The sequence below is a fragment of the Brassica rapa genome, chromosome A10 (genome assembly GCF_000309985.2).
Source record: "Brassica rapa cultivar Chiifu-401-42 chromosome A10, CAAS_Brap_v3.01, whole genome shotgun sequence".
Classification (NCBI taxonomy): Eukaryota; Viridiplantae; Streptophyta; class Magnoliopsida; order Brassicales; family Brassicaceae; genus Brassica; species Brassica rapa.
In genome coordinates, this window is record NC_024804.2 from 7,363,531 (window position 1) to 7,435,619 (window position 72,089).

Consider the following 72,089-nt stretch of genomic DNA (forward strand, 5'->3'; position numbering starts at 1 on the left):
GAAATGAACTTCTTAACCACCGACATAATTTCCGAGGGACAAACCTATGCTTATCCGTATCCTTGACAAGTTGAAGCCTCAAAAAGCGCTTCATAATGATCGACGGAAAGGGAAAGGCCATGCTCATAGCTTAAGATCAAGATCCCAATAAGGTGCTGAATGGCAAGGGGTGTCAACTGACTTATCGCGACTTCAAAACGGTCCAACACTCGGACGAATTTCGGGTATGGGGAACCAGAGGCGACAACGCACTATGAACACCTCATAACAAGTAAAGTAACCCTCCGGGGGGTTGTTAGCACACTCCCCGCGGCAGGGAACCCGGAACTCCACAACATCCGGGATGCGGGTAGAACGACCGCATCGTCGCGAGAAACTCGTCAGTGGTCCTACTTGCGTCCTTTCCCTCGACTCCACGATGGACCAGGACCGGGAATGGCTTCTCCTTGGGAGGGATCAACGAGCCGTAATGAGCAACCCACCATGCCTCGTTCTCGGCAGGATGCACCGAGTGAGGCACGAACTCCGTCTTCGGAACGACGAGCTCTTCGTAAGGACTCGCGGACGAAGACCCTTTTTTCGCAATCTTTTTCTTGCTCGACATCTTTACACTTCTCTTAAGAGAATAGAGGAAAAGGGTGGAGAGAAAGATAGAAAGTTTTGAAAGATCTTAGAGAAAAACAAGAAAGTGAAAAAATTATGGAACAAGTTACCTCTCTTCTTATAAGACATGAGGATTTACTATTCAAGCTCGGACTTTCGCATATTAATTCCATCCATCACGCCTAACTTGCCAAACATGCCTAACCGCACGCTAGGATCCCCCATGCATGATCCTAACGGGCTGGGGGGCTAACTGTTGGGGTCAAAAACGGTTACGACGGAATTACCATCCGAAAATCCTCAGAGATCGTATTTCCGAAAGAGTTTAAAGAAGGGATGTAATTTTCGTAAAAATAAACTATACGAGGTTATTTCTACGAAGAAGTATTCTTTGGGATTCAAACCAAACGATCGTCCCGCTCGGTCACTACGTAGCAACCAAGCTCGGGCCAAAGCTCGGTCGCTACGTAGCGACCGAGCGATCGTCCCGCTCGGTCGCTACGTAGCGACCGAGCTCAAGCCAAAGCTCGGTCGCTACGTAGCGACCGAGCGATCGTCCCGCTCGGTCGCTACGTAGCGACCGAGCTCAGCCAAGCTCGGCGCTACGTAGCACCGAGCGATCGTCCCGCTCGGTCGCTACGTAGCGACCGAGCTCAGCCAAGCTCGGTCGCTACGTAGCGACCGGGCTCGAGCCAAAGCTCGGTCGCTACGAGCGACCGAGCGATCGTCCCGCTCGGTCGCTACGTAGCGACCGAGCTCGAGCCAAAGCTCGGTCGCGTACGTAGCGACCGAGCGATCGTCCCGCTCGGTCGCTACGTAGCGACCGAGCTCAGCCAAGCTCGGTCGCTACGTAGCGACCGAGCGATCGTCCCGCTCGGTCGCTACGTAGCGACCGAGCTCAGCCAAGCTCGGTCGCTACGTAGCGACCGAGCGATCGTCCGCTCGGTCGCTACGTAGCGACCGAGCTCGAGCCAAAGCTCGGTCGCTACGTAGCGACCGAGCGATCGTCCCGCTCGGTCGCTACGTAGCGACCGAGCTCAGCCAAGCTCGGTCGCTACGTAGCGACCGAGCGATCGTCCCGCTCGTCGCTACGTAGCGACCGAGCTCAGCCAAGCTCGGTTGCTACGTAGCGACCGAGCGATAGTCCCGCTCGGTCGCTACGTAGCGACCGAGCTCGAGCCAAAGCTCGGTCGCTACGTAGCGACCGAGCAATCGTCCCGCTCGGTCGCTACGTAGCGACCGAGCTCAGCCAAGCTCGGTCGCTACGTAGCGACCGAGCGATCGTCCCGCTCGGTCTACGTAGCGACCGAGCTCGAGCTAAAGCTCGGTCGCTACGTAGCGACCGAGCGATCGTCCGCTCGGTCGCTACGTAGCGACCGAGCTCAAGCCGAAGCTCGGTCGCTACGTAGCGACCGAGCACTCGTTCGCTCGGTCGCTACATAGCGACCGGGCTCGAGCCAAAGTTCGGTCGCTGTGTAGCGATTGAACCTTTCCGAACATCGATACGACACCAGTCCTTTGCATTCTCGTCAAACCTTCGAATGCTATCTCCCGAAGACCGTAGCAAGCTCAGTCTATGTTTCCCGCTATTCTAATTCATCGATCAAACTTCGCGGATTAGAAACCGGGCGGAAAACTCGTAGTAAACGTGTCGAGTCGGAAGACGGCCCAAGGGACCTAAAACACGACTCGAGGCCCATCCTAGATTTTTTCCTAACCAAAAGCCCGTGAACCACAGCATGGTTCGCGCTTGGCCCGCGAAGAAGGATAAATGTCAAGTTTCCGCGGATAAATACGGAAGTTTTGAAGATAATTGTGAAGATCGGGAAAAATGGAATCTCCCGTTTTTTATGCTATGACGGCTTAAGGGCAGAAGAGTAAAAGCGTAAACCGACCTTGGAGCTAGTATATAAGGAGTCCTAGGCGAGGAGCACAGGGAGAACTTTTTCAGAGCAAACTTAGCACTTAGAGCGATTTAGGCAACTTTCCGTTTTTGTTATTTCGAGCTGCGACTCAATTAGGTTTAGCCGTCTTAGGGTTGCTAGAACTAGGAATCTCGCCGACAGCTCTCGAGCCCAGGCTTATACCTTGTTGTAACGCTCATACGCAGATTCGGAATAAGATCTATTTTGCTCTCTTTTCGATTTCTTCTTTTTATCGTTGTTATTCTCGTTGTTCTGATTGCTTGACGTGTGGTAATTAACAGATATCCGGGTCCTCTGGGAAACTAGGGTTTTCTTAGTTTCCTTATTTAAACGGAAATCGACAGTGCGAATTTCGGTTCCCACACTCAGGATGAGAACGGAAACCTGTATGACCAGGCCGGTCATCTGCGTAATGCAACAGGTCAGAAAATAGATGCTCAGGGAACTGTAATCCCTGATGCTGATGCTACAGGAGCTGCTCAACCTGTAGATGAGGACGCTCGATCGAAACCACTGGCCGACTACAATCGCCCAGATGAGTACTATTCCAACCGATCAGCTATTTGAATTCCGGGGATCCAGAAGCAGAATTTCGTGCTTAAGCCTCAATACTACACTCTCGTGTCACAGATACCCTACTCTGGGTTACTGCACGAGCATCCTATGGACCATTTGGAATGGTTCGAGGATCTAATCGCTGCCATTCGGATGGAAGGAGTCCCCGAAGATTACCTGCTGTGCAAGCTCTTCAGATACACGCTGAATGGAGAAGCGATGCACTGGCTTAGGCAGTAACCCACATGATCTTTAACATTCTGGAGCGACATCAAGAATGCTTTCTTACGAAACTTCTTCGATGAGGCGCGCGCTGAAGAACTTCGGAAAAAAATTTCCACATTCTCGCAGAAGGCTGGAGAGTCTTTCAAAGATGCGTGGATTAGATTTAGGTTCTTCCAGCGAGACTGTCCACACCACGGATTTAACGAAGTGCAGCTGCTAAGCACTTTCTTCCGAGGTCTCGCCTTACAGTATCAAATGGCCCTTGATACGGCGAGTGAAGGAAACTTCACTACTCGGAATCCGTTGGAAGCTGTGAGACTTATCGAAAACCTTGCTAACAGCAGCATACCAAAAACACTGACTCTGAACGGAAGAAGTCTGTAGCCTCTATCGGGAAGGAACAGATGGACGAAGTAAGAGCTAAGTTAGATGTGGTGCACGAGCTTCTTAGGAAGCAAGTCTGTTCAGCTGAAGGAGAAGTAGCAGATACAGAAGGAGAAGAAGATGTGAACTACATCGGAGGTACCAGATTTCAAAAATTTGGAAACTAGGGCGGAAACAGAAACTTCTTTAGAAATGGCCAAAGAAGTAACCAGAGTTCACAATTTCAAAAACCCTTCAACAACAGCAAGAGCTACTCGAACTCTTACTACCAAAATCCACCACCCCAGACTCAGGAAAGCAAGATCGAAGAAATGCTTGATCGAGTACTGTTGGGACAACAACAAATCACCGTGGATTTCAACGGTAAGATAGACTCCGCCTACAACAATCTGAACACCAAAATCGAGACCTTAGGGACTTAGGTGAGAAAACTTGAAACCCAAGTAATTCAGACGGGTGAGACTATAAAGAGGCAAGAAGCTTTCGCTAGAGAGGCAGGAGTCGACAAAGGGAAGCACCACGTAAATGTTATCATAGATGATGAATTCTGGCAAGTGGTGATAAATGAAAACCTTGAGGAAGGAGATTTTGAAATCGAAAGCTCCATGAGTCTCGGCGGATCTCAATGGTGTCGACCGATGTCGATGAAACTCGCATCGATCGACAGACCATGATGAAGATCGATGGACGGATTACTCTAGTCATCGATCGACGTCGTCTGCCAAATCGACTGAATGCAATGCGGTTCGAATTCTAACTCATGAAGAATTCGCAGCTAAGCATCCTCACCCACCCTCCCCTTTCTATGAAAAAATCGATCGATCGGTTGAGCCAACCATCGATCGACAGAGTGAGTCCAACGTCGATCGTCATAACACACCTCCCATCGATCGAGAGGCACGTCTGACATACCGAGTGCGGTTACCCTCAATCGATAATGATTACAGAAATGCACTCAGACCACCACCTAAACCATTAGCAAACCCACCCGAACCAAAACCCAACCCTTTAAATAGTTCTCCAGAATCAGTTCAAGAAGAACAAGAATCTGAAGGGAGAAGGTTAAGGAAAAGAAAGGAGAAGATTCCTAAAAACCTTAAGAGGGAAGCTAACGATATGGAGATGGATGGTTTCACTAAACGAGTCCTCAGAATCCCAATCGAAAAACCTTTTGATGAAGCTTACTTCACACACCGGTTGTGGATGTTCTTCAGAGAAACAAAGATAACTGAGGAGGACATTAGGAGAATGTTTCATCAAGTCAGAGAGAAGATGAAACACAGGATCACATTGACGAAGAAGAGTGATCCTGAGAAGTTTGCAATACCATGCGTAGTCAAGGGTGTTGAATTTCCCCATTCAATGTGTGACACATGAGCATCAGTTAGTATCCTCCCTAGGATCATGGCAGACCAGCTTGGTTTGACCATCGAACCCTCAACAGAATCCTGCACCTTCGTGGATCTTTCAGAGAAACGATCAGGAGGGTATCATAAGAGATCTGGAGGTACTGATTGGTAATGCCCTTGTCCCTGTAGATTTTCATGTCTTAGACATCGAGCTTAACTGGAACTCTTCACTTCTGCTTGGAAGATCTTTCCTAGCTACAGTAGGATCTGTATGTGACATGAACATAAACAAATTGTGTCTAACGCTCATAGACCCAAACATCCACTACGACCCCATCCGACCTAAGAGAAAGGTAATTAATTCTGTGGATTATGGGAAAGAACTTGGCTTCATTGGCGCATGCCATTGTGGAGCAGGGTATGAATCAGAGTACGAAACAGAGTACTCGGAATCGATCGACACCCCAACCTTTCCATTGATCGATTCCAAGGAGTCAATGGTGACCGCTGACCGCAACAACACGTCCGTCGACGTAATGCACCCAGTTGACCATTTTGCTTCACCTAATCATTGTTACCAACATTTTGCCTTCCAACCTCCAACCAAGAGAGGACATGATGATTATTCCATAGGCAGTTGGGCAGACAGTGGTTTCCATGAAAGTTTTGCAGTTGACACTGTAATTACTTCACCTCATGAGGAACATACCGAGGAATGTGATGAGGATTACTAGAAAGAACGTGCAATAGAAATGTCTTTGCAGGATGAAAGACTTGAAACACAAAAGTTCACCAACACGTTTCCAACATCGATCGACGCTGTGCACTCCACATCGGTCGATTCCCACCCTCGTCCAGCAAAACAACCGCTCACATCGATCGACACCCCGAAAGGAACATCGATCGATATTCGCGCCGCAGCGAAAATTCAGGAGCAGGAGAATATTCCCTCTCCAACTAGGTTTACAGATACCTATATAAATAGTTTTGACCTCCGAAACCACCTACACACATCAGAGCAAACACACAAGCAAATAAGATAAACACTCTTCCTTCTACATCAACAGAAAAATCCATGAAGAGCAATCATCTCAAGAACACAAGTTCTGCAGAAATTACTCTGCCATCGATCGATGTAACTGTATCTACATCGATCGATACCACTCTAAACCCTAATCTCTCTATTTCTAAAATGAATAATTATGCAAACATTGATTACGGTTTTCTAACACCTGATGAATTTGGTATTTTCAGGGACCCAGATGGCAACGCACGTGCAATGGATGGAAGGATTTTACAAGTGTCCAGAGAGGACATAGCAGACATCCTTCAAGTAGCCAATGGACCTGACAACCTGTTCTCACAGCAACGTGGCACTCCAGACGTCATTCAAACAATCCTAACAACCACGCAGGAGTCACCACAACAGAGACCAACCCAGATCTATCACGCCAACAAAAGGGCAAGCATCGATCGACGGTACAACGGAGACATCGATCGACAGGGTAACACCAACGTCGATCGATATGGATGAACCAACGTCGATCGACAGACGGTATGAATGTGGGAACCGCGCTTTCGACATGTATGGAGCCAGAAAGTTCACTTGGGAACAAAGGGACGAGTATGGAGTATACAGAGATGAGCGTGGACACGCACGAGGCGCAGCTGGTGAGATGATACCTGTCACAAAGGACAACATCAGGAAAATACTGGAAAGAGCATCTCTTTTTGAAGAGAGCCACTTCTGTCTTCCAGAACATGCCACATCCTTCACACTCGCAAGACTGGCACCAGAACTCTACACCAAAGAAGAAATCGATGAGATGGTGTTTGGAATTTGTGGAGCTCAGGAGAAACTGGGAGAGGAGCTCAAAACATTGGTGGAAGATACACATCAGCCTTTGGATAGAGGCTACAATGAGCTTTTCAGATGTATGGCAGAAATGAGGACATAAATTGAGAGCTTACGTCTGCAACTTGAGAAGGAAGCTACGACCTCAGCATCGATCGACGCACCACGTGCAACATCGATCGACGTCAGTCTTCCTACAGCTCAGATCCCTGCAGAACCGCGATGTTCAACACAACACAGGGATGAATGGGAAATCTCATACATCGACACGAGGATAAACGACGTTTACTGCCCTCTCAACAACAACGTGGACTGGCTAAGCACTAAAATCGAGCTACTACAGCAAGATCTGGACACCATTCGCAAGAAGGACCAACAACCAGCCACATCGATCGACATGTGCACCTTCACATCGCTCGACGCCAAAGTCTCAGCCATGAATGAGAGGCTGAGGACTTACGAGGATATGCATGACCGTTTTATATCACCAGTCATGACATATTTAGACAAATTGTCTAGTAAATTACTTCATGCCCAAAAGGATATTGAGAACATTACTAATCAAAGTTTTTTGCAGGCAAAATCAGCATCGATCGACAGGCTAAGAGGACCCTGGATCGATGGCAAGAAACCTGTGGAGTTACTTCCTTACACAGCACCAGAGGTTGACAAGATCACATCCAAGATCTACACTGCTCTAGACACCATGGAGGAACGACTTGACAAACGCGGCGATGACATCTACTTTCCATTCGACAACAAAATCAGTGGACTAGACAACCACACAGAATGGCTACAGAAAGAAGTCAAAGCCATTCAGAGGCAACTCGCAGCTCAACACCAGATATCAGCATCGATCGACAGGACAAAAGCGAAATCGATCGACGGCAACTCGCCGAGATCGACCAAAAAACACATAATCGCATCGATCGACGCCGAATCTATACCAATCGGCGAGCAGCTGATACACAAGACAGTAGAGTCAATGCAAAAAGAACTGACAGAGCATACGCCTATGACAACATAGGCTGTCACCAGGTCAGCATTGACAACATGCAAGAAAGGCTACAGAACATCTCCAATGTACTTGAGAAGATGGATGACAAATGGACAAGAAATGATGAGGCCAAGAAGTTTCATTGCATCTTGGTCATGAATGCGCAGAGATGACGTGGATGCTTGCTTTCCAACAAGCAGGGGTTTCTCCACCCAATAGCCAATCACTACCACAGTCAAGCTAAATAACTATAACCAAGCGCTGAGTGGGAGGCAACCCACTACTAGGTATTTTATTTTTGTTTTATTAGCTAGCATTTGATTTCTTTCGTTTTATTTCTTTCAGATTTAGGAGACCCAAGTAGGAGGACTTGAATATCGACCGACGACAAGATGTCAACATCGTCCGACATAGGCAACCACACGACGATCGATGTATCACTTACCCATCGATCGATATCTAATCCGGTCAGATGTATCTTCCTTACTTGTTACATTTCGTACATCATAAAATTTTCATCATAACTCCGGCTGAGTTACACTGGGACAGTGTAATTTAAGTCTGGGGGGAGATTTACAGATATAATTTATGTTATTCTTACGTAAAAAGTAATTTCAAATAAATTATGCTTAGCTATTGAAAATAGGGACTATAATCTTATATTGATTTAAACATGAACATCTAACCAATCTTTAGCACCATTTTAGATTTACTGATTGCAGATAGCACTAAAGATGCTAAAGCGGATCAACCTATCAACCACACACTTGCCTTGAACCGTATGAAGTAACCAAAGCTGATTTCCAACACTAAACCTGACATAACCGCTTGTCTTGGGGCTTGGTATACATGGGATCGGATTCTTCAGACAGGTCTGGAAGGTAACGCCTAGTTTAGATTATTTATCACATTTTCTCTCTCTAGATTTCGACCCTAGATTAGTTATAGAGTATATAAAAAAAATATAATAATATACAAAAAAAAAAATATATATATATATATATAAGATCTATTGTTTAATTAGGATGAGTCTGAACATGACTTGGTGGCTAAAACCATTAAGGCTTGATTCATAAAGACTCAAATAAAAGAGTTCGAAACGGGACTTGGAGGCGGCAATCTTCAAGGCTCGCTTTCGCAAAGAACTCTTGGATATAGGTCAAAAAGAAGTGAACAGAACTTGGTGTCAACCACCATTAAGTTTTGATTCATGGAAGCCTGTCCAATCTTGGTCACTGATCCTGCAATGGAAGCAGACTTTGACTCAAGAGAGAAATTTAGAGAGAGAGAAACTAGGAACTAACTTTTACCTGCAGCTCCAGATACCTGTCTGAAATCCATGCATCCTGTGATCGATACTCCCAAGGTAAAGCATTCACTTTATATTTATGCTAAGAAATGAAATCAGTAGAGGGGATGTCAGACGTGAATTGATGAGTTGTGTTATGTTAGAAATGGTTGCTAAGCTAGGATATTGCATAGTGTGCTTTTGTGATTAGGACTTTTTAAAAGTGGTTGCAAAATTGTTGAGGAAAGATTTCTATGTTTTAAAATCTTAAGTTCCCAAATATTTTCAAACCTCTTTCAGAGAGACTGCCTGTATGTTTTGCTTGAGGACAAGCAAAATGGTAAGTCTGGGGGAGTTGATATACCTTGGATTTGACCTATTTTTATCCATGATATATTATTATTTTACTATATATATATATCTATGTTTTCTACTCTTCCAGGTATGTTTTCAGGTTCAGGTGCATTTCAGAGTAAAGCTATGACTTTGGAGCATTTTGGAGCATACATGACATTTCACCCGAGCTGACCACTTAGAGGTTGACGAGAGGAAGAATAATCGATCGATGCGCATCAGTGCTGATGATCGATATCAGGAAATGCCTCGACAGGTGAAGATTAATATCGATCGATGTACACAAGTACCATCGATCGATGTCGAGACACCAGACGCGACATTTTGGATTCAGCAGACTTAAAAACCAAGGCCAAGCCAAATTACCAAAATGCCCTCACGAGTTTTTAACCTAGTAGAATATATACTGCAAGTGTTTTTGACGGCAGAAGAGCTTTTCTTTCTAGACCTAGTTTTGTTACAAGTTTCATTTTGGAGAGAAGATCACATGTGATTGGAACTCCTTGTTTCTATTTCCTTTTCATCTATTCTATGAGTTCTTATTTCTCTATTGATATGAATTGCTTTGCTATGTCTGAGTAGTTCAACTGTTAGATCCAGGGTTCAGATAGGTTTGTGGGATTAGCCCCAAACTATAGATCTGCCTTGTTGTGATATTCATGATAGATTTGTATTCATTGCTTGTTTTAGCCTTGGTAACTAAAACTTGATCATAGGATTGCATATTCAAGCACCCTTGTTATCCCATCCTGAAATCTATCTATCATATTAGGATTGCTAGAGAGGGCTAACCGCCAATTTAGAATCTTAGTAGGGCATTTCATACTCGCGCATAGGCCTGGCTAGAACCCGTCGATCGATGTCCTCAACTGACAATCGATCGATGTTGGAAAAGGTGTATCGGTCGACGTCTTAATAGACTATCGATCGACACTCTCTTGCGTCTGCATCTAACCGGTGAGACACAAGATCTAGTCTATTAACCAGTGGTACATGCGACAGCTGATCACTGAGTTAAGCGAATGAGCTCTAATATATCATGCATGCAACAGTTAGGCATCTATAGGAATTATAATCTCCAACACCTGAATAGTGGCCCTGCATCTAATATCATTTCCAACCTAAGTTACATTTATCATTTACTTGCTTGTTACTATTGCTATTTAATTAAAACATTACAACCTTTAGAATTAATAAACACTAGATTTAATTGTTCCCTAGCTCTTTGTGGATTCGATCCCTAAGTACTACATCTGAACCTCTTTTGATGAGAGTAACACTCCTTAGGGTAATTTGAGTGGTATCAGTAAGCGTACTTAAGACCGCTGGGTAGAGGTTTTAATTATACCTTTGGTGCTTTATCTTTAGACCAATTTGATTGCGAGGGAGGTTGTCGATCGACGGTATCTTGAAGGTATCGATCGATGACAACTTCTGAGTCGTCATTTCCTTCTACGTTTGCAACTTCGATGCTAGTGTCCATTAGTCGCATGTAATCGTCTATCCTATCTGATATGCTGAAAATTTCATTTTCCACGTGGTTAAGGGTGTCTTCTAAGGGGTTGTCTGAACACGTATTTATGAAAGAGTCTTTTTCATCCTCAGAAACGTTTTCCACGTAGAAGGCCTGGTCATCTATTAGGGGTCGCTTAATCAGTTTTTCCATATCAAAAGTCATCATGATATACCCTATGTTCAAATTAATTCGTCCTTCTTTGACGTCAATGATTGCTCCAGCTGTAGCTAGGAATGGCCGACCCAGAATGAGGGGGTCTTTAGGTTCTTGTCTGTATTTCAACACAACAAAATCCGTAGGCACGATGCAATCATTAATCTTTATGGAAACATCTTCGAGAATTCCTTCGGGTACCCTGATAGATCTATCAGCTAAAAGCAGGGTGATCGGAGTTGGCATAAACTCTTTATATCCTAAAGTTACTGCAACAGAGTAAGGCATAAGGTTCACGCTAGAGCCGAGGTCACATAATGATCTAGGAAAACGCGTGTTTTCTATTTTACAATCTAGGACAAAACTACCAGGATATGGTCTCTTTGTTGGAGTTTCTCCTCTAATCATAGCACTTACTTCTTCTGAAATCATCATTACGCTATGTTCTGCAATTGGGTAGTTTGGAGATGTCATGTCCTTTATATACTTCTTAATCGAAGGTGCTATCTTTATAGCATCACTAAAGAACATCTCAACAGAAATCCTATCTAAGGCTTTCTTGCAGATCGCGTTCTCTAATGATTTCTTAGTTTGCGTTTTAGGAGGAAAAGGGGGTAAAGTTCTATAGACTCTTTCAATTATGGGTTCGGGTTGAGTAGACCGTCGATCGACGGGTTTTTCAGGTTGTCGATCGATGGTAGATCTTTCAGGTCGATCGACGTCAGTTCCGTACTGTCGATCGATTTCGTTCTCAATCTCCGTATCTTCTTGTAATTCTAAGTCTATTGCCTTTTCCTTAGCCTTTTCAGCGGTGTTTTTCCGGTTCTCTTGAGATGGATTTGGGTCAAGATCGTTAAGAAGAATAGGATGAGAGTTGCTTTTGCCGGTTTTGTCAGTGTTGTCAGGTTTTCCAACATCTGTGTTATTCCTCGTATCTGCTGCGAGGTTTTTCCCACTGCGCAACATTACGGCACTGACTTGACGTCTTGGGTTTAAATCAGTTCTCCCGGGAAGACATCCTGCATCTCTTTTTATGGCAGTTGCAATCTCAGCTACTTGACCTTCTAATTTTCGGATTAGTTCTCCCAAAGAATCTGCTTTCTCCATTAATTCTCCGTAAACCTTATTTATCTTTCCGTAAAACTCCGATTTTGTCTTACGGTTGCCAGTAAGAGCTTGTCTGATATTGAACCTCTCTCTTCTGGTACGTGATTCTACAGCAGTGTCATAAGCTTGGGTAAAGCTATCGACATTAAGCACAGAGTAGGGATCGGAACAGTTCGTTCCTTCATCCAAATAATCATTGGTGTCAGACAAAGCGTTGTCGTCGATCAGGGCTATATCAGATTGGTGTTTGTTTTGAAGAAAGGAATGAAGGGATTTAAGGGAATTCTTAATTTCTATAAAATCAGAATTGTCTTTTGGACTTGTGGATTTTTCTATCTCTTTATCCATCCTTTCGTAGGATCTTCCTGTTGTCATATTCTTGATAAGATGTCTAGCTTCTTCGGGATTCCTAGTGATGAAATTTCCCTCACTCGCTATATCGAGTGTGGTTTTATAGCTCAAGTTAACACCTCCATAAAAGATGTTAAGAAGTTGTGGTTCTGAATAACCATGATGGGGACATTCAAGTTCATAGCCTCTGAATCTTCCCCAGGCGTTTTTAAACGATTCGCGTGGACCTTGGCGAAATGTAGAAATTTGCCTTCTTACTTCCCAGTAATGTTCATCATCGAAAAATTCTCTAAGGAAGGCACTTCTAATCTCTTCCGAACAAGTGAGTGATCCTGCTGCTAAACAGTTTAACCAGCTGAGGGCTTCTCCTTCTAGGGAGAATGAGAATAGTTTGCAACGGTCATATTCATCTGGTATTAATTCTTCCAAAGTTTCAATGTGATCTTGTGGGTGCTCTGGGAGGGATCCACATAATGGGTTTTGACGAACCATACGGTAGTAATCTGCGTTAAACTTAGATTTCTTGGTATCGTCTCCTGGTATTTTGATAGCGGACCTATTGGAATAGGTCCTACCAGGATCAAGGTAGTCTTGCATGGACAAATTTATATCTTCACCTTTAGTTAAGGTGGAATTTTCCTTAACAGGGATTTCAGTCCCCTGTTCAGTTTGGCTAGCTTCATTGCTCATTTGACCATTTAGTTCAGTTTGGACTACTTTCTCATTAGCGGGCTTGGTACGATCGATGTTGGCAGCTCTGTATCGGTCGATTTTTCTGACTCAACGTCGCTCGATGGAAATGTGTCTCCGTCGATCGATGGTTGGTCGCGCTCTGTGTTCTCCATTCTTTGTGTCTGCGTAACAGATCAAGAAAGAAAACTTTAGCAAGTTTTTCGTAACAAGTCTATACTAAATTCTAAATTAAATCTAATGGTAATAAGAAAGAGTCCCCGACAACGGCGCCAAATTTGATATCACTCAAATTACCCTAAAGAGTGTTACTCTCATCAAAAGAGGTTCAGATGTAGTACTTAGGGATCGTATCCACAGAGACTCTAGGATTACTCAACAGACTTAAATAATTAGAAATGAAGATAAACTAAGAGGTTTTAATAGTTTTAAAAGCAGTAAATGATAAATCGAAAACAATAGTGAAACGATAGATTGAGTTGAAGTGGTTTCAAGAATTGAAAACCAGCTAGATTCAGGTAAATCTCAGGTATGAAATGCATGCACTTAGTTTAGACTAAAGGGTTTGATGGTTTTTGAACTAAACAATGAGTTAACCGGATAGGTTATCTTCACTAGATCTCGGATCTCAACTGTCGTATTTTAATCTCGAGAGAGTGTCGATCGATGTGACTTGATGTACACTGACCGATACACCTTTGTAACAATCGACCAACAGAACGATAGTTGCGTCAATCGATGGTTATTCTAGCGAGCTTTGCGAACGGGTTTAACTTGTTCTCTAACCTTCTCAGACCAACTGTCGTTGCGCCTGAGTTAGTTAGATCACGCAAGTGGGTTCAGGTATTGAGGGGAAACGGTTAGTTGGACTCAATTAATCCTATGATCTAAAATGAAGGTGATCAATCTCAATTTTAGCATTAAGTTCACAAGCAATGAAAGAACAATCAAAACACCTTTTTAATAGTCATATTAGCAGTACATAATTTCAACCATAGTGAGAAGCCTAAATCTAACAATTGGTTTACTCAAACATATTCATGAGAGACAAAGTCATGATGGTGTGAAATAAACTCAAATGAAACATAGAACACAATTAGATAGAGTAATAGAAATAAAGGAGTTCAAGATCTTCTCTGTTTTGCAGTCTCAGATCTATCTCTCCAATCCTAAGCTCTTCTAATGGTAGCCAAAATGCTCCTTCTCCAAACTAGGTCCTTTTCAAGTGTCCCCTCTAAAATGATACAAAACCCTAGTACATATAGCCTGACAGGCGGCTAGGGGCTTAAGTTGCAAATAATAGATCTTCTAGGAAATGAAATCTTTTAATTCGCGATCACTTCGTGTGACTAGGCATCGATCGATGCACATGTATGTTTGTCGATCGATGGTAAGTGTTTCTGATCGACCGATGTTGCCCTTCACGCGTCGATCGATTTTCCTTGCGTAAAAGCATTCCAAAATGTCCCAAAAGTATCATTTTCTTCCATCAAGTGAATAAACATGTAATTGCTTTGAAAAGACTCTAAAACATGATTAATACATCTTAAAATTCTTATATTCCATTTATAAAAACGGGTGAAAATCATGGTATATCATCTATGTTCGGCCAAATGTGGCCTTTGAACTTTGTATTGGCCTGTTTTGGCCGCTTTTATCTTTATTGGGACTGGCCGTTGGTGGCTTCGAATCCCTACCGTTATGTGGTTTATATATAATGGATGTTTGTTTGAGTTACTTTGTTTCGAATGGGTTTGAAGTAAACACGAGTTGTCGTCTCATATTTAATTCTGTTGAGACGTTAAATCTGTCGGTTCGTTCGAGACGTGAGTTTTTTTCGTAAAAATTATTTATTCTTACGAACTTTTGGGAACATTGAGACATGAATGGAGAGACATGGTTTAGGATCTCATATCGTTTAGATATCATGTCTTGAGATGTCAGAGACCAATGCGATGGGTTTAGGGCAAGATCTAGGTTTACTCTCGGTTTTATGGTTTATGAGGTGACAAGCCGGCTATGAATTTTCCTGTTGCGATTCTACCTGATTTGTACCGATTTAAAGTCTGCGATAGGTTCTCGGCTTATATGACTTGTGTGGTAAGAATCGAGCACCTTTCCAGAGATAATATTTAAGCCAACCAGAAGTGCTAGACAAAAATTTCGGATTTTTTTGTAGCGCTCTTTCATCCTTGTGTTGGATGTTCGAGGATCAAAAGAGTGATCGAGTTGCGTTTGTTTAAGACGGCTGGCGTGTTCGTCGGGGCCAATCGACGAACTTAGGGTAAATATTTGTCGGGTTCTTATGGTCGCGTTCTGACAATTGTTTGCAGAGTTTTCTTCTTTTTTACTTGGCGACGTCTCGCAGTTGTTTCGAAGATTGTGCGTATAATTTAGGCGCTGAAGAATGACTACTTTGTGATTTGGACCGGATATGGCCGTTGACAAGAGTCTAATGTTTGTAGATTTTCTAAGTGTGTTCTGAGACTTTTTGCGTTAATTGGAGCGTAAGTGTTTAATAAAAGAAGAAAAAAATGCGTATTGTAGTAATGTTTGAAAAAACTCGATTACAATGATGCGTCTTTTAAAACGTGAGAGTATACGAGTATACGTACCCATTTCCCCCCCCCCCCTTTTATGAGAGGGGGATAGCTGAACTCGTCCTTTGACTAGCTGCCTACGTACCTCTTTTGAGGATCAAGCCATCTCGTAGTTCTGTTTTATTCCGCGAGTATTATTACTCGGCGGGTGTCGCCATGCTGACCTCCTTGATCGTGGTGACCGTGGCAGGGTCAATGTTTTTATCCGGGTGTTCTGGTTGAGTCGTAGTGTCTGCTTCGGAATCATGTTGAGTTTCGGTGTCCGAAGCGTTCGCGTCAGCAGATGATATCGAATCGTCTTTCTTTGAAGTGTTTTTGGCCAAAGGTTGAGCTTACTTCGTGCGCTTGCGAGTTGCCATTGCAGGAGTCGTGATTTGTCTTAACTTATGCTTCGCGAGGAAGCATAGCCGCAACTGTTTCTTACAACCCCAGATGGCTGCGACTCCGTTCTGGGTTTGGAATTTGACGCCGAGGTGGTATGTAGATGGAACGGCTTTCATGGCATTGAGCCACAGGGTTCCCATGAGCACATTGTAGATGGCATGATGATCAACAACCGCGGAAGCGACGATTTTTGTGATTTCCTTGGCCATGACTGGCAGCTGGATAAATACGAGAGTCATCCACACTTCGCCCGAAAAACCCGTAAGTGGTTTTGGCGTTGGAGTTACTTCTCCGAGTTCGATGTTCATCTGATTGAGAGTGTCGCAGAAGATAACATTGACCGTGCTTCCCGTGTCAATGAGGACTCTCCCAACTTCCATATCTCGAATTACAAGATCTATGACGAGTGTATCGCAGTGAGGTTGATCGATCCCGCCGACTTCATCGTTCGTAAAGGTTATTGAGCTGCTTTGACCATCTTGGGGAGTAGGCCAGTTTGCACTTGTTTCGGCCTTCTGTTGGTAAGCCTTGATGGCCGAAACAGTATCGTTGCAGTATTGCGATCCTCCGATGATCATGTTGACTCTGCGACGATTGTTGTCGTTTCCTTTGTCGTCCGGCCTACTTCCACGTTTATCCCCGGATTTCGTTTCTTTGAGGGGACTTCTCCGCTGGCGGATTTCTGTTCGTCTTCGGGGGGGCGATCAGTCTCGAGGATGAGATCTTTTACGCTGGTTACTTTTGAGAGCTCTCCAGCTAGTAGCTTCGCGGCCAGCCCCGCTCCCAAGACTTTGCAGTTTGTCGTGGAGTGTCCTCGGGACTGGTGGAACTCGCAGAAGGTGTTTTCAACATATCCTTGATTGTGAGTCCATGTATTACCCGTGGTTCGGCCTTGATCCGACCTGATCGCGTAATTGTGCGCCCCTTGGAGCTCTTCCCCCTCGTGATGGACGTACTTGTCGTTACGAGGGTTTTTCTTCTTCGTTTTTGGGCTACATCTTTCGAGGATGGTCTCGTCGACTTATGTTTTTGCGACAAGACTTTCGTTTCCTCTTCGATTATGATGTAATCCGTCGCCTTGTGGGGGGAGTCCTGGTCGTCCGCGGTTTGTCGAGGGTTATCCACTTTCTGAATTTCGACTTGTACCAGAGCGTCTTTCTGAGCGCTTCAATGGCCACTTTGTCCCTTATCCCGCTGACCCTGGACATCACCAGCTGAAACCGGCTGTTGAACTCGCGGAGGGGTTCGTCTTCCCTCTGGGACATACTCCAGAGATCGACATCGGAAGTTTCTCTATCTATGAACATAGAGTATTGCTCGAGAAATTCCGATGCGAGCTGTCGGAAGGCTCGATAGAGTTTCGCTTAAGGCGTGCGAACCACTCGAGCGCCGCTCCTTCCAGATTCTCGACGATTAGATGGCAATAGCCAAAGTCTTTTTCGCAGTCCTTCAGTCTGGCCCTTCCCATCGTGATGTGGAAAGCCTGAAGGTGCGCTTTAGGATCAGTTGTACCATCATACTTTGGTACTTTGATTTTTCCCGAATCAGATACCCTCATATCGGGGATGCGAGCGGTGAAGGGCGTCTTCCGAGCCCCCTCTAACAGTTTGTCGATCCTGGGGGAAGCACTGGAAGTGTGATGGATCTGGGATTTCACGGTCTTTATTCCGTCGTAGTTTTGGTGATGTGATCGCAAAGATCGCGGATGTCTGAATTCTCGTCAGCAGATTTCCGAGGTTGTCGGCGTTTACTGTGAGTGATCTCGGTTTGCTTTTCAGCCAGCTCTTGTTGTTCGTTCCAATAGAGGATTTCCTCCTCTTCCATCATTGGCTTATCGAACGGAGAGCTTTCCCTAGCAGATCGGCTTCTGGTCCTTCTTGGATGTCTGTCGGCGTCCTCCTCGGTATCATTGGAGAAGTCGCTGGGATCCAAGTCGACGTGCTTGACTTCATTAACCTCCGAGTCCTTCGCGGGAGGTGGAGGACTCTCAGAGTTCCTTTTTCGGCAGGGGATTTTTCGCTAGGGTTTTGGCCCGAAGGTCGTTCCCGCGATGTTCCAGGCCTGTCGAGTGGGGTTGCGAGCTCGAGTCTTTCAACGTGAACTTTCATGGTTCCACAGCGACGGATTGCTCGAGTCCTTGCCGTTAAGGTTTCGACTTGTTTGGTCAAGGTGCTTACAAGCTTATCCTGTTCTTCCGACCTTTTTTCATAGGTGGCACATCTTTTTAAACTCTGGCTGGTGCGTTGGCCGCGGATACGTCTGCTGCTGGAGTGTGGAGATCAGTGGTGCTGCCTCCGTTGAGAGGAGTTTGCACGTTGTCCACGTCGTCAGTTGACATGTCTGTTTGAGCGTGATGTGGTTGAGAGTTAGATTGATCCGTACCCCCCTCTCTCTAGCGCCAAACTGTGAGAACCAAAATTCGCACTGTCGATTTCCGTTTAAATTAGGAAATTAGGAGAACCCTAGTTTCCCAGAGGTCACGGATATCTGCTAATACCACACGCCAAGCAATCAGAACACGAGATAACAACGATAAGAATATATGAAATCGTAAAAAGAGCAAAAGGTGTCTTATTCTGAATTCGCGTATGAGCGTTACAAGAAGGTAGAAGCCTCGGCTATGAGATCTGTCGGCGATATTCCTAGTTCTAACTACCTAAGACTGCAAAACCTAGTTGAGTCGCAGCTCAAAATAAGAAAAACGGAAGGTTGCCTAATTGCTCTAAGTGCTAAGTTTGCTCTGAAAAAGTTCTCCTCCTCATGCCTCTCGCCTAGGACTCCTTATATTCTCGCTCATAGGTCGGTTTACGCTTTTCCCCTTCTACCCTTATGCCGTCATAGCCTAAAATGGAGATATTCCATTTTCCCGATCTTCGTAATTATCATTAAAATTTCGTATTTATCCGCGGAAACTTGACATTTATCTTTCTTTGTGAACCAAACGTAAACTGTCCTATGGTTTACGGGCTGTTGTTTAAGAAATCGTAAAGTGGGCTTCGAGTCATGTTTTAGGTCCCTTTGGGCCGTCTTTTGACTCGAAGCGTTTATTACGGCTTCTTTCGATAAAAAATGAACTTTCTGTGGTTTTTACCGTAAAGTTCCATTGACGATTTCAAATGTCAAGAGACATGAAATGGGTTTACTACGGTCTTCGGGAGATAGCCTCAAAGAGTAGACAAGAACGCAAGGATTCGTGTCGTATCGATGTTTCGGGAAAGCTTGGTCGCTACGTAGCGACCGAGCGGGATGTGCGCTCGGTCGCTATGTAGGGACCGAGGTTTGGCTCGAGCTCGGTCGCTACGTAGCGACCGAGCAGGACGAGCGGGACGCGCGCTCGGTCGCTACATAGCGACCGAGCTTGGCTCGAGCTCAGTCGCTACGTAGCGACCAGGCGGTGCACATGTTCGGTCGTTGCGTAGTGACCGAGCTTGACTTGTCCGTGTTCCGATCGTCACACTCGAACTTATTCATGGCTGGTTTAGATATGTTTCCGTTACCTTGGGACCGCTTGTGTTTGATCAAACTGAGACTCGAACAAGGTTTTATCTCGAGATCTTGTGTCGTGACATTTTTTTAACCAAGCATAATCGTCGCTGAAGGACACTCACACTTGTTTTTGCGGACGTTTGGACATTAACTTCGTCGTAACCGTTTTTGTCCCCAACAGAGAGTCCTCATTGTAGACTTATTTTTAGAACTCGCTGCTGGTTTCTTCGCTGAAGATGCTGCACTTAGTGGAGACTTTTGATTCTTAGAAGTTGAACTTACTGTTTTAGAAATTGGTTTTTGAAGGCTTTTGATTCTTAGAATGTGGTGTTCTTGAGTCAAAGAAAATGTTATTTGAAGGCCATGCTACCAAACAGTTCATATAATCCTCCATAGTTGTCTTGCTAAATGTAGGCCTCCATATGTATGCCTTTGGGTTTACTACCTTATCCACATACACTTTTGTCGCATTTGGACCAAGAGGAAGTCCATTGACCAATGCTTTCAGTTCTATAGTCTGCCATCGGCCTACAACAACCACTTTCTTATTATGTATATAGTCCATGAGTTTGCATGTGTTATTTACACTTGTGGAAAGGTTCTGTAAAACAAATTAAACAAAGAATTGAAAATAAGAAAGACTCAGCTACAGAGGAAGACAAAATTTAGATAAAAAGAATGAGGTAACTTAACCTTAGGAGCATTGTCCTCCGAAATAAATCTTGCTGGTGGAACAATACAATGATCGGCATGCCATGTAATCATTTCTTCCACTGCATCCTCAATAGTAAACATATTATGTGCACGTCTCCAAAAAATAGTGTCTGGTTTGGTTGAAGTTTCAACTAAAACCTTCATAGGTTTAGGCCCTAAAATCCCATTAATTAACTTATCAACATCAGATGAAACAACCCGCCCTGCAGCAACATTCACATCAACAAAAGTCCAGTTAACCATATAACACTTGGGAAGTGATATGGTATATACACTCTACATGAAGTACAACTGATATCACTCAAATTACCCTAAGGAGTGACTTTTACTCTCTCAAATAAGAGGTTCAGTTGTAGTACTTAAGGATTGAATCCACAAGGAGCTAGGACACACAATAGATCCTAATCAGTAGTGATTAAGCTAGGTAAATTATTAAAACAGTAAATATGGAAGCAGGGCGAACAAGGCAATTGTTCAGTTGATTGGTTTGAGGTTGTAAACAATTATGAGAAAGAACTATATCTCGGGTTTCTATTCAGGTAATCATGATTATATAGGTATAGAATACTTAGGTTGTCAATCCCAAAACTCGACTTCTTATGAGAAATTTTTCTAGCTTTCGCTGTTGAATCAATTCCATTGACTAAGATCAATATCTCAGCTGTCGCTTGTTGATACGGATTGAACGTCGATCGATGCAATGGCAAAAGCGTCGATCGATGTTCTCTTAGGCAAGCTTTAGCGAGTTGATCGATAGGTTCACTAGTATTATCTAAATCAACTGTCACTTGTTACTAGCAATCCTAGATCAAGGGAATCTATTCTGGTGCATAACCTACTATTGTAGTTGTCCACTCTTCTAAGTTCAAGGTCTAGTTAGCTATTCTAGAACACATGCATTAATAACAATTCCTTGAAAGATATTTATCACCTTAGCAATTCTATATTTTGGGCTAATCCCTCATAACCTATTTGAACCCTAAATCTAACAAGTGAATTACTCAAACTTAGCAAAGTAAATCATAACAGACAATTGAAGAAATTGCATAAATAGATTAGAGTTAGAAATACTAGAGTTCCAATACAAATCTCTAAAAGAGTCTTGGATCTTCTCTCCAAACTACTAAAAACCCTTAGTTATGTTTTCCGTGAAAAGTAAAAAATTATGAAAGCATGTGTTGCCTAGAACAATGGCATAGCACATAAATATTAGGTTAAAATCGATCAGGGGTATACCTATAAATGTGTGTGACTTAGTATTTAAGTCGGCTGGACACAAAGTCGGGTCTTGCGTGCTTCACCGTGGATCGATGTTTATCTCTGAATGTCAACCTCCGGGCTGGTTCGATTGTCAGCTACGGGCTTCCTCTTATTTTATCTCTTAAATGTACCAAAATCACCACTTTCCTCAAAAACACTCCTGAACCTGTAATATGCTAAAACGGCTCCAAAACAAAATAATTATATCCTAAAACACTAATATACCATGGCTAAAAGTGGGTAATATACCATGGTCATCGACCGAATGTTCCGGAACTGTTTCCGAGACTTGTTTGCACGCAACTCAGCTCCAGTAAGAAGCCCACAACAAGAACAAGGAAAGTTCTCACGAGGCAAGGGTGCTCGTCAAAACTAATGGCATGGTTCTATAATTGTTTGCTTTCATTGTGTGTTTTATTTGCTATGGATCTATTGTAGTAACATTTTATTTCTTTTAGCATGTTTGTAAGTTGTATGGGTCTATTAATTAGAGTAAATTATATTTTTATTTATTTTTCTGAATATATAAATTATGCAATTCAATAATCCAAATAAAATATTTATAGCACGGAATCAGACCCAAAAATTTGTCACTATACAAAATAGAAGGGCATCACCAAAAAAAAAGCTATGAAAATTAACGTCCTAGCCCAACAAACAAGCTGTCTAATAGGGCGTTCGGGTACCCGTTCGGGTTCGGATTAGGTTTTTTGGATTTTCGGGTTTTCGGGTTTTTGGGTTTACGCTCCTAGATCCCATACTAAAATTTTATTTGTACGGGTCGGTTTCGGTTAATAACACTTCGAGTTCGGTTAAAAATTGTATTGCATCCTAAACCGTAAAGTAACCATATATTGTTCGGATTCGCGTTATATCGGTTCGGTTCGGATATAACCAAAGTAAAAAAACAAAATATTAAGAAAAACCTTTAAATTAAATTAAAATAAATCTTATCACACATAAAATTGACAAAATAAAAATAAAATGTAAAATCAAACACGAAAATAAACATTATTTGCAAAAATATGCATTATCTTATACATAATAGACTTGTTATTTCAATGAACAAATTGTAAAGTACTTATTTATAACTAATTGTGTACTTAGAGCATTTATTAAAATTTTAATATTTATTTTTATATATCATATCACCACAAATATTAAGTTTTATAACTGAAACACTTATATATGTTTCAAAATACTTATATTGACTATTAATTTTGGATTTTTCGGGTTACCCGTTCGGTTTTGGTTAATAACACTTCGGGTTCGGATAGTTTTTGTACCACCCTGTAAGACACGTTTTGGGTATTTTTACATTTCGGATCGGATAACGGATCTGGTTTTTCGGTTCGGGTTCGGTTCAGATTTCGGGTTCTGGATTTTATGCCCAGGCCTAAGAGTCGCAGTAGATACTGATGTTAAAAAAGTCACCCGCTTTAAAAAAATACCTTGTCCTGCCCTTTGAGATAACAAACCACCTATAATACAACTTTCGAGTGAGGGAGTAGTGGTTTTTGCATGAAGCGAGATAGAATGTGGATAGTATATCCAAGTTCAAGTCGTGTATTGGTGAGATATATTAACCGACGATGGTTGTTGATCGGTGCATGAATGGCGATGTTGATCGATGGTGGAGTTCGGCTATCGATCGATCCTGAATACTCTGTCTCATATTCATCCTCAAAATCGCAGTGGCATGCTGCAATGAATCTGGTGTTAACGCCAATGTTGGACGTCTGTGGCTTCACAACTCTGACTGGATCATAGTAGACATCAAAATTTATTAGTGTTAGACATAACTGATTAGTTTGCATGTTGCAAACTGCTCCTACAGTGGCCAAGAAAGCTCTCCCAAGTAGTAGAGAATGATTCTTGTTGTGCTTGTTTTCCAGGACATGGAAGTAAACTGAAACTAGTACATTGCCAATATGCACCTCAAGGTCTCTGATGATTCCTCCTAACTTCCTCGTAGAATGATCCACAAAAGTGAATGAATCCTCCGAAGGCTTTATCTTCAGATCAAAATGGCATGCCATTACTTTGGGTAGTATGCTGACTGATGAAACTATGTCACACAGCGCACATGGAAACTCAATGCCTTTAACTAAACATGGCACTGCAAATTTACCAGGGTCACTCTTCTTATTCTTCTTCAGTGTAATCCTCTGCTTCATCTTCTCTCTGATCTGATTGAAGATCCTATGTATGTCTTGCTCAGTTTCCTTGGTCTTTATGAAGAACATCCACAACATGTGGGTAAAGTAAGCCTCCTCGAATGGCTTGGCCAAGGATATCCTGAGAACTCTTTTGGTAAAACTATCCATCTCCTTCTCATTGACTCCTCTCTTGAGATGCTTAAGAACCTTTTTCTTTCTTCCCCTCAATGTTCTCCTCTCAGAAGTCTGATCAACTTGCATATGCTTTGATGCATCATTTGAATATTGATCAAAGTTTCTGCAATGTGTTCTGAAGGTTGAGATGGGTTTCAGATAGCATCCAGGCATGCTACATCTATCTTTGGTAGCTGCACTCGGTAGGTCAGATGTGGTCGTCGATCGATGCTAGGTGAGTTGTGTTGATCGTTTGTCGAGTCTGGATGACGATCAGCGGTTGGATCTTGGTGTCGGTCGATGTCCGACTTCTTGATGTGTAAGGGTCTTGGTGGATGAGGGTGTTTATCTGCGAACTCCTTGTGAGTTAGGATTCTTATGGTCGCGCATGATGCAACTTCCTCTATCTATCGATGTGGAGAAACTGATGTCTATCGATGTTTGTCCGTCTCTGTCGGTCGATGTTTGTAGCTTGGCGTCGGTCGGTAACAATGTGAACCGCCGAAACTCATGGAGCTTTTGACATGGAAATCTCCCTCTTGAAGCTTTTCCTCCTTAACTACTTGCCAGAAATCATCATCCATGATGGCATTCACGTGGTGCTTCAATGATTCATCCCCTTTACCCTTCATGAAGGCCTCTTTCCTTTTAATAGTGTCTCATGTCTGAACCACTTGTGTCTCCAGCTTCCTCACATGTGTGTTCAAAGAATCAAACTTTGAGTTCAGCTCTGTGTAGACAACATCAATCTTTCCATTGAAGTTCACCATCAACTTCTGGTGACCTTCAAGAACTTGATCGAGCATGGACTCTATTTTGCTCTCTCGAGTCTGTGATGGTTGGTTCTGGTAGAAAGAATTTCCATAAGCTCTGTTTCTGCTGTTGTAGTTGCCGCTGAAGGGTTTCTGATTTCTATGAACTCTGGTTGTATCCACTTTTCTACCCTGGTTTCCAGACCTCTGATTCTATCGACATCTACAGCCTCTACATCCTCTGCAAAGCTAATTTGTGTCTTGAGAAGCTTGTGAACACTATCCAGCTTTACCTTAACGTCATCCAACTGCTTTTTCCCTAGGGCAGTGGTTGATTTTTATTCTTTCGAAATTAGTGTTCTTGGTGATGTTGCTGGATGCCAAGTTCTCAATAAGTCTCACAGTCTCTTCTGGATTCCTAGTGTTGAAGTTTCCATCACTAGCTGAGTCTAGAGCCATCTGATATATCAGCGTGATCCCTCTGAAGAAAGTGCTGAGCAGCTGCACTTTATTGAATCCATGGTGTGGACAGTCTCTCTGATATGACTTGAATATGATCCAAGAGCTTCTGAATGACTCTGTGGGCTCCTGTGTGAATGTAGCAATCTTGCTCCTCAAGTCTTCAGCGCGTGCTTCATCAAAGAAGTGACATAAGAATGAATTCTTGATGCCGGCCCATGATTTGAGAGATCTGGCTGTAGCTGCTTACGCCAGTACAAAGCCTCTCCAGAAAGTGAGTACTTCAAGAGCTTGCAAAAGAGATAGTCCTCAGGGACTCCATTGGCTTTAATAGCAGAAAATAGATCCTCGAACCTCTCCAGATGGTCCATAGGATGCTCGTGTGATAACCCATAGTAAGGTGTCTGTCCACGAGTGTGGAATACTGAGGCTTTGAGTCAAAGTCTTGCCTCTGGATGGCTGGAGGACGGATCGCAAATCTGTTCTCGTAGTATTGATCTGGCCTTCTGTAATCAGCTAATGTCCTTGGTCTATCAGCCTCATCTACAGCTTGAGCAGCTGCAATATCAGCATCAATATCAGAGATTACAGCCCCCTGATCATATATCTTATGACCTGCTACATTACGCAGATGACCCTCCTATTCATGCCGGTTTCCAGTCGCGTCCTGAATTAGAACTAGTGTCGCAACCATGTCTTGTGGCTCAGTATTAATTGATGTCCGAGGTGGAATGTCGATCGATATTGGGTGGGTAGGGACGGTTGACGGAAGACTAGTGTTGATCGACGGTGGAAGGCGAGTGTCGGTCGACGAACATGTGTTGTTGTCGATCGATGCGTTACATTTGCCTTTGCTGATGGTGGGTTCTAGAAGTGCAGGATCTGAAAAGAGTAGTGTTTGTTCCTTGTTGCTTCTAGTACTGCTAGGCATACACCTGAAAAGACAAGAAATTTTTTTATCAGCTTTTGCAAGTAACCAAAACCTAGACTAAACATAACTAAATTTGATCTAATAGCGATCGAAGCTCCCTGGCAACAGCGCCAAATTTGATATCAGTCAAATTACCATAAAGAGTGATTTACTCTCTCAAATAAGAGGTCGAGGTTTAGCACTTAGGGATCAAATTCACATGGAGCTAAGGCACAAAATAGATCTATCTAGTTATGTAGTTAAGCTAGGCAAATAGGTTTAAAGCAGTAATGGAAGGGGTGAAAAAGGAATTGTTTGATTGATTGATTGGGGTTTTAAGACATATATGGAAAGCGTTAAGACTTAGGGTTTCTATTCAGACAATCAGGATTATAATGATATAGATACTAAGCATATAATGGATATTCTAGAACTCAAACAATTAGAATAGTTGATCAACGTTCGTATTTTTAGACTATCTATCACCGAATCTAGGACTTCAGCTGTCGCTTGTTGGTCCTGAGAAAGTGTCGATCGATTCCAACAACGGGGTATTATCGATCGATCGATATAACTAATGAGTTGTCGATCGATGAACTTTCCAGGGAGCGCTATCGCACGGGTTTGACATGTTTACTAGGTTTAAGTAATCAGCTTCCGCTTGTTTCTAGCAATCCTAGCACAATATAAATTAATTCAGACAGAGAACCAAGCTTCTGCTTGCGCCTTAATATCTATAGGCAAGGTCCAAGTTAGCTACTCTAGAACAGATGCATTAAGAACAATTTAATTGATTCATATCCTAACACTTAGAAATTCTATATTTTGGGTTAATCCCTCATGAATATCTGAACCCTTAATATAACAAAGAGAACTACTCATACATAGCTAAGCAAGTCATAACAATGAAGTAAGAAATCTGCATAAATAGAATAGAGTAGAAAACTGGAGTTTCAATCACAAATCTCTGAAGGAGTTCTTGGATCTTCTCTCCAAACCTAAGACTTAAGTATTTTGCTGTATGAAAGTAAGAAAGCGTGTGTTGCCTAGAACAATGGCAGAACACATAAATATTAGGTTAAAGCTCGCCAGGGTTAATCTGGTAATTCTCGTGGGACTTGGGCTTAAAGTCGGTTGGAACAATTCTGGCCTCTGCGCGATTCACCGTCGATCGAAAACACAGAGTGTATGTCGTTCGATTATCATCCTTCATCATCGATCGCTAGGCTGGTCGATGGTTAGCTACATGTCTTCAGCACTTTCCTCCAAATCACTCTAAAACCTAAAAACATATTGAAAAGACTCCAAAACAACTAATATGTATTTAAAAACATCTATATACCATGGCTAAAAATGGGTAAAATCCATTGTTGCAGGAGATGACAAAGTCATCTACATATACCAGAATATGAAGACAAATACAACCATGAACCTTTAAAATAGTGAATGATTTGCATACTCATGGGACAACCCGAACTCATGCAAAGCCTTTGTGAGTTTCGAGTACCAACATCTTGGAGCTTGTCGAAGGCCATACAATGACTTCTTTAAGCGGCATACTTTGTTAGGATCTGAAGACGTCAACCTTTGAGGTAGCTTCATATTTGATACCACTAAAATTACCCTAAAGAGTGAATTACTCTCTCAAATAAGAGGTTCAATTGTAGTACTTAGGGATCAAATCCACAAGGAGCTAGGGAACCTATTAAATCTATCATTTTATTAATTCTGAGTGTTTGTTGTTTTATGGTTTTAAAGTAAATAGCAATCCTAATTGAGCAAGTGTATTGCTCGACTAACAAGATGATTTGGGGGTGTTGGAGATTATAATCCTATAGATGTTTATCAGTTGCATGCATGATATATTATAGCTCAACCCCTTAGACACAGTGATCAGCGATGGCAATGTTTCACTGGTTAACTAACTAGATCTTGGATCTCAACTGTCGTATATTGATCACAAGAAAGTGTCGATCGATGGTCCTATAGGGATATCGATCGATACACCTTTCACAAATATCGATCGATTGTCAGAAGACAATATCGATCTATGCTTCTAGTTAAGCCTTAGGCGTAAGTTGATAATGCTCACTAGCTTTCTAGTTCAGAGGTAGCCTTTTTCCAGTTGTCTAGTATGACAGATTAGGTTTAGGACTGGATGGTCAAGGATGCTTGACTCATGCAGATTCCTTGATTCAATATTCTAGGTAGCTAATCTAGAACAAGCATTAAGAACAATCAATCAATGAATACCACAACCATGCAATCTATAGTTGGGGCTAATCCCTCTAACCTATTTGAACCTTGAATCTAACAAGTAAACTACTCAGACATAGCTAAGCAATTCATGACACAAAATATAAATAAAAACTGCATAGAATAGAATAGATGAATCAATGGAGTTCCAATCACAAATCTCTATATGATCTTCTCTCCTAAAACTCTCTGCTGAAAATAAGAATACAAGGGTGGCCCAAAAGCTCTGTTGCCTCCTAACATTTAGGCAAGTATATATCTATTAGGTTAAAAACTCGTCAGGGGTAATCTTGTAATTTGGTGACGTCTTGGATTTAAAGTCCGCTGGAACCAAGTCGTGCTTCCGCGTCTCGACATCGAGCGATGGTACATGATGTACATCGATCGATCTTAATCTTCAATCGTCGAGGCTTCTCTTCTGTATCGATCGACGACACTGGATGTGCATCGATCGATTGTGTCTTCTTCGTATCGACCTATAATGGTTAGCTCGGATGAAATCTCTTTTAAGCTCCTAAATACTCCATAATCATCACTTTACTCCAAGATACTTGTGAACCTGAAAACATACCTAATAGGATAGAATATATAGTATATAGATAGTAAAATACTTATATGCCATGGGTGAAAATGGGTCAAATCCATGGTATATCAACTCCCCCAGACTTACCCTTTTGCTTGTCCTCATGCAAAACAAACAGGCAGTCTCTCTGAAAGTGGTTTGAAAACAGCAGGGACTTATAGATATAATACATAGAAATCATCACCTCTACAATTTCGCAAACCACATCTAAAGTCCCAATCACAAAGCACATTATGCAATATCCTAGCTTAGCAACCAAGTTCAACTAGTCTACAATTTAGCAAATCATGTCTGACATTCCCATTTACTAACCTCATTTCTTAGCATAAATATAAAAGTGCATGCTTTACCTTGGGAGTATCGATCACAGGATGCAAGGATTCCAGACAAGTATCTGGAATTGCACGTAAAAGTTAGTTCCTAATTTCTCTCTCTCTAATTTCTCTCTTGAGTCAAAGTCTGCTTCCATTGCAGGATCAGTGACCAAGATTAGACAGTCTTCCATGAATCAAGTCTTAATGGTGGTTACCGCCAAGCCCTGTTCACTTCTTTTTGACCTATATCCAAGAATTCTTTGTGAAGCGAGCCTTGAAGATTGCCACCTCCAAGTCCCGTTTGAATTCTTTATTTGGAATCTTTATGAAGCAAGCCTTAATGGTTTTAGCAAGTCCTGTTCAGATTCCTCCTAACTAAATCCTAAGTCCTATTTAAATAATAAATTTTGGATATTTTTTTTTAAATAAAAACTAATACTAATACTAACTACTCTAGGGTCGAAATAGAGAGAGAAAATGATAAATAAATCTACATAAGGCTTTACCTTCCAGACTTGTCTGAAGGATCTGATCCCATATATACCAAGCCCAAGACAAGCGGTTATGTCAGGTTTAGTATTGGAGGTCAGCAAACAATCAAGGCAAGTGTGTATAGTTGACAGGTTGATCCACTTTATCATCTTAGTACTATCTGCAATCAGTAAATCTAGAATGGTGCTAAAGAGTGGTTAGACATTCAAGTAGTAAAATCATAGTCCCTTTCACATAGCTAAGCATAATTTATAAAAAATCTTTTATAAGAATCAGAATAAATCATATTAGTAAACCTCCCCCCATACTTAAATTACACTGTCCCAGTGTAACACAGTCGGAGTTATGGTGGAAATAAATCATAAGTACAAATGTAACAAGTTAGGAAGATAAACCTGACTGGAGTGGGAATCGATCGATGTGCATAGGTATGCAACGATCGTCGTGTGTGTGTGTGTGTGTGTGTGTTGATCGATGTCGACGTCTCGTCCACGGTCGATATGTTGGTAGTCATCCTAATTGGGTCTTGCAATAAATCTGAAAGAATAAAAACAAACATAAATACCAATAACTAAACAAACTAATTAAAATTACCTAATAGTGGGTTGCCTCCCACTCAGCGCTTTGTTATAGTCATTTAGCTTGACTTTGGAGGTATGTGGCTAGTTGGTGGAAAAACAACTACTTGTTGGGAAACAAGCATCCATCTCATCTCTGCACATTCTTGACCAAGCTGCAATGAAACTTCTTGTGGCCTCATCATTTTTGGTCCATCTCCCGTCCATCTTTTGTACTGCATTTGAGATGTTCTGTAGCCTTTCTAGGATGTCTTCAATGCTGAACTGATAACAGCTTATCTTGCTGTAGGTGTATTCTGATAGCTCGTTCAGTTGATCTTGCATTGACTCCATGTAGTTTGGTATCAGCTGTGCGTCGTCTGGTATGGACGTGGTATCGATCGATGCGACCAGGTGTCTATCGACCGCTGCTGGTGTAGCACTGTCGATCGATTTGGAGTGTGCTCCGTCGATCGATGCTGATATCTGGTGTTGAGATGCGAGTTGCCTTTGAATGGCTTTGACTTCCTTATGTCGCCATTCTGCTTGGCTATATAGTCCACTGATTTTGACGTCGAATGGAAAGCATATGTTATCACACCGCTTCTCAAGTCGGTCCTCCACGGTGTCTATAATTTTGTAAAGCTTTGATGTAATCTGACAACTGCCTATGCTGTGTAGGGAAGATGTTCTGTAGGTTTCTTGCCGTCGAGCGATGTCCTGCGGAACCTATCGATCGATGTTGAACCTTCTTCCTGAAAACCGTGTTGATCATTAAGCTTACCAATTTCCTTCTGGACATTCGTCATCTGTGTAGACAAGGTGTCCAAGTAGTGCATGATAGGTGAGGTGAAACGGTCATGCATATCCTCATATGATTTCAACATATCCTCTATTGCTGCGAACCTTGTGTCGATCGATGTTGCATATATCGATCGATGTGGCTGGTTGTGGATCATTCATGCGAATGGTGTCCAGTTATTCCTGTACCAGATCAATTCTCGTGCTCAACCAGTCCACGTTGTTGTTGAGAGGGTTGTAAACGTCATTAATCCTCGTGTTGATGTATGCGATCTCCCATTCATCCTTCTTATCTGCTAAACTTTCCGGTTCTGCAGGAATCTGGGATGTTTGTGGCTTGACGTCGATCGATGTTGCTTTGTTGTCGTCGATCGATGTTGATGTCGTAGCTTCTTTCTCAAGGTTGTGCTGCATACTCTCAATCTATGTCTTCAGCTCTGCCATACATCTGAAAAGCTCATTATAACCTCTGTCCAAAGGCTGATAAGTGTCATCTACCAATGTCTTAAGTGTTGGGGTCGAAAACTGTTACGACAAAGTTAACATCGCAACCTCCGCGAAATACAAGTATGAGTGTCTTTCCGCGACAAATTGTACTTGGTAAAAAGAATGTCGCGACATATGTTCTCGAGATAAAACCTTGATCAAATCCAGTTTGGATCAAACACACGCTGTCCCAAGGTAACGGAAACGTATCTAAGCCAATCACGGATAGTTTCGGGTGTGATGATCGGAACACGGACAAACCAAGCTCAGTCACTACGCAACTACCGCACATGCACACTGCACGGTCGATACGTAGCAACCAAGCTCGAACCAAGCTCGGTCGCTACGTAGCGACCAAGCTCGAGCCAAGCTCGGTCGCTACGTAGCGACCGAGCATCCGTCCCGCTCCATCACTAGCGATCGAGCTCAAGCCAAGCTCGGTCGCTACGTAGCGACCGAGCCTGATGGACCACTCGGTCGCTACGTAGCGACCGAGTACGCGTTCCTTTCAGTCGCTACGTAGCGACCGAGCTTTTCCGAAACGTCGATACGACGCAAATCCATGCATTCTCTTCTACCCTTTAATGCTATCTCCTGAAGACCGTAGCAAACCCATTTCATGTTTCTCGTCATTCGAAGTCATCATTCGAACTTTACGATAAAAATCGCGGAAAATTCGTTTTTATCGAAAGAAGTCGTAATAAACGTTTCGAGTCAAAAGACGGCCCAAAGAGACCTAATACATGACTCTAAGCCCACTTACGATTTCTTAACCAAAAGCCCGTAAACCGTAGGACGGTTTACGCTTGGTTTGCAAGGAAAGATAAATGTCAAGTTTCCGTGGATAAATATGAAGTTTTGGAAAATAATTACGAAGATCGGGAAAAATAGAATATCTCCATTTTTAAGCTATGACGGCTTAAGGGCAGAAGGGGAAAAGCGTAAACCGACCTAGGAGGGAGTATATAAGGAGTCCTAGGCGAGAGGCACAAAGGAGAGACTTTTTCACAGCAAACTTAGCACTGAGAGAAGTTTATGCAATTTTCCATTTTTGTTATTCGAGCTGAGACTGAATTAGGCTGTCGCCGTCTTAGGGTTTTTGAACTTGGAATCTCGCCGACAGCTCTCGTAGCCCAGGCTTTTACCTTGTTGTAACGCTCAAACGCGAATTCGGAATAAGATCTACCTTGCTCTCTTTTTATGATTTTTATACTTTATCGTCTTTCTTTCGTGTTCTGATTACTTGGCGTGTGGTAATAGCAGATATCCGGGACCTCTAGGAAACTAGGGTTCTCCTACTTTCCTTATTTAAACGGAAATCGACAGTGCAAATTTCGGTTCCTAAACCATGTCTCTCCGTTCACGTCTCAACGTTTCCAAAAGTTTGTAAGAATGAATAATTTTTACGAAAACTCACGTCTCGAACGAACCAACAGATTGAACGTCTCAACGGAATTAAATATGAGACAACAACTCATGTTTACTTCAAACCCATTCGAGGCAAAGTAACAAACATCCGTTATATATATAAACCGCATAGCGGTAGGGATTCGAAGCCACCAACGGCCAGTCCCGACAAATATTAAAACAGCCAAAACAGGCCAATACAAAGTTCAAAGGCCACATTCGGCCAGACACAGAACGAGCGAAAGCCACACTCGGCCGCAAAATACTAGATAAGGCAAACACTTCTTCCCATCAAACGCTTACCTCTCACAAATCAAAAGTTAAAATCCCCGGACAAGGAAGCTCCGAATGCATCCGCGGGATAGTTCACCTCCTCATCGTCACCGGCGAACTCGGTCGTGGCCTCTACGGTATCTGGAGAAACCGGAACAGGAGCCCAGAATTCCTGGATCCTCCCGTCAATCGGGGGAATGAGCTTCTCAGCATGAGCATGGTTCTTCATGCCGTCTTTCATGAACTTCATCTCCTCCTCGAAGACATAGTTTTCTGCCTGCGTCTTCCAAAGACTCCCAACTGAACCTCGGCACTCACGGTAATCGCCCACCAAGGTATAAGCATCCTTGAGGTTCCCGTACTCAATCTGAAACTGAGAGGCACGACTTTTCATCACCTCGACGATATCCCTCTTTTTTTCCGTTCCACCTTACGAACGGCCCTCGCATGATCGTGAGCAAGTTGCGCATCTCGCCTTGCATACGAGCAACATCCCTCTCCGCCTTCTCCGCTTTAAAGCGATAGACCATGGCCTCTCTATGGCTCGCCTCAAGGGCCGAGCCGAGCAAGTTCAGACCCTGCAAAACCAATTAACACGTTTTAGGCAGGAAAAGGAATACATAAAATAATCGGCAAAAATTCTTGAAAACTAACCCCGTTGATGATACGAGATCCTTTGGTAACAACTTTCGACCTTCCCGATTCGTCCAGAGGCGGGGGAGGATCGAAACCCGAGGGTAGACCGGCAAAAAAATCATCGAAGTCCGGGATAGGATGTCGCTCGTGCCGCTTCCATTGCCGTAAGCAAGGCCCGGGTCCCATCCTGGGAGCATAGAATCATCCACTGAAAACTCTATGTCACCAAGGTCGATATCTTTCCCCTTCGAAGAGTTCAATCCCGTCGTGACCGTGGGAGCAGAGTTGGGACCTTGGGCATCAGGCTCGGAGTCACTGCCTGTTTCCGCGCCCGAAGCAAGGCCGGGATGCGCAAGTCTCAACGCCTTTCGAACTCTCTTCGGCGTAAAGGCAGTCCAGAAAAACGGGCCGTTCCTGAGAAGATCCCTCACTGCGATCATGTCTTCAGGAAACGGAGCAAGCAGATTAATGAAGGGACGATCGTTCATCAGCCTACGGAGCAGCGGGATGCAACTCTCTTCGACAGACGCAGCGTCTATACGAACAAAGAAGAAAAATCTCTTCCACGAGTTGAAGTTGGAAAGAAACCCCTTGACCACGGACATGAAGTTCCGAGGACCAGTCGGTACTTGTCCGTATTCCGAATGATCTGCAACCTGAAAAGCACTTCAATGTGGTCGACGGTAAGGGAGATACCGTGCTCGTAGCTCAAGATCAAAACCCCAACGAGGTGCTGGAAACTAAGGAGGTTCAGTTGACTTATCGACACCTCAAAACGTTCCAGCACGCAGACGATAATTTCGGGAATCGGGAACCACAAGCGGCAGCGCACTACGAATGCTTCGTAACAAGTAAAGTAACCATCCGGGGGACTACTAGCGCCCTCTCCTTGACGAGGAACCCAGAATTCCACCGTGTTTGGAATTTGGTAGAACGACCGCATGATCCAAAGAAATTCGCTAGTGCTCCTACTCGGTGCACCTTCATCGACCAACCGATGGTTCATAACCGGGAACGACTTCTCGTTGGGAGGCATGATCGAAGCATTCCTCGCAACCCACCATGCTTCGTTCTCGGCCGGATCTACCGAATGAGGCACGAATTTGATCTTCGGCACAAGGAGCTCTTCGTGAACGTTTGTGGACGAGGGTCCTTTCTTCGAAGTCCTTTTCTTACTCGACATTTCGTATTTTTAAATGGAATCAAGAAGAAAAGGATAGACAGAAAAGAGAAATTCTTTCAAGAAAGCTCTTTATGAGAATAAGCAAGTGAAAAGATTATGAAGAAGTTACCTCCCTTCTTATAGGCATGAGAAATTACTATTTACTTGCAGACTTTCGGACACGAACTTCGTCTAAATACACCAATCTTGTCCAAACTCGCCATACCGCACGCTAGAATCTCACCATGAATCCATGATTCTAACGGGCTGGGGGGGGGGGTTAACTGTTAGGATCGAAAACGGTTACGACGAAGTTAACATCGAAACCTCCGCGAAATACAAGTATGAGTGTCTTTCCGCGACAAATTGTGCTTGGTAAAAAAATTTCGCGACATATGTTCTCGAGGTAAAACCTAGTTCAAATCATGTTTGGATCAAACACAAGCTGTCCCAAGGTAACGGAAACGTATCGAAGCCAATCACGGATAGGTTCGGGTGACGATCAGAACACAGACAAACCAAGCTCAGTCACTACACAACTACCGCACATGCACACTGCCCGGTCAATACGTAGCGACCGAGCGCACGTCCCGCTCGGTCGCTACGTAACGACCGAGCGTCCGTCCCACTCGGTCGCTACGTAGCGACCGAGCTCGAGCCAAGCTCGGTCGCTACGTAGCAACCGAGCGTCCGTCCCGCTCGATCGCTACGTTACGACCGAGCGTCCATCCCGCTTGGTCGCTATGTAGCGACCGAGCGCGAGCCAAGCTCGGTCGCTACATAGCGACCGAGCTCGAGTCAAGCTCGATCGCTACGTAGAAACCGAGCGTCCATCCCCTTGGTCGCTACGTAACGACCCAGCGCATGTCCCGCTCGGTCGCTACGTAGCGACCGAGCTTTTCCGAAACGTCGATACGACGCAAATTCATGCATTCTCGCCCACCCTTTAATGCTATCTCCCGAAGACCGTAGCAAACTCATTTCATATTTCTCGTCATTCGAAGTCATCAATCGAACTTTACGATAAAAACCACGGAAAGTTCGTTTTTATCGAAAGAAGTCGTAATAAACCTTTCGAGTCAAAAGACGGCCAAAGAGACCTAAGACATGACTCCAAGCCCACTTACGATTTTTTAACCAAAAGCCCGTAAACCGTAGGACGGTTTATGCTTGGTTCGAGGAAAAGCGTAAACCGACCTAGGAGGGAGTATAAAAGGAGTCCTAGGCGAGAGGCACAAATGAGATACTTTTTTTCACAGCAAACCTAGCACTTAGAGCAGTTTAGGCAATTTTCCGTTTTTGTTATTCGAGCTGTGACTCAATTTGTTTGTCGCCGTCTTAGGGTTTTAGAACTAGGAATCTCGCCGACAGCTCTCGTAGCCCAGGATCTTACCTTGTTGTAACGTTCAAACGCGAATTCGGAATAAGATCTACTTTGCTCTCTTTTTACGATTTTTATACTTTATCGTCTTTCTTTCGTGTTCTGATTACTTGGCGTGTGGCAATAACAGATATCCGGGACCTCTTGGAAACTAGGGTTCTCCTACTTTCCTTATTTAAATGGAAATCGACAGTGCGAATTTTGGTTCCCACATTATGTTCATCTCCCAGCTTTTCCTGAGTTCCACAAATACCAGTCACCATCTCATTGATCTCATCCTTGGTGTAGATCTCTGGTGCCAGTGTTGTAGGTGTGAAGGTAGTGGCATGTCCTGGAAGACATATGTGGCCCTGTCCAAATAGGGATGCACTCTCCAGAATTTTCCTAATGTCATCCTTGGTAACATGAATCATATCAGCAGATGCGCTCCTTGCATGTGACTCGTCTTTGTAGACACCATATTCGTCCTTCTGTTCCCATCTGAATTTTCTGGCTCCATAGATGTCATAAGCGCGACGTCCACATTCATAATGCCTAGTGATCGATGGTGAAGGTGCTTTATCGAACGACGTTGGTGTTACCCTGTCGAGCGATGTAGAAGCAACCTCGTCGATCGATGCATGGTTAACAGGTTTGCACGTTTGGTGTGAACCAATTCCTGTTATTGTAGCCTCTGGATACACGTCTAGAGCAGTTGGATTGTTGTCTGGGATGCTGCATTGCTGCGTAAACAAGTTGTCTACTCCATTGGCCAACTGAAAAATGTCTGCTATGTCCTCTCTGGATACTTGTAGAATCCTTCCATCCATACTCATATTCTTAGTAGATAAAGAAAGTTTAGGTTTAGAATGATAATCAATCGATGTTGATACCGAGGTATCGATCGATGGTAAACGTTTGTCTGCTGAATTAAGGTTTTTGGATCGAATGCTTCTCCTGGATGTTCCTTCCGATTGGTGTGTGGGAGCATTCATTTTTTCTGCTTATGTTTCGTGAGAAGTACTCCTCGGTGCAAAACTCCTTATATAGGTGTTGGTAAACCTATTTGGAATAGGAATATTCCCTTTTTCCTTTTCTGAGGCGGCGGCTTTAATATCGATCGATGTACCAGGTGTGGTATCGATTGATGCAGATGATCTTTTTGCCGGATGAGGGTGGGAATCGACCGATGCTGAGTAGATGCTGTCGATCGATGGTGTAGGCGTGTTGTTGAAGGAATGGGTTGAATATCTTTCATCATGCATAACAATCTCTGTAGCTCTTTCCTTCCAGTAATCCTCATCATATTCCTCAGTAGGATCCTCATTGGATGAAAGAATCACAGTCTCCACTGCAAAACTTTCATGGAATCCAGTATCTGCCCAACTGCCTATGGAATAGTCATCTCGTCCGTTCTTGTTGGGTTGTTGAAAGGCAAAGTCTGGATAGTACTGATCTGGTAATGTGGAGAGGTCTACCGGTTGCATCCCGTCGAGCAACGTGGGATAGCGTTCATCGGTCGTCGGTGACTCATTGGAATCGATCGATGTGACAGTGTGAGTGTTGATCGATTCCGAGTACTCGGTTTCGTACGCTGCTCAACAATGACATGCTGCAATGTAGCCAAGATCATTTCCAAGCTCCACGAGGTTGACATGTTGTCTCACAACTCGAACTAGGTCATAGTGGACGTCTGGATCTATCTGTGTCAGACATAATCTGTTGGTGTTCATGTCACATACAGCTCTTACTGTAGCTAGGAAAGCTCTTCAAAGCAGAAGTGAAGAGTTCCAATTAAGCTTGATGTCCAGGACATGAAAATCTACTGGGACAAGGGCGTTACCAATCTGTACCTCAAGGTCTCTTATGATGCCTCCTGAGCTCTTTTCTGAAAGATCCACGAAGGTGAAAGATTCTGATGAGGGCTCTATTTTCAGACCCAGCTGGTATGCCATAACCTTAGGTAGGATACTGACTGATGCTCCTGTGTCACAAAGTGCATGGGGAAATTCAATACCCTTTACCAGACATGGTATAGCAAACTTCCCAGGATCACTCTTCTTCTTCAATGTGATCCTTAATTTCATCCTTTCCCTGACATGATGAAACATTCTTCTAATGTCTTCCTCAGTTTCCTTAGTCTCCCTCAAGAACACCGGTGTGTGAAATAAACTTCATCAAATTGTTTCTCCATTAGTATTCTGAGGATTCTCTTAGTGAAACCATCCATCTCCTTCTCATTAGCTTCCCTCTTAAGGTTCTTAGGAGTCTTCTCCTTCCTTTTCCTTAACACTCTTCCCTCAGTTGCCTCATCAACTTGCATAGGCTCTAATGTGTAGTGTCTGAAGGGTTGGTTGTAGGCTCTGGTGGGTTTGCTAAAGGTTTAGGTAGTGGTCTGAGTGCGTTGATTCAGTTACTATCAATCGATGGTAATCGCACTCGGTGGGTGAGAGGTGTCTGTCGATCGATGGGAGGTGAGGGGGGTCGATCGATGTTGGTCTCTCTTTGTTAATCGATGGCTGGCTTATGCAGTTGATCGATTTTGTCGTAGAAAGAAGAGGGTGGGTGAGGTTGTTTTTCTGCGAATTCCTCATGAGTCATGATTCGAACTGCACTATACTCCGCAGTCGATTCAGCAGATGACGTCGATCGATGTCTAGAGTAATCCATCGATCGATCTTCGTCTTGGTCTGTCGAGCGATGTGCATCCATTGATATCGGCCGAAACCAGTGTGATCCGCCGAAACTCATGGAGCTTTCAACTTCGAAGTCTCCTTCTCCAAGCTTCTCATGCTTCACCACTTGCCAGAAATCATCATCTAGGATGGCATTTACGTGGTGTTTTGCTTTCTCAAATCCTACCTCTCTAGCCAAGGCTTCTTGCCTCTTTACAGTGTCTCTAGGCTGAGCCACTTGCATTTCAAGCTTCCTCACTTGAGTCCCTAATGTTGGAATTCATACCGGTTTATAACAATTTATAAATCAACCCATGAATTTAATTTGCCTCGATCTCATGCAAATACTGAAATGAATCTAGACCTTAGAGTTCTGAATATACCAGGTTATTCGCAGCGGAAGGATGAATAAACCAAATCAAGATGTCTAGCACTCCAAACGTCGTGGCTCTACCGGTATCTACACGCACACAAACTGGACCAGAACGGGATGCTAGTGCCGTCGAGATCAAATCTCAGACAAACCTTTTGTCTCTTCGTTTTAGGGTTTCACGTGAGATGGCTCCTCGATACAATCGTCACGTCCTCCTCTTTTTATAATCATCATTATAACCATAATTAGGTTAATGTGGGCTAAGCCCATATCCTTATTATTAAGAGGAGTGTTGGGGTCAAAAACGGTCACGACGAAGTTAACGTCCAAATCTCCGCAATATATAAGTACGACTCTCCGCAACATAGCTTTTCGAGATAAAGTTTCATCTCGAACTTCATTTAGATCAAACATAAGCCATCGGAAACATACCCAAACCAAGTACGGATAAGTTCTAGTATGATAATTAGAACAAGGACAAACCAAGCTCGGTCATTGCGCAACTACCGCGCATGCACGCTGTGCGGTCGCTACGTAGCGACCAAGCTTGAGCCAAGCTCGATCGGTACGTAGAGACCGAGTGTCCGTCCCACTCGGTCGCTACGTAGCGACCGAGCGTCCGTCCCGCTCGGTCACTACGTAGCTACCGAGCGCCCGTCCCGCTCGGTCGCTACATAGCGACCGAACTGTTCCAAAACATCGATACAACACCAGTTCATGCATTCGCGTCTATCCTACTGAAGAACCCTAGGAAACTTTACTCGACCGGTAAGGGGGATATGGACTCAGATCCGGTAGGATTGAGAACTGGTGGGATGAACGACGACACAAAGGGTTGCGGAAGGCCCAATGATACTGCCAAGGGTGCTTGAATGTCGCCTGATATGACTCACAGGTCCGACAAGGAAGCGGCTCGATCTGTTGCCGGATGTGACGCACCGGTCCAACGAGAAAGAGGATGATTCCCTGGATATGACACACCAGGACGAATCGATAGGATCAATGGATATTACGCACCATTGAAAAGAAATGAAAATTACTCTCAAGGTTCCAAAAATAATCACTCACAACTTATTTTATTTCATTGATCAAATACCCTTTATATAATAGGCAAAGAATACAAAAGGTTTGAATACAAAAGATTAGTCAAACATAGAAATTAGCAACTTATTAAAACTATGAAGACTTGACCAAAGACCAAAGACCAAAGACCAAGACTTTTGACCAAAAATGGGAATTTGTGATCGCAAAACTCTTCGGCTGATCTCTCCTTTTGCATGGTCGACGGGCTCTGAATTACCATCAGATTGATATATTATTTGACCATACCTTCTCGTTTCTTGTTGGGCCTTTCTTTCTTTGGGCTGAAGCATGTTCATAAACATATTTTCATAAATCGTCAAGCCCATCTTGTTTAAAAGTCAAGCCCAAAAGCCAAACTTTCTTGATTTTCTTATGCTGCTGATTCAGGGCACATCATTCCCTCCTCCTTTAAAAAGATTTGTCCACAAATCTGTCTTTCTTTAGCTTTTGATGGTATGATGTCTTGGCTTTTCGTAGAGCTTTCTCTTTTTTTTTATAAAGAAAAGAAGATGAAAGGTAGAAGATGGATGAAGAAGATGGAAATATGAGGAAAAAAACGAACAGGCAAGCACGGTTGAGTGGCTCTGATACCAACTGAAGAACCCTAGGAAACGCTACTCGACCGGTAAGGGGGATATGGACTCAGATCCGGTAGGATTGAGAACTGGTGGGATAAACGACGACACAAAGGGTTGCGGAAGGCCCAATGATACTGCCAAGGGTGCTTGAATGTCGCCTGATATGACTCACAGGTCCGACAAGGAAGCGGCTCGATCTGTTGCCGGATGTGACGCACCGGTCCAACGAGAAAGAGGATGATTCCCTGGATATGACACACCAGGACGAATCGATAGGATCAATGGATATTACGCACCATTGAAAAGAAATGAGAATTACTCTCAAGGTTCCCAAAATAATCACTCACAACTTATTTTATTTCATTGATCAAATAGCCTTTATATAATAGGCAAAGAATACAAAAGGTTGTAATACAAAAGATTAGTCAAACATAGAAATTAGCAACTTATTAAAACTAGGAAGACTTGACCAAAGACCAAAGACCAAAGACCAAGACTTTTGACCGAAAATGGGAATTTGTGATCGCAAAACTCTTCGGCTGATCTCGTCCTTTTGCATGGTCGACGGGCTCTGAATTACCGTCAGATTGATATATTATATGACCATACCTTCTCGTTTCTTGTTGGGCCTTTCTTTCTTTGGGCTGAAGCATGTTCATAAACATATTTTCATAAATCGTCAAGCCCATCTTGTTTAAAACTCAAGCCCAAAAGCGAAACTTTCTTGATTTGTTTAGGCTGCTGATTCAGGGCACATCATCTACGATGCTATCCCCCTAAGACTGTAGCAAATACAGTTCATGCCTTCCGACCATTCTAAGACATCAATCAAACTTCGCGGTAAAAACCGCAGAAAGTTCATTCTTTATCGAAAGAAATCGTAATAAACGTGTCGAGTCGGAAGACGGCCCAAAGGGACTTAAGACACGACTGATTTCTTAACCGAAAGCCCGTAAACCGTAGGACGGTTTACGCTTGGTTCGCAAAGAAAGATAAATGTCAAGTTTCCGCGGATAAATACGGAAATACGAAGATAATTACGAAGATCGGAGAAAAATGGAATATCTCCATTTTTTTGCTATGACGGGTTAAGGGCAGAAAAGTAAAAGCGTAAACCGACCAAGGAGCGAGTATATAAGGAGTCCTAGGCGAAAGGCATGGAGGAGAACTTTTCAGAGCAAACTTAGCACTTAGAGCAATTCAGGCAACTTTCCGTTTTTGTTATTTTGAGCTGCGACTCAACTAGGTTTTGCAGTCTTAGGTTGTTAGAACTAGGGATCTCGCCGACAGCTCTCATAGCCGAGGCTTCTACCTTGTTGTAACGCTCATACGCGAATTCGGAATAAGACACCTTTTCCTCTTTTTATGATTTCTTATATCTTATCGTTGTCATTCTCGTATTCTGATTGCTTGGCGTGTGGTATTTGCCGATATCTGGGACCTCTGGGAAATTAGGGTTTTCTTAGTTTCCTTATTTAAACGGAAATCGACAGTGCGAATTTCGGTTCCCACAGTTTGGCGCTAGAAGGAGGGGGGTACAGATCAATCTAACTCTCAACCACATCACACTCAACCAGACATGTCAACTGACGACGCGGATAACGTGCAGACTCCTCTCAACGGAGGCAGTGGCACCGATCTCCATACTCCAGCAGCGGACGTATCTGCGGCCAACGTACCAGCCAACACCGCGGCGCTCGAGGAGTTAAAAAATATGTTCGCCAACTACGAAAAAAGGTCGGAAGAACAGGAAAGGTTCGTGAGCACCTTGACCAAACAGGTTGAAACCCTAACAGCAAGGACCAGAGCAATCCGTCCCCGTGGAACCACTAAAGTCCGCGGGAAAAGACTCGACTTCGCCACCCCACTCGACAGGCCTAGAACCGCACGGGAACGACCTTCGGGTCAAAACCCTAGCAAAAAATCTCCCGTTGAAAAAGGGAACCATGAGAGTCTTCCGCCTCCCGCGAAGGATTCAGAGGATAATGAAGTCGAGCACGTCGACCTGGATCCTAGTGATGTCTCTAACAATACCGATGAGGACGTTGACAGACATCCAAGAAGGACCAGAAGCCGATCTGCTCGGGAAAGCTCTCCCTTCGACAAACCAATGACAGAAGAAGAGGAAATCCTCTACTGGAACGAACAGGAAGAGCTAGCTGAAAAGCAAACCGAGCTCACTCGCAGCAAACACCGACAAGCTCGTAAATCCGCTGGCGAGACATCGGATATCCGCGATCTTCGCGACTACATCATCAAAACTGCGGCTGAAGTAAGAGCCGTGAAATCCCAAATCCATCATGCTACTAGCGCTGCCCCCGAAATCGACAGACTGATGGAAGGAGCTCCGAAGACCCCCTTTACCAGTCACATTTCGGATATGGGGTATCCGATCCGGGAAAAATCAAAATACCAAAGTATGATGGTACAACCGATCCGAAAGCGCACATGGGAAGGGCGAGACTGAAGGACGACGAAAATGATGCCGGCTACTGCCGGCTGTTCGTCGAAAATCTGGAAGGAGCGGCGCTCGAATGGTTCGCACGCCTTCAACGCAACACTATCGGGAGTTTCCGACAGCTCGCGTCGGAATTTCTCAAACAATACTCTTTGTTCATAGATAGAGAAACTTCCGATGTCGATCTCTGGAGTCTGACTCAGAGGAAAGACAAACCCCTCCGCGAGTTCATCAGCCGGTTCAAGCTGATAATGTCCAGGGTCAGAGGGATAAGCCACAAAGTGGCCATTGACGCGCTCAGAAAGACGCTCTGGAACAAGTCGAAATTCAGAAAGTGGATAACCCTCGACAAACCGCGGACGATCCAAGACGCCCTTCACAAGGCAACGGACTACATCATAGTCGAGAAAGAAACAAAAATCTTGTCGCAAAAACATAAGTCGACAAAGCCATCCTCGAAAGACGTAGATCCGAAAGCAAAAAGGAAGAACTCTCGTAACGACAAGTATGTCCATCACGAGGGGGAAGATCTCCAAGGAGCGCAAAATTACGCGATTAATTCGGATCAGGGCCGAACCACGGGTAATACGTGGACCCGCAATCAAGGATACGACGAAAACACCTTCTGCGAGTTCCACCAGTCCCGAGGACATTCCTCAACTAACTGCAAAGTCTTGGGAGCAAGGCTGGCCGCGAAGCTACTCGCTGGAGAGCTCTCGGAAGTAACCAGCGTCAAAGATCTCATCCTTGACTCCGATCACCCTTCAAAGACGGACAGAAATCCGTCCGCTGAAAAATCCCCTCAACGAAACCAACCTGGGGATAAACGCGGCAGGAGGCCAGACGACAAGAGGAATGATAACAATCGTCGCAGAGTCAATATGATCATCAGAGGATCGCAATACTGCGGTGATACTGTTTCGGCCATCAAGGCTTACCAGCGCAAGGCAGAGTCGAGTGCAAACTGGCCTACATGGTCTCCTCCTCGAGATGGCCAAGATTGCCCGATTACCTTCACAAAGGAGGAGGCTTGCGGCATAGATCAACCTCACTGCGATCCGCTCGTCATAGACCTTATCATTCGAGACCTGGAAGTCGGAAGAATACTCATCGACACGGGAAGCACGGTCAATGTAATCTTCCGTGATACTCTCAATCGAATGAGCATCGAACTTGGGGAAGTAATTCCGACGCCGAAACCACTCACAGGTTTTTCGGGCGAAGTATCGATGACCCTCGGATCAATCCAGTTGCCAGTCATGGCCATGGAGATCACAAAAATCGTTGAGTTCGCGGTAGTCGATCATCCCGCTATCTACAACGTGATCATGGGAACCCCATGGCTCAACGCCATGCAAGCCGTCCCATCGACATATCACCTGGGCATCAAATTCCCAACCCCAAGCGGAGTCGCAGCTATATGGGGATGTCAGAAACAGTCACGGCTGTGCTTTCTCGCGGAGCACAAGTTAAGACAAATCGCGACCTCTACAGCGACAAACCGCAAGCGCACGATGATAGACCAATCTTCGGCCAAAAACGCGTCAAAGAAAGACGATTTAACATCATCTGTCGACGCAAACGCCTCGGACGTCGAAACTCAACGCGAGTCCAAAGCCGACGCTACAACTCAACCGGAACATCCGGAAAAGAGCATTGACCCGGCCACGATCGTCACGATCAAGGCGGTCAGCACGGCGACAACCGCCGAGTGAAAAACGCTCGCGGTATGAAACAGAACTACGAGATGGCTTGATCCTCGAAAGAGATACGTAGGCAGCTCATCGAAAGACGAGTTCAGCTATCCCCCTCTCTAAAAGGGGGGGGGGGGGGGGGTGCGTATACTCCCACATAGGAAAAGATGCATTATTGTAACCGAGTTTTTAGAAATTCCAAAAACTTTTACCACAATTTACATCGCTCCTTTTTATCGAAAACGTTTACGTTTCAGTAAACGCAAAAAACAAACTTCAGAACACGTCTAGAAACACTAAGACTCTTATCTGCGGCCTCATCCGGCCCAAAATCACAAAACGATCATCCTTCAACACTTAAGATACGCGTATAATCTTCGAAACAACTGCGAGACGTCGCAAAGTTAAAATTCGAGATGATACGAACAAAATAGTCCAAACACGACCACCAAAATCTTACACCACGTTCGTCGATTGGCCCGAAGAACACGCCAGCCGTCTTAAACAAACGCAACTCGATCACTCTTTTGATCTTTAAACGTCCATCACAAGGACAAAAGCGCGCTACAACGAAAATCCGAAATTTTGGTCTAGCACTTCCAGTTGGCTTAAAAATTGCCTCTGAAAAGATGCTTGATCATACCATACAATTCGTATAAGCCGAGAACCTATCGCAGACTTTAAATCGGTACGAATCAGGAAGAAATCGCAACAGGAAAAACGATAGCCGGCTAGTCACCGCACAAACCTTAAACCGAAAGTAAACCTAGGTCTTGCCCTAAAACCATCGCATTGGTCTCAGACATCTCAAGACATGATATCTAAATGATACGAGATCCTAAATAATGTCTCTCCGTTTACATCTCAACGTTCCCAAAAATTGTAAGAATAAGTAATTCTTACGAAAATCCCAACGAACGAACCAAAAGACTAAACGCTTCAACGGAATTAAATATGAGACGACAACTTATATTTAATCTGAAATTACTCAAAGCAATTCAAAATAAAATATCCATCATATATATAAAAACCGCGTAAAGCGGTAGGGATTCAAAGCCACCAACGGCCAGTCCCGATAAAATGATAAAACGGCCAAAACAGGCCCATACAATCTCTCGAAACAAAGGCCACATGCAGCCACAAACATAGAACAGATAAACAAGCACCTCCCTCTCTATAATCACTCCACCTCTCATGGTCCAAAGTAAAAGTCCCCGGACAACGAAGCGCCGAACACATCCGCAGGACGATCCACTTCCTCGCCGCCATCGGGAAACCCGGTCGCAGCCTCCTCAGTATCAGTGGAAACCGGGATGGAATCCCAGAACCCTTGAATCCTTCTAGGGAATGAGAGTCTCAGCGTGAGCATGTTCGTGCATGCCGCTCTTCATCAAACTCATTTCCTCCTCGAAGACGTAGTCATCGGCTCGCGTCCTCCAAAGACTTCCGACTGAGCCACGACACTCACGGAAATCACCCACCGAGGTAAAGGCGTCCTTGAGGTTCCCATACTCGACTTTGAACTGAGAGGCACGAGTCTTCATCACCTCGACGATCTCCCTCTTGCCCTTCCTTTCCGCCTTACGGATAGCCCTCGCATGTTCACAAGCGAGTTGCACGTCTCGTTCTAACAACTCGCCTTGCACGTGAGCGAGATCTCGTTCCGCTTTCTCCGCCTTGAAACGATGGACCATGGCTTCCCTATGGCTCGCCTCAATGGCCGAGCCAAGCAAGTTAAGGCCCTGCGAAACCAGTTAACACGTTACAAGCGAAAAAAGAAAACACTGACACAATCACCAAAATTTTCGAAAAGATCTAACCCCGTTGATAATGTGAGACCCTTCCGCGACGACCTTCGGGCTCCCTGACTCATTCGTAGGTGGAGAAGCATCAAAGCCCGAGGGTAGACCAGCGAATAAATCATCGAAGTCCGGAATAGAAACCTCGCTAGAACCGCTTCCGTCGCCATAAGCAAGGTCTGGATCCCATCACGGAAGCATAGAATCATCCATCGAAAACTCTATGTCACCAAGATCGATATCCTTCCCCTTTGATGAGTTCCACCCCGTCGCAGCAGTGGGAGCAGCGTCGGGACTCTGATCATCGGGCTCGGAGTCGTTCCCCGTTTCCGCAGGATCGGGACACACAAACTTTAGCGCCTTCCAAACTCGTTTCGGCGTAAAGGAAGTCCAGAAAAACGGACCATTCCTAAGAAGATCCCTCACTTCAATGATATCCTCGGGGAACGGGGCAAGCGGGTTGATGAAGGGACGATCATTCGGCAACCTCCGGAGCAGCGGGATACAACTCTCTTCGATAGACGCAGCGTCTATACGAACAAAGAAGAAAAATTTCTTCCACGAGTTGAAGTTGGAAATGAATCTCTTAACCACCGACATGAAACTCCGAGGGACCAGCCTATACTTGTCCTTATCCTTGACGAGTTGTAGCCTCAAAAGCGCTTCAAAATGATCAACGGAAAGGGAAAGACCATGCTCGTAGCTCAGGATCAGGACTCCAATGAGGTGCTGGATGGCAAGGGGATTTAGCTGGCTTATCGCCACCTTGAAACGGTCCAACACTCGGATGACAATTTCGGGAATCGGGAACCACAAGCGACAACGCACTACGAACGCTTCATAGCAAGTAAAATAACCCTCCGGAGGGTTATCAGCACGTTCCCCTCGACGAGGAACCCGGAACTCCACCGTGCTCCGAATACGGTAGAAGGACTGCATGATCTCGAGGAACTCGTTGGTACTCCTGCTTGGTGCCCCTTCCTCGACTGCACGATGGGTTAGGACCAGGAACGACTTCCCTTTGGGAAGAGTCATCGAACCGTAATGCGCAACCCACCATGCCTCGTTCTCGGCAGGATCTACCGAGTGAGGCACGAACTATATCTTTGGAACAAGGAGCTCTTCATGAGCACTTGCGGACGAAGACCCTTTCCTTGCAATCTTTTTATTACTCGACATTTTATACTTCTCTTTTGGGAAAATAGAAGGAAAGGATAGAGAGAAAGAAAGAAAGTTTTCTTAAGGGAAATCTTTGAGAAAACAAGAAAGTGAAAAAATTATAAAGAAGTTACCTCCCTTTTTATAGGCATGAGGAATTACTATTTACTTGCAGATTTTCGGACACAAACTTCGCCCAAATACACCAATCTCGTCCAAACTCGCCATACCGCGCGCTAGAATCTTGCTGGAAATCCACGATTCTAACGGGCTGGGGGCTAACTGTTGGGGTCAAAAACGGTCACGACGAAGTTAACGTCCAAATCTCCGCAATATATAAGTACGACTCTCTGCAACATAGCTTTTCGAGATAAAGTTCTCGAACTTCATTTTGGTCAAACATAAGCCATCGGAAACGTACCCAAACCAAGTACGGATAAGTTCGAGTATGATAATCGGAACACGGACAAAACAAGCTCGGTCATTGCGCAACTACCGCGCATGCACGCTGTGCGGTCGCTACGTAGCGACCAAGCTTGAGCCAAGCTCGATCCCTACGTAGCGACCGAGCGTCCGTCCCACTCGGTCTCTACGTAGCGACGAAGCTCGAGCCAAGCTCATAGGGACCTAAGACACGACTCGAGGCCCAACTTGCGATTTCTTAACCAAAAGCCCGTAAACCGTAGGACGGTTTACGCTTGGTTCGCAAGGAAAGATAAATGTCAAGTTTCCGCGGATAAATACGGAAATACGAATATAATTACGAAGATCGGAGAAAAATGGAATATCTCCATTTTTATACTATGACGGCTTAAGGGCAGAAGAGTAAAAGCGTAAACCGACCTACGAGCGTGTATATAAGGAGTCCTAGGCGAGAGGCATGGAGGAGAACTTTTCAGAGCAAACTTAGCACTTAGAGCAATTTAGGCAACTTTCCGTTTTTGTTATTCGAGCTGCGACTCAATTAGGTTTAGCCGTCTTAGGGTTGTTAGAACTAAGAATCTCACCGACAGCTCTTGAGCCCAGGCTTATACCTTGTTGTAAACGCTCATACGCAAATTCGGATTAAGACTTCTCTTTGCTCTCTTTTTACGGATACAAAGGAAATTCTTGATCCAAACTGTGGGAACCGAAATTCGCACTGTCAATTTCCGTTTAAATTAGGAAACTAGGAAAACGCTAAATTCCCAGAGGTCCCGGATTTTTGCGGAGCCAACGACAAGTGACCAAATAGATGCAGAAAATATGAAAAGATAACAAAACGAATTTAGAGAGAACAGTAGATCTTATTTCGAATACGCTTAAAAGCGTTACGAGCATTACGAGAGATTATAAGAGCTTTAGCCGCAAGTGCTGTCAGCGAGTTATCTATCTCTAGCGACCTAAAACCTTAAACCTAGTTGAGTCGCAGTTCGATAACAAAATACGAAAAAGATACAGAAATGGTTTTTGATTGATTTCGGACTGAACCTTATTAAAGGCTCCGCAGGACAAGAGATACAGAAACGGTTTTTGATTGATCTACGTACCCCTTTCGAGGATCAGTCGAACGTAGTTCAATTGATAGAGCTGGACAAGAGATCGAATTGCCTAGGCGAGTTCGTCTAGTAATCGTGTGCCAGTCATAGAAACCGAACTTGTCGAGAATAAAGCCTAAAGGTTCTAAGTGCAGAGAATTCTAAGTCTAAAAGAGTTGTCCCCTTATGCCTCTCGTTGTGAACTCCTTATATAATCTCTTTTAGGTCGGTTCACGCTTTCCCTTCTTGCCCTTAAGCCGGAATAGCCCAAAAAATTGAGATATTCCATTTTTCCCATCTTCATGATTATCTTCGGAAACTTTATATTTATCTGCGGAACTTGACATTTATCTTTCCAAGCATAAACCTTCATAAGGTTTATGGGTTTTTAAGAAATCGTAAGTGGGCTTCGAATCGAGTTTTAGGTCTTTTTGGGCCGTCTTTCGGTTCGAAACGTTTATTATGGTTTCTTCGATAAAATAACTTTCCGCGGTTTTTATCGTAAAACTTGACTGATGATCCCATTTGATCGAGAACAAGAAATGGTTAAGCCGTGGTTTCTGGAAGATTGCGATAAAGAATAGACGAGAATGCATAAGTTCATGTCGTATTGACGTTTCGGAAAGTTCGGATGCTACGCAAGGACCGTGATGCATGCTTGTTTGGTCGCTATAGCGATCAAACTTGGTCCGATGCTCGGTCGCTATAGCGACCGAGCATTGTCCGAGGCTCGGTCGCTATAGCGACCGAGCATTGTCCGAGGCTCGGTCGCTATAGCGACCGAGCTTGTTCTGCGGACTGAAGTATTTGTTTCGAGAACCCGTTGTCCGAGTATTCATGCTTCAGTTTTACGATAAAAACATGATCATGTCGCAAAGTTCTTCGTAGAGATTTGAATACTTGGATACCTTTCGCAAAGACATCGTCGACGGTTTTTACGAATGTTTGGATTAAGGATAATGTTTTTTCCATTGTTTTAATTTTAAAACAAGAATTTCGGTTCCCACAAGGAGTGCACACACGTTCATTAACGTGTACGTATATCATATATTTATATTATATACATTATATAATATAACATATAAAACCCAAATATATTTATAGTTACGATCCAGTTTGTTTAGGTGTGTGACCCTGTAGGATCATATAATATTAGTAATGAATTCTCAATTCATTGATTATAAACGGTTTCTAGCAAAATATTATAACCACCTAATATTATACGATTGTCAATCTCGACACTACGACTTTAACAATAGTAAACACAAATTATTTTAGGACATTCCCAACAATCTCCCACTTGTACTAGAATCATCTATTCTCATAATCCTTTTGTCTCCATATCTCGATCTCAGCATAACGCAAGAACTAGTCTCATCCTTATTAAGTTAGATCACGTTTATCGAACTCTGATTTATACTGATAAAACAAACGACTGACAATCACCTCGTTTGAGCACGGCCATGCATTTTTCAGTATCAAATCTTCGATAGGCCCTGAGATATTTATCTCGTAGTTATATGGGAGGGACAAATCCCATCTTGTTCCATCCATGTTCCTTACAAACTTCATAAAACACCTAATCAATGCCTTTATAATCACCAGTTACGGCTGACGTTTGACAAGGTCAAAGTGAACTAATCCACAAGTAGAGAATCATGACGAACTCATGTCTAAGGACTATACTCTATAGTCGTAATGAGAAACTCTTATGACACTCATAACAATCTTGTAGAGTTCTCATTAGCGGGTCAGTCCGATACTGTGTTCCCCAACACATATCTATGTGATTGATTTCAAAACCACATATTGAATGACTCCATGAAACTTAGTCATCAATCACCTCACACACTAGTCATTCTCGGTTAATAATGTCCCAAGTTAACAACCTTGACTAGGGACCTCAATAATTTATAGCATCTTTCACAGATAGGGTTTCATGATCAAGTCACGTACTTGATGACCTATAAGAATGATATAAATTATTTTGGGACATTTATTTAATTATCCAATAATCAAATAAATCTGAAACAATTTCATTAGTTTGAAAACATAACTAATGTATGTTAATATGAACATCATATCATAAACATAAAGCCTCCCACTAAAATCAAGATCACATCTTAAGATACTTAATACCCATGGCTGCAGTATGACTCTCATACTTAGGCCATGGAAGAGGCTTGGTCAATGGATCCACAACATTTGCATCCATTGAGACTATGCTATAGTGCTTTGCTTGGAACTCTTCCAACTCACCACTCTCCATTAAGACAAAAGATGAAACCAACTCGTGATCGAAAATCACCTTTGTCATTTTGAAAAATTGGAATCGCTGTAACCACTTACAACAACCTCATAAATTCCTCCATAGACCAAGAAATCATCCTTAGTATTTCTTAAATATTTGAGGATATTCTTGAGTGTTGTCCAGTGACTTTTACCTGGATCAGATTGGTATCGACTCGTCATGCTCAAAGGACATGCAACATCTGCACGAGTACAGATCATGACATACATGATAGATCCTTTAGCAGAAGCATATGGGATTTTACTCATGTGCTCTCGCTCATCCTGTGTCGAAGGACACTGAGTCTTGCTAAGAGTTATGCTGTGAGACATTGGCAAAAAGCCTTTCTTGGAATCATGCATCTTGAATCTATATAAGACCTTATTGATATAAGTATCTTGACATAATCCAATAGTCTTATTTAATCTATCTCTATAGATTCATATTCCAAGGATATATATAGCTTTTTCCATGTCTTTCATTAAGAAACAACATCAAAATATGTCATCTACATACAACACCAAGGAAAACTGCGCTCCCACTAGTCTTCTTGTAAACACAAGGTTCTTCTTTATTTATAATGAAATCAAACTCTTTGATTGCCTCATTAAAACGAAGATTCCAACTCCAAGATGATTGCTTCAAGCAATATATTGGAGTCAGGGCCCATCATAGCTTCCTCAAAGGGCGTAGGTTTATCACTATCTATTATCAATAGATCATGATGATCCGTCACCCAAACCTCATATCTATCAGGTTCATGATGTGTCCTTTCGGACCTACGCACTTCAGGCTCCACAAGTGTAGATTCTACGACTCTTCGTAAATCTAATTGATCATCTTCCTAAGATGATGAAACCATCTCATGTGTTTCTGGAACTTCTTCGAGTCGTGCTTCTACATGTCAAGCTGCATGTGCAGCTTCCATGCACGGCGACACCTCGAGCTTCTGTAGACACTCAGCTTGCTGGATGGTTGACACCACGTTCTGAACCCATGCAACGAGCCACCTCGAGCTTCTCGGTCAATTGGCCTGATTTCGGTCCTTCCCATAAATTTCTGACCCGCGATTAACCCCAAATATTTTTCTTCTCCCGTTCAGATGAGTTAAATATTTTTAATAAACTCCAATCTGAAGTCTGACCTTGGCGGTAAATATTTCCCGATCCTTCGGCTTCATCGAAGACTTGCATAATACCGAAATTAGGGATTTAGTCTAATTTCGGGTTTTTCCATCGTGCTTCGATCCCGTCGTGCTTGCTTCCCGTCCTGCTTAAGTCCCGTCATGCTTCCAATGTCTTCAAAATAATATTTCGCTGATACGAAGTTTCACGGAAAACTTCATGCTGAAGAAACGTCATTCTTCACAAACGTCGAGCTTTTAAACCGTCGTGCTTCCAAAAATGTTATGCTTCCAAAACGTCCGTCTCATCAATCTAAGACATCTTCTAACTATGGTCGAGCAACTTATTCGACTCATAGTTCACTAACGATCACTTCTTCGCCCACCTCGTACTTCAAAACTTCTCGATCGATCCTTATCACCCGCGACTCGACCACCACAAAGATACTCGACCACTCTTTTTTTTTTAATGGGTTTCTACAGGCGGTGCTAAGGCGAACCTTTGTTCCCAATGCCCTTTGAAAAGCCTGCCAAAAAGTTAAGGTATATTTTGGATCCCGGTCAGATACTATGCTTACAGGTACCCCATGCAACTCCACTATTGTGCTCAGGTATTCTCGAGCTAAGTCTTCGGTCTTATCAGTAGTTCGTATAGGTAAGAAATGAGCCGTCTTTGTCAGGCGGTCTACTATAACCCATATGTTCTCCTTGTTCCTCGTGGTCCGTGGTAGACACGTGACGAAATCCATTGTCACCATATCCCATTTCCATTGTGGTAAGGGTAGCTCTTGCAGCAGTCCTCCGGGGACTCCGCGCTCCGCCTTAACCAGCTGACAGGTCTGACACTGGGCTATCCATATGGTAACATCTCTCTTCAGTCCTTCCCAGTGATAGTACCATTTCAGGTCCTGGTACATTTGTGTCCGTCCCGGGTGAATTGAGAATCGTGATTGATGAGCCTGTGCCAGTAACTCGTCCCTTAAGTTCCCTCCATGTGGTACGCACATTTTGCCTTTAAACAGGATAGTACCATTTCCAGCCGTACGGTACCCATTCACCTCCTTGTCGACCATCCCTTGGAGAGTGGACTCCGTTTCCTGGGCCATACTGATTCGACTCAGTAGGTCAACTTGTTCCACGACCTCTAACCCGGCGCCCTCCTCATTTACTGTCGTCGCACAGAGATGTAGTTTTGTTAGGGACGTGGCGAGTTCCTGAGTTTCCCTTGCTCCGGAAACATCCGATTTCCTTCGGCTTAAGGCATCTGCCACCAGATTTGCCTTCCCGGGGTGGTAATCGATGACCAGGTCGTAATATGCTAGCTGCTCCATCCACCTGCGTTGCCGTAGATTCAAGTCTCCTTGGGTGAACACGTATTTCAAACCCTGGTGATCCGTGAAAATTTGCACATTTTCTCTGTATAGGTACGATCTCCAGATTTTAAGGGCGAATACCACCGCTGCTAACTCCAGGTCATGTGTTGAGTAGTTAGTCTCGTGTTTCCGCAGCTGTCTGGACGCGTAGGCGATCACCCTTCCATCCTGCATGAGTACGCATCCCACTCCAACCCCGGATGCATCAGTGTAGACCACAAATGGCACCCCTGGTTTAGGTAGAACTAGTACTGTAGCTCTAGTCAGCATCTCCTTTAGTTGTTTGAATCCCTCCTCGCAAGCCTCTGTCCATTCGAACCTAACCTCCTTACCCGTAAGGCGGGTGAGTGGCCTGGATGTTGTGGCGAACCCTGCAACGAACTTACGGTAGTATCCTGCCAATCCGAGGAAGCTTCGAACTTCGGTGGCGTTACCTAGTGTTGGCCATTTCGTGATTGTGGTGATCTTCTCGGGATCCACCGCTATCCCTGCCTCAGAAATCACATGCCCGCCAGAAACTACACTTGCTAAGCTTAGCATATAACCGTTCTCTTTTAACCTGTCCAGCACTATACTCTAAAGGCGTCCGTGGTCCTCCCGGTTCTTGTAATAAATTAAGATATCGTCGATGAAGAAAATCACGCATTGATCCAGGTAATCTCTGAAAATGTCATTCATTAGCCCCATGAAAGCTGCCGGCGCATTCGTCAACCCAAAGGGCATTACTACGAATTCGTAGTGTCCGTACCGGGTATGAAAAGCCATCTTCTTAATATCTCCTTTGTGAATAGGAATTTGGTGATAACCCGAAGCAAGGTCGATCTTTGAAAACCATGTGGCCCCCTCCAGCTGATCCATGAGTTCGTCTATACGGGGTAGGGGGTACTTATTTTTGACGGTTACCTTGTTTAATCCCTGGTAGTCGATGCACAGTCGAAGGCTCCCATCCTTCTTCTTGACAAAGAGCACGGGCGCCTCCCAGGGCGAGCTACTAGGGCGTATGAATCCCTTTTCCACTAGTTCCTCCAGTTGTTTTTTTAAGTTCCGCCATCTTTGACGGTGCCAATCGGTAGGGGGCCCTGGAGACCGGGGCGGGTCCGGGTTCTAGCTCAATCGTAAAGGCATTACTTCGATGACGTGGGGGTCCGCATAGTGGTTCGAACACATCTGCATACTCTGCCGCTACAGGAATACTTCCCAGATCTGGTGCTTCAGTCTCCCCCACCATTTCTATAGTGGTTAGGAAGGCTTCTCCTCCTTTCCGGATTGCTTCTTCGGCATGGGGCATCGATACCACGGATATCGCGGTCATAGTTCTCATTCCTCTGTACACGATTTGCCTCCCATCTAGCGGAATCCTAACGCACGCCTTGGCACATTCGATTACAGCTCTGTGCTGTGCTAGCCAATCCATTCCCAATATCACCTCGTAACGCCCCACTTCTAGTTCCAGCAAGTCTCCGGGTAAGTTCACTCCTGCGAGGATCACTGGTACATCCTCACATCTTCCCCTCGTTGCCATTTTCTCTGTCCCTACAGTCTCGACTCCCGTCACCATGGTGTTGAAGTTCCCCTTAAAGTTCCACTCACGTGTAAGTCTAGGGCTTACAAAACTGTGAGTTGCCCCAGTGTCGAAGAGAGTGAATGCTGTTACTCCTCTGACCGCGACAGACCCTACACAACACTAATGCTAAGCTATGCGACTACTAACGGCTCTTTTCATAAAACATACTCGTAGTGTCAAATCAAGGACATACCTGCGATTGGTTTGGCTCCTTCGCGACCCTCGACGGCGTACGCTCTTGGCCTTGCGGCTTGTCCTCTCTTCTGTTGGGGTTGTGCCCCTCCCGCATTCTCTCCTTGTAGTGTTGGGCAATCCCACGACAGATGTCCCTCCTGGCCGCAGCGGTAACAGCGTCTGCGATGGGCTTGTTTCTCCTTCGGGCACTCCCTCGCCATATGGCTGCACTCGCCGCAGTTGTAGCATGCTCCTGCCCTGCACTCCCCCACATGGTATCGTCCACACCTTTGGCATGGGGGCCTTGCCGGGGCAGGCTCGGCCGCGGGAAGTGCATCCCGGGGCCGTTTGGCACCACGATTCTGTGAGGTCTGGTTCTGTCTCTGCTCCTCCTCGTGCCCTGATTCTTGTTCTGCGGCTTTCTTGATCAGTTCATGGACATCACGGTAGTCCTGCACGTTGCAGCTGTTCCTCAGTTCTACCCTCATTCCTTTAAGGAACCGGCGGATTAAGTCATGATCACTCAGGTAGTGGCCCGCAAATCTCCGAAGTCGGTTGAACTTGTCTCCGTAGTCTCTCACGTTCCTTGTCCCCTGATGGATGTCCTGAAACTTGCTTTCCATTGCGTCCATAGCTTCCAAGGGAAAATACTTACCATTGAATGCTTCCATGAAGTCATCCCAGCTCAGCCATATCCCGTGTGCCCTTTTAACCACTTCGTCCCACCACACTAGGGCATCCTCGTTAAGATAGTGGGCAGCCAGATCCCTAAGGAACTCCGGTGGGCACCTTGCAGAAACGAAGTTCCTCTCAAGTTGACGTCTCTAGTTATCCGTGACAATTTCATCGGCCTTTCCATTGAAAAACTCCGTCTGCATACTCTTCATATGTCTCAGCATGTCCCAGTAGTTGGGTCCTGGGGCGTGCACCACAGCAGGCGCTGCCGAAGGTGGTGGCGGTGGTGGCGGATTCTGGCCCGCCCCAGGTGGTATGGGGATGTCCCCCATCCCTGCTGCGGCTTCACCATTGGGCAGTTGTCCCCCATAGGCGTCACAGTACCTTTGTAGTTCCGCCAGGATCGTTGCGTTCACCGCGTTCGGCATTTCTACTGGGTTCCCATTCTCGGGTGTGGCCTCTCTTCGGCTTTCTGCCTCGCTGGAGGCCTGAGACGCAGACCTAGTGACCCGTCGTGTTGCTCTCTGGGCGGCCGCAGCTGGCCTTGCAACTCTGGCGTTCTTGGGAGGCATCCTGTTGACAAGCGAAGGAGCATTAGCCACAGTTCTACTCAAATTCTATTGTCCATCGAGTAAGCTAGGAGTTCCGACCGAGTGGTGTGTGTTTTTTTTTTTAAACCCTTTGGAAACACTTAGAAAATGCTTGGAAGAAGTTCTTTTGAAACCCGGTCTTTACCTACTTCTACCCGAGCTTTTCCCTACCCACCCGGGACAGCACCGGGTGGGTTTAACCTGGCTCTGATACCAATTGTAATGGCCCTGGCCCGATGATCCTCATCAAATACCATAACCCAATTCATTTCATCCAAAAACTCTTATTAAAACTCAAATAGTCTTACATAAATCCGAACTCAACTAAAAGACCGAAATATCAAATGAAACTTAAGGAAAATTTTTAAAAGAAAAAGAATCATAAAAGGAAGACTCGAGAAAACACTTGCACCATACGGACATCTACTCCCACTCCCTCTCGGCCATACCTGTAAGAAGAGGGGTGAGTACGGAATACTCAGTGAGGGCAGGTTCTGGGAACCCACGATCTCAACTCAGGAAGAGCAAACAATCACAAGTCATGAGCTAATAAGATCTATCGTACAAAAAACAAAATCCAAATACCCGACCATGACCTAATGACTCTACAATGCACGTATTTATATCCCGCCTCTCGCGGTTGGTTCGTCTTCTCTTTCTCCGTGGGTAGCTATCGCTAGACCATTACCACCATATTCTTGTGGATTCCACCACAGCTCCTATGGGTGCCTAGCGTAGAACTTCTACCCCACGTACTCCCTCTAGACTCTATACATCACGTCTCAACATCTTATCATCACTTTCTTGACCACCCTAACATGCCTACGACTTCATCACTTCAACACATGCTATCCTTTAAACAAGAAGATCAATCACATCACACTTACACACAAGTTCTAGATCTGATTAACAAAGGACTAAGTCCCATTGGTTACTCAACATGAGGCAAGTTCACAACCAAGTCCTCACCTTAGCTTATTGCAGTAGTAGATCTGGATATAGAGTGGGGGAACGGTCACTTCTGGAGATCTGGTTCATGAGTAGGATTCACACAAGAGAGAGATGGGTTTAGGATCTGTCATTCCCAATGACATATAGCTAGAGATCACAGTCTTACCTTATAGTTCAAATCTCAGTTGCTTGCACGAAACCGAATCAAGGAGGAGGCGGCTAGGGGCTCGGTTGCGGCGGCTAGGGCTTCGCGGGTGGCGACGGAAGCGGGGCGGCGGCGGCTAGAGGCGGTGGCGGCGGAGTTCTGCTCGGGCAGGGCTTCGCTTGTTGTCTCTCTTGTGGCTGAACCCTAAGGGAGCTTCTCCTTTTATAAGAAGTGGAAGGAGTTATGTCTAGGATTTCTCCTTCTTGGGCCTCTAGCACTTGAGTCTCCTTTTGCGCCGGGCCCGGGATGTTACATATTCGTTTTATGACTTCACGTGAGATGGCTCCTCGATACGATCGTCACGTCCTCCTCTTTTTATAATCATCATTATAAACATAATTAGGTTAATGTGGTCAAAGCCCATATCCTTATTATTAAGAGGAGTGCACACACGTTCATTAACGTGTACGTATATCATATATCTATATTATATACATTACGTAATATAACATATAAAACCCAAATATATTTATAATTACGATCCAGTTTGTTTAGGTGTGTGACCCTGTAGGATCATATAATATTAGTAATGAATTCTCAATTCATAGATTATAAGCGGTTTCTAGCAAAACATTATAACCACCTAATATTATACTATTGTCAATCTCGACACTACGACTTTAACAAGAGTAAGCACAAATGATTTTAGGACATTCCCAACACCTAAGGTCTCAATTCTTATGTTTAAACTATTGTAGGCATAATCTATCTTCCCATTGAAGTTCACAGTGAGTTCTTGCTGTCCTTCCAGAACTTTGTCAAGCAGTGCTTCAATCTTGCTTTCCTGAGTCTGTGGTGGTGGATTCTGGTAGTATGAGTTTCCATAGCCTCTGCTGTTGTTGCTGAAAGGTTTCTGAAACTGTGAACTCTGGTTACTCCTCTAACCATTGCCATAGAAGTTTATGTTTCCACCTTAGTTTCCAGATCTCTGAAATCCAGTACCTCTAATGTAGTTCACATCCTCTTCTCCTTCCATGTCTACGTCTACTTCTCCTTCAGCTGAGCAGACCTGGCTCCTAAGAAGCTCATGAACCACATCTAACTTTTCTCTAACTTCGTCCATCTGCTCCTTTCCTAGGGATGCAACAGACTTCTTCCTCTCAAAGTCAGTGTTCTTAGTGCTGCTGCTGTTTGCTAGATTTTCTATCAGTCTCATAGCCTCCACCGGATTCCTGGTGTTGAAGTTTCGAACGCTAGCTGTATCAAGAGCCATCTGATATCTCAAGGTGATAACTCTGAAGAAAGTGCTCAGCAGTTGCACTTCATTGAATCCGTGGTGTGAACAGTCTCGCTGGAAGAACTTGAATCTGATCCACGCATCTTTAAAAGACTCTCCAATCTCATGCGCGAACGTAGCAATTATGCTCCTCAAGTCTTCAGTGCGTGCCTCATCAAAGAAGTTTCGCAAGAAAGCATTCTTGATGTCGGCCCAGGATTTTAGAGATCCTGTGGGTAGCTGCTTAAGCCAGTGCATCGCTTGTCCAGTCAGAGTATACTTGAAGAGCTTGCACAATAGGTAGTCCTCAGGGACTCCATCCATATGAATAGCAGCAATAAGATCCTCGAACCTCTCCAGATGGTCCATAGGATGCTCGTGCGGTAACCCATAGTAGGGTAGCTGCGACACGAGTGTGTAGTACTGAGGCTTTAGTTCGAAATTCTCCTTCTGAATCTCTAGAAGGTGAATAGCTGATCTGTTGGTGTAGTACTCGTCTTGACGATTGTAGTCGGCCTGGGAGCAGCCTCTTCTACAGGTTGGCAGCTCATGTAGCATCAGCATCAGGGATTACTATCCCCTAAGTGTCTAGTTTCTGACATGTTGCATTACGCAAATGACCATCCTGGTCATACAAGTCTCCATTCTCATCCTGTCTGAGAATAACAGTCGCAACCATGTTCCGCGACTGAAGATCGATCGATGTACGCGGTGTAGGATCGATCGATATCAAACGAAGTATATCGGTCGATGATGAAGGTCGGGTGTCGGTCGATTGTTGGGTGCGAGAATTGGTCGACGTGAAAGCTGCTGCGTCGAGCGATGTGGAACGTTGACCTTTGCGAATCGTGCGTTCCAGGTGAACAGGATCTTAATACGTCCCTAGATTGCTTCTCTGGATAGTATGGGATAGATCCTTGCTAGAACGAATCAAAGACTCAAGCTCTACAAGGTTGTGGATCGATTGGTGACACAAGAGGCTGCGGAAAGGCTCCTTGATACTCCTAAGTGACTAGATCGGATATGACACACCGAGATAGACACTCTTAGGTTGTTGGATACTACACACCAACAAGAACACTCAACAACTCGCGGACAAGCAGTAGAGAGAACAAAGAAAAGGTTTATGATAAAAGATAATTGATTATTGATAAGGGGTTCAAAGTACACTTATATAAGAGAAGTTGGAACAGACTCCAAGCTTCTCGAAAACTATCAAGAGAGTAAAGTCACACGCTCTCTTGAAAATAGAAACAAAAGACAAGTTTGAAAACATGAAATGAAAGACATAATATAACATAAGGTTGATCCGGGATAAGGTTGGTTCGAGATCATCAACTAAGAGATTTGAGAAGCAAATCTATGGCCTCGTTAAAAACCTATCTTTGGAAAACCCATTGGGACAAAACCAAAGATAGGGAAAAAGAGCACACATAGTTTGCTTGCTTAGTTGATGATCAGCTTGATGGTGAAGTAGCTTGAATGGTGATAAGTGTGTCTTGGTTGATCAAGCTTCTACCAAGACATTCCTCTTGCTTCCATGACCTCTTAACCAATCCTCCAATAACTTGCGTGAGCTTCCTTGATCTTGATCGAGTCATAGGTCCTTTAGGCAAGACTAGAACATCTCCATCAGTCGGCTTATCCAGATCCTCATCATCTCCATTAGATAGTTGGTCCATGATCACATCAGATCTTCTGAGAATAGCATCTGTTTTTCCTTGTTGTTTCTGGTACTGCTGGGCATGCACCTGAAAAGACAAGAAAATATTTTGTGTCAGAATGGGGGTAAAGAAAAAAAAAATTAATAACACTAAATCTAATGGCGATCAAAGCTCCCCGGCAACGGTGCCAAATTTGATACCACTAAAATTACCCTAAGGAGTGAATTACTCTCACAAATAAGAGGTTCAATTGTAGTACTTAGGGATCGAATCCACAAGGAGTTAGGGAACCTATTAAATCTAGTAATTTATTAATTCTAAGTGTTTGTTGTTTTATGGTTTTAAAGTAAATAGCAATCCTAATTGAGCAAGTCTATTGCTCGACTAACAAGATGATTTGGGGGTGTAACTTATTGGAAATATATTAGATGCATGGTTTCTATTCAGGTGTTGGAGATTATAATCCTATAGATGTCTATCAGTTGCATGCATGATATATTAGAGCTCAACCCCTTAGACACAGTGATCAGCGATGGAAATGTTTTACTGGTTAACTAACTAGATCTTGTATCTCAACTGTCGTATATTGATCACAAGAAAGTGTCGATCGATGGTCCTATAGGGATATCAATCGATACACCTTTCACAAATATCGATCGATTTTCAGAAGACAGTATCGATCGATGCTTCTAGTTAAGCCTTAGGCGTAAGTTGATAATGCTCACTAGCTTTCTAGTTTAGCAGTAGCCTTTTTCCAGTTGTCTAGTATGACAAATTAGGTTCAGGACTGGATGGTCAAGGATGCTTGACTCATGCAGATTCCTAGATTCAATATTCTAGGTAACTAATATAGAACAAGCATTAAGAACAATTAATCAATGAATACCACAACCTAGCAATCTATAGTTGGGGCTAATCCCTCTAACCTATTTGAACCCTGAATCCAACAAGTAAACTACTCCGACATAGCTAAGCAATTAATGACACAAAATGTAAATAAAAACTGCATAGAATAGAATAGATGAATCAATGGAGTTCCAATCACAAATCTCTCTATGATCTTCTCTCCTAAAACTCTTTGCTGAAAATAAGAATACAAGGGTGGCCCAAAAGCTATGTTGCCTCCTAACACTTAGGCAAGTATATATCTATTAGGTTAAAAACTCGTCAGGGGTAATCTTGTAATTTGGTGAAGTCTTGGGTTTAAAGTCGTTCTTCTGCGTCTCGACATCGAGCGATGGTACAGGATGTACATCAATCGATCTTAATCTTCAATCGTCGAGGCTTCTCTTATGTATCGATCGACGACACTCGATGTGCATCGATCGATTGTGTCTTCTTCGTATCGACCTCTAATGGTCAGCTCGGATAAAATCTCTTTTAAGCTCCTAAATGCTCCATAATCATCACTTTACTCCAAGATACTTCTGAACCTGAAAACATACCTAATATGATAGAATATATAGTATATAGATAGTAAAATACTTATATACCATTGGTGAAAATAAGTCAAATCCATGATATATCAATATTCGTCAAGATCGCCATGAAGGAAAGCATTATTGACATCCATTTGATGAACTAGATAATTCTTGGTTGCTGCAATTTTAAGAATCATATGTATCGTTGACAGTTTTGCCATAGATGTGAATGTGTCTGTAAAATCCTCACCTTCTATCTGATTATTTCTGAGCACAACTAAACGAGCTTTGCACCGATCAAGAGTTCCATTCACATTATATTTGTTTGAATAAATCCATTTCTTGCCATAGTTGTAACATCCCATGTATTAGTAATCTCAAAAGTGTATATACCTCTGTATGCATACATCATTTCAGACTTTGTTTAACCTTTTCTTTGAAACTCTTTTGTACATCATTGTTGATTATTGCAGCCATACAATCTTTGTGCGAATCTGAAAACAAAAGATAAGAACATAGCTTGAGATAGGGTAAAGTGTATTACCTTAGACCGTTTGTGGAGACCCATGATTGGACATAAAGTATATGTGAGGGGGGATTTGTAGTTGCAGAGTGGGTCATGTAATCTTTCAATAGAACCGAAGATGCCTTGAGATGTTGGCCTCATCCTAGTATTTCAGGAATATCTGGAGAGGCTGAAGGTACAACATTAGTATGTACCTCAGGCAAGGGAGCCGTAGATGTCGGAGACACATCAGTAGATAGGCTCAAATCATAGGATTCAGCCGTAGGAGAAACAAAGGTCTCTATTACTGGCAGAGGTGGAGAAGTAGAGAGTGGCAATTGAACTGTCAGGATATGTACTGGAGACGATGAGCTCCCCCCTTAATTCAGTAACAAGTAGTAACCAATCTTCAATAACTGTCCAATGGCGGTCTGACATAGTCCTCTATATCCACACCCGCAAATTTCTTTTCCGAGAAAGCAACATATCTACTATCAAAGAACTCATTTGTAGCAAGATCATATAACCGCCAACCTTTCTTGCCATATGGATATCCGACGAAGATACACTCTGTTTTTCAATCACAAAACTTATCCTTATTTTGCGATTTGCGATGAGAGTAACAAAAGCATCCAAATACTCTAAATTTTTCGTAGTTGGTTTCTTACCAAAGAGAAGCTCGTAAGGTGTACGATTTATAAGGTGAGATATGGTAAGAATACTCTCTTTCCCAGAAGGAGATTGGTAAGCGAGCTTGGAAGAGACATGCATGCACAACATTTAGATTATGACGACATTTCCGCTTAAACCGTCCGTTTTGCTGGAAAGTATCAACACACGATATTTGATGATTGATTCCTTGTTGCTTAAAAATGGCATGAGGAATATGAATTCGAAACCCATTATCAGTCCAGATGGTTTTGACCGATTTTCCAAATTGCCTTACAAAAAGTGAAATAAACTCACGAATTAGGTTTGCGACTTAAGACTTTTTCAACATCAAATAAGTGCAGACAACCCGTGAATAGTCGTTAACTATTGTTAAAAAGTTTTTGCGCCACATGAAAATATAATTCAATAGGGTCCCCAAAACATCAAAGTGTAGTAATGAAAATGGCTCAAACGCTTTATTAAAACTATCATTACAAATTATTGTGTTTGTTTAGCACGAAAAAAATCTCACAAGATGCAGCTTGTTCAGTGATATCACTCAAATTACCCTATAGAGTGTTACTCTCATCAAAAGAGGTTCAGATGTATTACTTAGGGATCGAATCCACAGAGACTCTAGAATTACTCAACAGACTTAAATAATTAGAAATGAAGATAGACTAAAAGGTTTAATAGTTTTAAAAACAGTAAATGATAAATCGAAAACAATAGTGATTCAATAGATTGAATTGAAGTGGTTTCAAGATTGGGAAAGCAGCTAGATTCAGGCAATTCTCAGGTGTAAAATGTATGCACTTAGTTTAGACTAAAGGGTTTAATGGTTCTTGAACTAAACATTGATTTAACCGGATAGGTTATCTTCGCTAAATCTCGGATCTCAACTGTCGTATTTTGATCTCGAGAGAGTGTCGATCGATGTGACTTGATGTACATCGACCAATACACCTTTGTAACGATCGACCGACAGAGCGATAGTTGCGTCGATCGACGGTTATTCTAGCGAGCTTTGCGAACGGGTTTAACTTGTTCTCTAACCCTCTCAGACCAACTGTCGTTGCGCCTGAGTTAGTTAGATCACGCAAATGGGTTCAGGTATTGAGGGGAAACGGTTAGTTGGACTCAATTAATCCTAAGATCTAAAATGAAGGTGATCAATCTCAATTTTAGCATTAAGTCCATAAGCAATGAAAGAACAATCAAAACACCTTTTTAACAGTCATATTAGCAGTACATAATTTTAACCATGGTGAGAAACCTAAATCTAACAACTAGTTTACTCAAACATATTCATGAGAGACAAAGTCATGATGGTGTGACATAAACTCAAATGAAACATAGAATACAAATAGATAGAGTAATAGAAATAAAGGAGTTCAAGATCTTCTCTGTTTTGCAGTCTCAGATCTATCTCTCCATTCCTAAGCTCTCCTAATGGTAGCCAAAATGCTCCTTCTCCAAAACTAGGTATTTGCAAGTGTCTGCCTAGAAATGATACAAAACCCTAGTACATATAGCCTAACAGGCGGCTAGGGACTTAAGTTGTAAATAATAGATCTTCTCGGAAATAAAATCTTTTAAATTGCGATTTCATCCGTGTGACTGGGTATCGATCGATGCACACCTATGTATGTCGATCGATGGTAAGTGATTATGATCGACCGATGTTAGCTCTTCAAGCGTCGATCGATTTTCCTTGCGTAAAAGCATTCCAAAATGTCCCAAAAGTATCATTTCCTTCCATCAGGTGAATAAACCTGTATTTGCTTTGAAAGGACTCTAAAACAAGATTAATACAGCTTAAAACCTTTATATACCATGTATAAAAACGGGTGAAAATCATGGTATATCAACTCCCCCAGAGTTATCTTTTGACTTGTCCTCAAGTTAAACCAACGGACAATCTCTCTGGAAGAGGGTTGAAAAAATCAGGGACTCACAGATTTGAAACATTGAAATTATCACCTCTATAATATTGCATTCCACATCTAAGATTCCTTCTTACATATATACATTATGCAATATCCTACCTTAGCAACCAAAATCATCTAGCCAACAATCTTAACTAATCTTATTATCAATCTCCTCAACCAACCTCATTTCTTAATGTAAAAAGTGTAGGCTTTACCTTGGGAGTATCGATCACAGAATGCAAGGATTTCAGACAAGTATCTGGAGCTGCAGGTAAAATTTAGTTCGTAGTTTCTCTCTCTCTAAATTTCTCTCTTGGGTCAAAGTCTGCTTCCATTGCAGGATCAGTGACCAAGATTGGACAGGCTTCCATGAATCAAAACTTAATGGTGGTTGCCACCAAGTTCTGTTCACTTCTTTTTGACCTATATCCAAGAGTTCTTTGCTAAAGCGAGCTTTGAAGATTGCCGTCCCCAAGTCCCGTTTCGAACTATTTTATTCGAGTCTTTATGAATCAAGCCTTAATGGTTTTAGCCACCAAGTCGTGTTCAGACTCATCCTAAATAAACAATAGATCTTTTTTTTTTTTTTTTTTTTTTTGAATACTCACTAACTAATCTAGGGTCGAAATTTAGAGAGAGAAAATGTGATAAATAATCTAAACCAGGCTTAACCTTCCAGACTTGTCTGAAAAATCCGATCCCATGTATACCAAGCCCCAAAACAAGCAGTGAAGTCAGGTTAGTGTTGGAGGTTAGCTTCGGTTCTTTCTAACAAGCTAGCAAGTGTGTATAGTTGACTGGTTGATCCACTTTAGCATCTATAGTATTATCTGCAGTCAGTAAATCTAGAATGGTGCTAGAAAGTGGTTAGACATTCAAGTAGAAATCATTAGTTCATAATCCCCTTCTTGACTCAATAAAATTATTTTTGAAAAGATTTTTGACAAAAACTCAAGAAAGTGGTGTTAGTAAGTACCTCCCCCAGACTTAAATTGCACCGACTCGGTGCAAAGTGTCCAAGGGTAGGTTAAAATCAAGTTAGATGTTTGAGAATGTTAGAGTGAGAATGAAGTACCTATCCGTACTACACATCGATCGATGTAATCCTCTCCATATCGATCAATGTTACTCGCCCAGAATCGATCGGTGTAATCCTCTCCATATCGATCGATGGCGAAGCACAGACATTTTCGCATGTGCTTGGGGTCAAAATCGAAGTTCCTTGCCTAATGTTAGCTCTGTTAGACAACCAAGCATAAAAATAATAAGCATCCTCAAACATAAAATATAAGTTTAAAAACATAAATCCTACAAGTTCAGAAAATAAATAATCAAGTTCATAATAATAGGAGAAGAGATAGAGATGTGAGGACTAGTCGGTGTCCTCATCAGTCGCCTCATCGTCCTCTGGGGAAGGGTCCCTGCGTGCTGCTGGTGCTGGTGCTGGTGCCTGCGCTCCTGTGGCTCTCCTGCTCCGACAAGACACTCTAGCCCAGATGGCCTGAAGAGCGTCCACCACGAACCTCTGAAAGTCTCCCTGGTCATGCATAGGGATGTCCGGTATGTTTGGGAAGTCGGGGAGAGGAGGTGCCTGTGCGTCCCGAGCTCTGGTACGGCGAATGCTGGGAGGTCGGCGTGACATGTTCCGCGGGTTGCGGAGGAATGCCTCGTCTGGCATGCATCGAAGCTGCTCCACGTTGTTGCCGAAGTCAGTGATCCTCCTATCTGGTAGGGGTAGAAGGCGATGCTCGTCGCGGATCCTGAGACGCCAGAGCTTCCCTTCCTCGAGCCATAGCGAGTGCATCAAGTGCTGCTCGTCGAGGAAGGCGTGGTCGCGGTCGGCAGAGCGAGAGTCGAGGCGGATGCCGAGATACTAGAAAATCGGGTTCAGAAGACTCCCAACTGTCTCCTTCTTGTTCTTACCCTTGCTGGTGAAGGGCTTCTTCTTCAGCTCCACCAAGTGCGCGGCAAAGACAGCTCCGAGGTTAGGCGGGTTTACCTCGCCGTCCTCGTCCAACTCAACCAAATCCACCACGCCGTTCACTGCACAGAAAAGTAGTGTGAGCTCCTTTATCCTGACCTTGTTGGGCTCCATCTTGCAAACAAATGTGTTTGCAAGGAGCCGTAGGAAGTAACGAAGTGGAGGATGGCGGATGTCTGATAGCACAGCCCTGTTCGTGTCCCAAACTCCTGTGCTGACGATGTCCGAGAATCCCTCAATGTGTGAGAAAGGTGGGACCGTGTAAGAAGCGATGCTCTCATTGAAACTGTAGATGCGGCAGAGTGATACCACTCAAATTACCTTAAGGAGTGTTACTCTCATCAAAAGAGGTTCAGATGTAGTACTTAGGGATCGAATCCACAAGGAGCTAGGGAACAATTAAATCTAGTGTTTATTAATTCTAAAGGTTGTAATGTTTTAATTAAATAGCAATAGTAACAAGCGAGTAAATGATAAATGTAACTTAGGTTGGAAATGATATTAGATGCAGGGCCACTATTCAGGTGTTGGAGATTATAATTTCTATAGATGCCTAACTGTTGCATACATGATATGTTAGAGCTCATTCGCTTAACTCAGTGATCAGCTGTCGCATGTACCACTGGTTAACACACTAGATCTTGTGTCTCACCGGTTAGATGCAGACGCAAGAGAGTGTCGATCGATAGTCTATTAAGACGTCGACCGATACACCTTTGCCAACATCGATCGATTATCAGTTGAGGACATCGATCGACGGGTTCTAGCCAGGCCTATGCGCGAGTATGAAATGCCCTACTAAGATTTTAAATTGGCGGTTAGCCCTCTCTAGCAATCCTAATATGATAGATAGATTTCAGGATGGGATAACAAGGGTGCTTGAATATGCAATCCTATGATCAAGTTCTAGTTAGCAAGGCTAAAACAAGCAATGAATACAAATCTATCATGAATATCACAACAAGGCAGATCTATAGTTTGGGGCTAATCCCACAAACCTATCTGAACCCTGGATCTAACAGTTGAACTACTCAGACATAGCAAAACAATTCATATCAATATAGAAATAAGAACTCATAGAATAGATGAAAAGGAAATAGAAACAAGGAGTTCCAATCACAAGTGATCTTCTCTCCAAAATGAAACTTGTAACAAAACTAGGTCTAGAAAGAAAAAGCTCTCATGCCGTCAAAAACACTTGCAGTATATATTTTACTAGGTTAAAAACTCGTCAGGGCATTTTGGTAATTTGGCTTGGCCTTGGTTTTTAAGTCTGCTGAATCCAAAATGTCGCGTCTGGTGTCTCGACATCGATCGATGGTACTTGTGTACATCGATCGATATTAATCTTCATCTGTCGAGGCATTTCCTGATATCGATCGTCAGCACTGATGCGCATCGATCGATTATTCTTCCTCTCGTCGACCTCTAAGTGGTCAGCTCGGGTGAAATGTCCTTTATGCTCCAAAATGCTCCAAAGTCATAGCTTTACTCCGAAATGCACCTGAACCTGAAAACATAACTAGAAGAGTAGAAAACATAGATATATATATATATAGTAAAATAGTAATATACCATGGATAAAAATGGGTCAAATCCAAGGTATATCAACTCCCCCAGACTTACAAATTTGCTTGTCCTCAAGCAAAACATACAGGCAGTCTCTCTGAAAGAGGTTTGAAAATATTTGGGAACTTAAAATTTTAAAACATAGAAATCTTTCCTCAATAATTTTGCAACCACATTTAAAAAGTCCTAATCACAAAAGCACACTATGCAATATCCTAGCTTAGCAACCATTTCTAACATAACACAACTCATCAATTCACGTCTGACATCCCCTCTACTGATTTCATTTCTTAGCATAAATATAAAGTGAATGCTTTACCTTGGGAGTATCAATCACAGGATGCAAGGATTTCAGACAGGTATCTGGAGCTGCAGGTAAAAGTTAGTTCCTAGTTTCTCTCTCTCTAAATTTCTCTCTTGAGTCAAAGTCTGCTTCCATTGCAGGATCAGTGACCAAGATTGGACAGGCTTCCATGAATCAAAACTTAATGGTGGTTGCCACCAAGTTCTGTTCACTTCTTTTTGACCTATATCCAAGAGTTCTTTGCGAAAGCGAGCCTTGAAGATTGCCGCCTCCAAGTCATGTTTCGAACTCTTTTATTTGAGTCTTTATGAATCAAGCCTTAATGGTTTTAGCCACCAAGTCCTGTTCAGACTCGTCCTAATTAAACAATAGATCTTATATATATATATATTAGTAATCTAGGGTCGAAATCTAGAGAGAGAAAATGTGATAAATAATCTAAACCAGGCGTTACCTTCCAGACCTGTCTGAAGAATACGATCCCATGTATACCAAGCCCCAAGACAAGCGGCTATGTCAGGTTTAATGTTGGAAATCAGCTTTGGTTACTTCATACGGTTCAAGGCAAGTGTGTAGTTGATTGGTTGATCCGCTTTAGCATCTTTAGTGCTATCTGCAATCAGTAAATCTAAAATGGTGCTAAAGATTGGTTAGATGTTCATGTTTAAATCAATATAAGATTATAGTCCCTATTTTCAATAGCTAAGCGTAATTTATTTGAAATTCCTTTTTACGTAAGAATAAAATAAATTATATCAGTAAATCTCCCCCCAGACTTAAATTACACTGTCCCAGTGTAACTCAGCCGGAGTTATGATGAAAAGTTTATGATGTACGAAATGTAACAAGTAAGGAAGATACATCTAACCGGATTAGATATCGATCGATGGGTGAATGATACATCGATCGTCGTGTGGTTGCCTATGTCGAACGATGTCGATACTTGTCGTCGGTCGATATTCAAGTCCTCCTACTTGGGTCTCTTAAATCTGAAAGAAATAAAGCGAAAGAAATCAAATGCTAGCTAATAAAACCAAAGTAAAATACCTAGTAGTGGGTTGCCTCCCACTGAGCGCTTGGTTATAGTCATTTAGCTTGACTGTGGTAGTGATTGGCTATTGGGTGGAGAAGCAGCTGCTTGTTGGAAAGCAAGCATCCACGTCATCTCTGCGCATTCTGGACCAAGATGCAATGAAACTTCTTGTGGCCTTATCATTTCTTGTCCATTTGTCATCCATCTTCTCAAGTACATTGGAGATGTTCTGTAGCCTTTCTTGAACGTTGTCAATGCTGACCTGGTGCCAGCCTATGTTGTCATAGGTGTATACTGAAAGATCTGTCAGTTCCTTTTGCATTGACTCTACTGTCTTGTGTATCAGCTGCTCGCCGATTGGTATAGATTCGGCGTAGATCGATGCGATTATGTGTTTGTTGGTCGATCTCGGCGAGTTGCCGTCGATCGATTTCGCTTTTGTCGTGTCGATCGATGCTGATGTCTGGTGTTGAGCTGCGAGTTGCCTCTGAATGGCTTTGACTTCTTTCTGTAGCCATTCTGCGTGGTTGTCTAGTCCACTGTCGAATGGAAAGTAGATGTCATCGCAGCGTTTGTCAAGTCGTTCCTCCATGGTGTCTAGAGCAGTGTAGATCTTGGATGTGATCTTTGTGGGAACCGAAATTCGCACTGTCGATTTCCGTTTAAATAAGGAAACTAAGAAAACCCTAGTTTCCCAGAGGACCCGGATATCTGTTAATTACCACACGTCAAGCAATCAGAACACGAGAATAACAACGATAAAAATAAGAAATCGAAAAGAGAGCAAAGTAGATCTTATTCCGAATCTGCGTATGAGCGTTACAACAAGGTATAAGCCTGGGCTCGAGAGCTGTCGGCGAGATTCCTAGTTCTAGCAACCCTAAGACGGCTAAACCTAATTGAGTCGCAGCTCGAAATAACAAAAACGGAAAGTTGCCTAAATCGCTCTAAGTGCTA

The 72,089-nt window shown here is 43.5% G+C and overlaps 2 protein-coding genes and 1 non-coding gene across 3 annotated transcripts; all 3 read right to left on the bottom strand.

The window, feature by feature from the left end:
• Positions 1-3,402: 3,402 nt before the first annotated feature.
• On the bottom strand, positions 3,403-3,508 carry LOC117129427. Its single transcript, XR_004453076.1, has one exon. It is a non-coding gene; the product is annotated as a small nucleolar RNA R71 (small nucleolar RNA).
• Positions 3,509-15,209: 11,701 nt separating this feature from the next.
• Positions 15,210-32,587, bottom strand: LOC117129178. Its single transcript, XM_033282579.1, has 2 exons — positions 21,444-32,587; positions 15,210-21,408 (listed from the first exon to the last, which is right to left on the bottom strand). The coding sequence occupies exon 1, from the start codon at positions 24,301-24,303 to the stop codon at positions 23,278-23,280; it is 1,026 nt and encodes a 341-aa protein (XP_033138470.1). The 5' UTR covers positions 24,304-32,587; the 3' UTR covers positions 15,210-21,408; positions 21,444-23,277.
• A 23,102-nt stretch (positions 32,588-55,689) lies between these two features.
• LOC117129307 lies at positions 55,690-57,059 on the bottom strand. The gene is made up of 2 exons (XM_033282875.1): positions 56,456-57,059; positions 55,690-56,372 (listed from the first exon to the last, which is right to left on the bottom strand). The coding sequence occupies exons 1-2, from the start codon at positions 57,057-57,059 to the stop codon at positions 55,690-55,692; spliced, it is 1,287 nt and encodes a 428-aa protein (XP_033138766.1).
• Between the last annotated feature and the right edge of the window lie 15,030 nt (positions 57,060-72,089).

Excerpts from the sequence above, each read along its gene's own strand:
- LOC117129307 (XM_033282875.1), bottom strand. The coding sequence starts at position 57,059 with ATGGAAAGCAAGTTTCAGGACATCCATCAGGGGACAAGGAACGTGAGA. Across the intron at positions 56,373-56,455 it reads AGGAGCCAAACCAATCGCAG|GGTCTGTCGCGGTCAGAGGA; the intron begins GTATGTCCTTGA and ends AGTGTTGTGTAG.
- LOC117129178 (XM_033282579.1), bottom strand. The coding sequence starts at position 24,303 with ATGCCTGGATGCTATCTGAAACCCATCTCAACCTTCAGAACACATTGC.